This window comes from Pleurodeles waltl, chromosome 6, assembly GCF_031143425.1.
Source record: "Pleurodeles waltl isolate 20211129_DDA chromosome 6, aPleWal1.hap1.20221129, whole genome shotgun sequence".
In the NCBI taxonomy this organism is placed as follows: domain Eukaryota; kingdom Metazoa; phylum Chordata; class Amphibia; order Caudata; family Salamandridae; genus Pleurodeles; species Pleurodeles waltl.
Genome location: NC_090445.1, coordinates 523,424,399 through 523,496,487, shown reverse-complemented (window position 1 = coordinate 523,496,487; position 72,089 = coordinate 523,424,399).

The window sequence follows — 72,089 nt, the reverse complement described above, 5'->3', positions numbered from 1 at the left end:
TCCTCGTCCTCCTACCTCCCAGTTGTGTCTACACTCACACCTGCATGCACTACATCCTCATCCAATACCACCATTACGCCTATCACTGCACGTCCGTCACTGGCAGTCACCACCCCACATCCATGCACACGGCCCCTGTGTCCTCTCCCACTGTGTCTGTGCCCCCTCCTCCCAAAGTACACAAAGGCAAGCCCTCAGACACCCAACAGCCATCCACCTCACAACAGCATCAAGCCCATGCACCTGCACCCAAACACAGCAGACAGACACCTCCTATAACCACTTCCTCTTCCTCCACTCCCAAACCTTCACCCTCTTCCGGCCCCAATGTCCCTAAGAAGCTGTTCTTCTCTACCCTAGACTTCTTTCCTACCACTCCCCCCATCCTTCTCGTCGGGCCAGGGTGGTCAGAACCCAGCCGAGCACCTCAGCCACCCAGCCCACGGCCACAGTAGTGTTGACAGCTACTGCAGGTGGGGGAGGATCCCGGGTATCAGACAGCAACACTGACAGGGTGCCTGCAGCAGTTGCATCAAGGAAGGGCAAGGAGGCACCACCAGCTGCAACAGTGAAGGGCAAGGAGGCCCCACCAGCTGCGACAGGGAAGGGCAAGGGGCAACCCATGGCTGCTGACAGGAATGGCAAGGGGCCTGCATCAGCAGACAGGATGGAGCGAAGGCCTGGTGCTGGGACTCATTCTGAGCCCCCATCACCAACCATGGTGGTTCAGCCGTCCGAGGCTGCAGGGGAAGGGCTGGAGCCTCCTCCCACCACTGTCAGCACTGCCACCAGCACAGCCACCAGCACTGCCACCAGCACCACTGCCAGCAGCAGCAGCCCCAGTGGGCAGCTGCCCGAGGCTGCAGGGGATAGGCTGGAGCCTCCCCACACCACGGCCAGCACCGCTACCAGCACCACTGATAGCAGCAGCAGCCCAAGTGGGCAGCTGTCTGAGGCTGCAGGGAATGGGCTGGAGCCTCCCCACACCACTGCCAGCACCAACACCAGCACTGCCACCAGAACCACCACCACCACCAGCACCACTGCCAGCAGCAGCTGCGACAGGGAAAGGCAAGGAGCAATCCATGGCTGCTGACAGGAATGGCAAGGGGCCTGCACCAGCAGGCAGGAAGGAAAGAAGGCCTGGTGCTGGGACTCATTCTGAGCCCCCATCACCAACCATGGTGGTTCAGCTGTCTGAGGCTGCAGGGGAAGGGCTGGAGCCTCCCCCCACCACTGCCAGCACTGCCACCAGCACAGCCACCAGCACTGCCACCAGCACCACTGCCAGCAGCAGCAGCCCCAGTGGGCAGCCATCCGAGGCTGCAAGGGATAGACTGGAGCCTCCCCCCACCACTGCCAGCACCGCTACCAGCACCACTGCCAGCAGCAGCAGCCCCAGTGGGCAGCCATCGTAGGCTGCAGGGGATGGGCTGGAACCACCCCTCACCACTGCCAGCACCGCCACCAGCACCACCACTGCCACCACGGGGCCACCCTCACCGCAAGCGGACTGTGTGTAGTCCTGCCTCCATGGGATTTTGTGTGTCCTGGCCCCTGCAAAGCATGTGGGAGTGACACCCAGGTGAGAGACTGTGACCTTGCGCTCCCCAAGATCTGCATCACAGGGCTCAATGCCCCCTCCAGAAGCAGTGGAAGAATCCATCTACTCACCGCATCCTTCCCAGGATGAAGCACACTGGGCACAAGGTCCCCTCCAGAACCAGTGGAAGAAGCCATCTACTCACTGCATCCTTCCCAGGATGAAGCACACTGGACAAAAGACCCCCTCCAGAACCAGTGGAGAAGCCATCCACTAGAGAGATTGTGGCCTTGCACTCCCCAGGACGCAGCAGTGAGCAAACCACCCACTAGAGAGACTGTGGCCTTTCACTCCCCAGGACCAAGCAGTGGGCAAACCACCCACTTGAAAGACTGTGGCCTTGCACTCCCCAGGACCAAGCAGTGGGCAACCCACCCGCTTGAGAGACTGTGGCCTTGCACTCCCCAGGACCAAGCGGTGGGCAAACAACCCACTAGAGAGACTGTGGTCTTGTACTCCCCAGGACAGCGCACAGGGCATGTTTGCCCCTCCAGGACTAATGGTGTTTTACCATCTTCCGGCTGAGGTGCCCCCCCATTCCCTGTCCCCTTGAGGTGCCTGTGTATTGTCTACCTGATGCCCCTGCAGTGTTTTCTCCGTGTTGTTGCAGGAGTGAGGTGGGGCCTTGGCCTATCTGATGTGGCCCTGTGGCCCAAGGATATTGAGGACTGGGCAGTGTCCCTCCATTTGTAAATATGCATATAAGTTTGCATTTTGATGTGCTTATTCATGTTATTTTATCATATTACACTCACTTTCTTCCAATCATTATTCCTGAGGGTTATGGAGTGGATATTGAGGTTTTTGCATCTGCTTGTGTATATGGTGTTGGGGGTGGGTGTGTTGCGTTTTGTGTGTGTGTGTCACTCTCTTTTTCCTCCCTCTCCCTTGTGTGCTAGGTAGCAGTACTCACCGTGGTGGTCTTCACCGGCATTACTGCTCATGATGCAGGAAAAGGTAGACGAGCATGGGAAATATGTGCAGCTCGGGCCCCATTGCATCGTGGTTGTTCTCTGAGTCTCCAGAGGCGAGTCCTTTGACTTCTGTGTTCTGTTTCCACAGTGCTTTTGATGTCATTGGTACCGCCCCAGAAAAGGTGGCGGATAGGCCTGTTGTAATAGTGTGGGCGGTACATTGTCTTCTGCCTGGCTGTTTGTTGTTACCGCCATTGTGCTTGTTGATACTGCTCTGGCGGTGGGTGTGTTAAAGTGGCTGTCTGAGCGCTTTCCGCTGTGGTCATAATTCCGTTTTTGTCACCACTGACCTGTTGGCGGTATTACTGCCGCTTTATCACCGACCGCCAGGGTTGTAATGATGGCGTATGTCTTCTTTTTTGAGAAAGTCCTGAACAATCACGTTGAAATGAGCCAAACATAGGACCCTTAACTAGCCACCATCTGCCATGAACTTGATTATATTGCTGCCATTATCGGTGGCAACAAATCCAATTCTGAGACCTCTGGATCACAGAAATGTAAATACCTTGCTGTTAAAGTTTTCTAAGATGTTTGAAGCTGAATGGGATTTCTCCATAGGGAACATTGCTACTGTTGAATGCCACTGAACACCCTTAAAAATGTCTCCAGCACTGAGACCTGAAGATAGCGAGATTATGTGTGCAGTGATAAACATATATTCTGTTTTTTGACAACTGGTCCAAATGTCCATTGTCAGGTGGATAGTGTGAACAGCACTCTGCTGCAAAGCTTGTCCAACCAAAGTCAGCCAAGCATGATGGAATAATAGGTCCAACTGGGAACCTTCAATTTTGGGCAGATGGCCACAACAAATTCTAAAAATCTCACTCCTTCCACAAAAGAAAAAGGGAGTTGGTCCAGCGCTAACATTTTATCCAGCTTCTCATTGTTACATTCATAGGCCCTTGTACCTAAACATGCCCATAATAGTAGCTTGAATTGTTTTCTTTTGGGGTGCCACTGATGCAGACCATTACCTGAGAGAATCAGGTAGTGGTATACTCAATGTGCGTCTTTGGGGAATCATCATTGTATACAATAGTGTCTGCATCTGTGTCCTGTGTCATTTGGAGGTTGCTGATGGGGGTGATGCTGGCACACAGCTGGGGACATGATTACTTAAAACTGTCATCCTCCTCTTCTTCATCACCTCCTATCAACGTGATCGGAGCTGTGTCTCCTCTCTCATCGCCACCATCACCACCAGCTTCTTTTTTAAGGTGCTTGTCCCACTGGATTGCGTGATGTTTCTTCATATGGGTCGTTTGGCCTCCAGTACCACAGTATGAATCAGGCTTACCTCAAAGAAAACTACCATGGCAAATGGAGCATATTGCAATGTTGTCCTCCTGCTTGCTCATTGTAAAGAAGTTTCAAACTGGGGAGGAGAACTTTTTTTGGTGTGCCACTGCCAATGCCTGAAGAACTGGAGGTAGGTGAGTGTGTTGATTACCTCTCTGCAGTGTGTACTTCAACTGAGTTATTTGGAAGTGCAGGTCTCAGCGAGGACCTCACAAATACGGAAGCTGCTGGTGGTGGAACCTGTGCCACATCCCTTTGAGCAGTTCGAATGGGTAGGGGGAAATGGGATAATCTCAGTGTCCTCTAAGCCGGCTTCCATACCGATAATCATGGGCTCATCCTCATCACTGTCTCTTTCCATAATTCTAAGGCTTTCAAGCTCTTCCCTTTTCCCTTGTCTCCTGTGGTGGGTCTTGGACTCGACAGGACAGTCCATGTTCAGATCATCTAAAGGGGGGCTTGGCGATGATGGTGGAGAACCCTTTCTTTTTCTTGCTGGAGCTTGGCAAGACAATTGTTCATCAAGAGGTACATCTTGCTCAGCAGGAAGCTTAATCTTCTGTTCTGCTCCTACTTCAGGAGGACCTGTTACTGGCTGCTGCTCCTGTTTTTCACTTTGCTCAGATTCCTGGGATGATTGGGTACTTTGCGGCTGGGAGACACATCTAATTTAGACTCACTGCTCTTTGCCATGATTGCAGTGGCTGCCTCGCTGAGAGACATGGCCTTGGGCTTAGGTTGAGTTGGTGCCTTTGATGTGGGAGCGCTGCTTCTAGCTTGTTGCACAGAGGACGGTGCAGCAGGCACACCCACTTTCCTGAAAAAGGTTGAGGGCGGACCGTCAGTGGTGGCAATATGATTCTTCTTCTCCTCCTAGGGCCAACGTTCTTGGCAGGAAAACCTTTCTTTGAGGCCATCTTCATCTCTGTCAGTTGGCACTTAGTGGTACAAGCAAAAGAAGGCAGAGCTGAGGTGGTGTGGTGTGGTTTGGTGTGCTGTCACTTGTGACAGCCTTCTGTCTGGCTGTACTTTGGCTGATGTTTCTTGTGCACCTACAAAGCAAACAAACAATAAAAACACACAGTGAAAAGTGGTATTTTTGCAGTCTGAATTATTCATACAGACAATATAAAGTAATAAATTTGTCCCAAATAATTAACAACAATAGTGTATCCACTGACCATTTCAATCCAAATCATAACATAATATTTCAATCAGCATAAGAACAACATACAGACATAAGTCTGAGAGCCTGATGTATACTTTTTTAGCTCCTCATTTGCATTATTTTTTGATGCAAAAGCAGAGCAAACTCACAAAATATAATTGAATTTTGTAAGTTTGCGCCGCTTTTGCGTCAAAAAATGGCACAAATGCAGCGCTCAAATTTGATAAATCAGGCCCTTATGTTTATGTTCCTCTAAAGTGAGACACCTGTGGCAGGCAGGCGGGTGCAGGGAAAATTTTAATAATCCTTAAAAAGGTGAATGATGGTGTGTGCCTATGGCCTATGAGATCAATGGCAGGCAGGGATGCAGGCCTGAAAAAAAATGAAACAATCTTTTAAAAGTGAAAGCTGGCAGTGTGAGCCTATGATGTAAGAGACTTATGGCAAGGAGGGGGTACAGGCCAGGGAAAATTTGAATAATCCTTAAAAAGGTGAATGCTGAAGTGTGCCTATGACCTAAGAGTCCTATGGCAGGCATGGGGGTTCAGGTGAGGTTAAAAACAAAAAGTCCTTAAAAAGGTGAACATTTGTTCGCACCTATGACTTAAGAGACCCATGGCTAGGGTGACCAGATATCTCAAATTTGCCGGGGCTGTCCTGTATTTTAACCAGTTGTCATGGCAGATTTCTGCAATTTTGGGTCCCGGTTTTCAATGAGGGTTTACTTCAAACAGCGAAGGCACATTTTTATGTGTTACCAAGCAGTACTAGCTAGCAGCTGGCATTAGAGAGCTATTTAGATACAATGTATCCTGCTGGGTGCTACAACTGACTTCCTATTTATTCCCCTAGTGCCTCACCTGTGTCTCTACATTGATGAGTGCTGTCATTCTGTGTCTCTTGGATCATGTTGAATTAGTCCTTCGGCAATTTTTTGTGTGAAATGCTCTGGTTATTGGCTTTCAAAATATTTTCACCATACCTATGGCAGGTGGGGGAAAGGGGCAGACCAGAATAATCCTTCAAAAGGTGAATGCTGGTGTGTGCCTATGGCATTAGAGACCTATTGCAGGCAGGAGGTGCAGGCCAGCGAAAAATTGAACAATACTTAAAAAGGTGAATGCTGGTGGTGTGTGCCTGTGGCCTAGGAGACCTATGGCAGTCAGGGGTTGCAGGCCAGGAAAACATAGATAAATTGAATAATCCTTATAAAGGTGAATGCTGGTGTGCACCTATGACCTAAGAGACCTATGGCAGGTAGGGGGTTATGACTAGGGCGAAAATGGAATAATATAAAAAATAGTAATTGCTAGTGTCTCACTAGGGACTCTGAAAAATCCTTAGGGAGGCAAGGAGATTCAGGAGAAAATGGAAAAATGCATATAATATTATATAGACTCTGCACATAAATACTATAATGATCCTCAAGCACATTAAACTGATACTGGAGAAAAAAATAAACAAAAATGAACAAAAAGGCATAGCCCTCGATAATTTCCTTAAAAAATGGCTTTGACAACTGTATGGGATTTAACACACTGGCCACATGTTCAAACACAACAAGTAAGGAGGCATGGACAACTAAGAACACTGTTGGAAAATGGGTTATGGGTAAGGGCAGGTAAGTACCTACACTTAGCAATAGGCCGCTAACCTCCACTTAGGTCCAGTTAGGTCTCAGTAAATTAAACCCAGCTTAGCCCTTGGTAGCTTGGCAACGAGCGACAAGGCTTAACTTAGGAGACTGAGTGTAAAGCATTCAAATATCACCAAACAGTAATTAAATAAAACACAGGAAACAGTTTAAAAATCCAAAACCAATTTAAAAAAATAGATTATATTTTTATCTTTAAAATGACACAAAGACGAATAAAATCTGATAAGGGGAACCGGAGGTATGAATTTTGAAAGAATTATAGGTTTTTAGCGTCTAGAAACAAAAAGCGCCAATCAGGTCATCTGGTTGCACCTCGACCGGGGCAAAGTCAAAGTTTCGGGCCGACCGCGATGGAGCCCGGCTTGGCTACAGGCCGCGGGAGGCCTCGGTCAAAAGTTTACCTTCGCACTTAGTTGTTTTTCTGAAGATTTTCTTCAGCAGGACGAACCTGCCAATCCAATCTGACCTCCTGGAAATCTTCTCCGGATACGCGTCGCGGGAATCCTCAGTGGAGATTTTTACCTTCGGACTTAGTCGTTTTTTCGAGGTGAAAATCCTTCGACCGGGGTAAACCTGGATCTTGATCTGACGTCCTTGGAGCCCTCCTCGGATACGCTGGCTGGGAGGTCCCGATCAAATTTTTACCTTCGGACTTAGTCTCTTTTCTGGAGATTTTCTTTACCAGGACGAACCTAAATATCAGGCCGGGTCGCGGTTGAGGCAAGCCGGCTTGAGTTGCCACAGCGGGTCGGTCACTCTATGGAGCTTTTTTTCAAAAGTTCTCAAAACTTCTCCAAACTTCTGGGGCTTCTCCCAGATGTACTTTTAAGGTTGTTTTGGGCTCCATAGCTCACCCCAAAGGTCCAGAAGCTCTGAGATGATCCTTGGGGGTGCGGACTATAACTCCCAGAATGCACCTGGTGCAAACTCCTTTTTGGCCACTGGGCAGTGCTCAGCTGGTTGATTTCTTCAGGAGTTGGTGCAGGAGACACTGGTTAGCGATTTTTCACTTGTAGCAAACAGGGAGTCCCTCCTTGAACCAGTTGAAGGCAGGCAAAGTCCTTCTTGTGGTAAAGCCCAAGTGTGCAGCTGGTGCAGTCCTTCTGAGTGCAGGTTCCAGGTGTAGGCCAGGGGTCCAGCAGGGCAGTCCTTCTTCTCCTTTGGTTCTTCCTTGTTGGAATCTGATGGGAATCTGAGGTGTGGGTGCAGGTCTGCCAGTTTTATCCTTGCTCCTGGGTGAAAAACAGGGGGGTCCTGATTCTCCAATCAGGTGCTGGGTCATTCCCACTGTGATGACCACTTCCTGGGAAGTGTGGCCAAAATCAATCCCAGGAGGCAACATTCTTCAAAAATCCATCATGGCTGAATCTGATTTTTGGAGGTTACATCTGGCTGAGCCCACCCACTGGTGTGGCTAAAATCATAAACACACCCCTCTCCTGCACTCTCCTAATCTAACCAAGGGGAACCTAGTTGTCTGGGGTTGCAGGATGTGGGGGTGTTGCTGGGTTGCTCCAAATGTCCTTCTCTGCCTTTGAGGACCAGTTTGGCAATCCTCCCCCTTCCTGCCTCACCATCTGCTGAGGGGAGATTCCCTCCCACAGGCACATCTCTTTGTGTGAAGCCAGGCCACTTCACACCTCATCAATGCAGCCTGGCCAGGCTGCCAGAGGCTGGCCAATCAGAGCACAGCAGCAAAAACAATGCAGGGCTGAAATTGGCAACCTTTCAGGTAAAGTTAACAGCTCTTTGCATTACAAGTTATATTAAATCCAACAACTGGAAGTTGTGTGATTTATTATAACAATTAATTTGATACCAAACTCTTGGTATCCATTACTTAAGGGGACTTTTAAAATTAAAATAAAGTCTCCCCATTCTAGCCTATGAAGGCCATTCACTACAATGAGGGAAAAACTAATTTGGCTGTTTTTACCTCACCAGGGTTTATAAAACTACTTTTATAAGGTCCCTGCTTATAGTTACATGGCACCCAGCCATAGGGGCACATAGGGCACCCCTTAGGGGTGACATATGTAAAAATAAGGTAGTTTAAGACTTTGCAACTACTTTTAATTCCAAAGTCGAATTTGCATATAACTTGAATTTAAAAGCAGCCAGCAAGGCAGGCCTGCCTTTAAAATGACACTGGGCACCTCAGCAGTGCACCTATGGGTGAACTACCTATGGTATGGTTCCTAAACCTACATGCCCTTCCATATACTAGGGACTTAAAGGTAGGTTGACTTAGCCAATTATAATTAGCCTAATTTGCATATTGATTTTACACAGAGCACAGGCCCTCGGACTGGTTAGCAGTACCCAGGGCACCATCAGAGTCAGGAAAACACCAGCAAAAAGTGGAAAATGCGGGCAAAAAGTTAGGGGGCCTCTGCAATCAGCCCTGTTTTCTCACAAACATCTCTAGGCCTTTGGCAAAAGCACACTGGCTGACTACACAAAATGGACCCCGTCCGCATGGTCAACAGAGAACACATGCAGGCCTGTGTCAAAAACATACTGCCTCACTATGCAAAATGGCCGCCAACCACATGGTCAAACAACAAACAAGGAGGCACGGATAGCACAGAACACATGCAGGCCTATTACAAAAGAACACAGGCTGCCTACACAAAATGGCTTTCAGTCACATGGTCAAGCAACAAGCAAGGGGGTTTGGACAACCAAGAACACAAGCAGGCCTATGGCAAAAGCACACTGGCAGACTACACACCATGGCCACCTGCCACATGGCTAAGCAATAACAAGCAAGAAGCATGGACAACAAATAACACATGCAGGCCTACAACTATCTAAAATGGCCACCAGACACCTGGCAATGAGAACAAAGACAAAATGGTGGCCTTTGGCAGGCACCCAAGCGCACACACACACACACACACACATACATGCAGTCACATATATACTGGCCAGAGAAATAAGGCATGGCAAACAATGAAGGAAACACTACTATTAAGTTAGCAATGTCAAAAATTAAAAACAAGTCAGCTATAAAGGTTTTACAACGTGCATCCTCCCAAGGCATTAAAATATATTGCCCCACCAAAGTAAAATACATATTTTGTAAAAATAAAAAAAAGTGAAATACAAAACAATTCTTTTTGCATGATTTAATCCAGTACCATCTCTGGACTAAATCATAGTTAGATTAATACAACATATACCACAGAAACAGTTGTTTAACATACCAAGCGACTAGAACTAGGTGGGCCCATGGGCAGACTAGGCCGCATGGTCAAATAAATGAATAGTGTAAGTTTCACAAACATAAAGAAAATGTATTTAACTGTGTATTTTCACTCATAAAAGCTACAAAATTAATTCAAAATAGTACTAGGTTCCTAGTGCAAATTCAGACCACCAACCACAATCAAATAAAAATAAATAAAAAAAAGTCGAAACATATATTGGTGCGTGCCCTCTTTCTGACAGCACCCTTACCCAAATGTTTTTTTAACTTCCCTGTGATGTCACAAAAACAAAGTCCTTAATAAAATCCAATAGTGCATATGCAGCACGAACTGCAGACAAAGAGAGTTATCCATTTACCTTGAAATCCAAATGAAAAGTGACCAGGAGATGGACAGCGCAGTGGGTCAAGCTTTCTGGACAGGATGAGGGAGTTGAAGTGCACTTCCTTCCTGTTGAAAATAAAATAATAAAAAATGTTTTTCACACTAAAAAACAGCCTGAACTGTCCATTCAAGTAGAATATCAATATAAAAACGTATTTTTGAGTTGATTTAGCTGCTTCTTGAGTATTAAACCTACTTGAGAAGCAGCCATTTGAGATTGCCAGTGTCACAAAATGGTGCTAGAAGGCTCTGTGGCTACTGGAAATTGTACTAGTGGCTGGCAAATCTTGCTCATAAGGGCAAGATACAGGAGCCTTGCACTGTTCATGTGAACACTGTGAAGCGCAAATTGGAGAATGATTCCACACCTATTGGCAGAATTTGGCATGAAATCCACGTTACATGCATAATACAGATTTACCAAACTCTGCCAACTCTGCAAGTGGAATTAGATTTCCCAACCAGGCCTAATTGTGAGTGTCCCCATCCTAGCACATGGAGTGAATAGCTGGACCTGAAGCTTCAGTCAGTGTTGAATGATGAACAAAAGTGGTACATGAACTGAGTTGACTTTTCCCTTTTTATACAGGTGCATTAGTTAGATGATATTGGTCCTAATGAGACCCGACAAATAAACATGGGTCAAAAGGGTTGACACCCCCAAGGTTACTTTCACATTAAATCCTATGTGCATACGGTAGATACAAACGGATACTGGCTCCTTTCGCAAATGTTACTGTTTAATATTTTTGTATGACTGGGGCCTTTATATTGGCCCTCATTACAACCCTGGCAGTCGGTGATAAAGTGGCGGTAATACCGCCAACACACCGGCGGAAAGAAAAATTTAATTATGACCACAGTGGAAAACACCAACACATACACCCACTTTAACACTCCGACTTTAACAGTCAGACCGCCACGGCGGTAGCAACAAACGCCAACAACCAGACAGAAGACAATGTACTGCCACAGTATTACAACAAGCCAATCCGCCAGCTTTTCCAGGGCGGTACCAACGCCATCAAAAGCAGAAACAGTACACAGAAGGGAAACGACTCACCTCTCGATACTCAAGGAAGAACCACAACACCATGGAGCGCCGAACTGTAGATTTTCCCCATGCTGGCATACCTCCTCCTACACCTGGAACACAAACATAGGCGAAGGCGACCACGGTGAGTACTGCACCTAGCACCTAGCACACAAGGGAGAAGGGGGGAAAGAGAGTGACACACACACGCAACATGCAACACCCCCAACACCATACACACAAACAGATACAACAACATCACATATACATCCCGTACCCCTCAGGAATAACTCAAGGACAAAAGGAATTGATTACATTGAGTGTAATATTACAAATTTAGATCAATACATCGTCAAAGCAATAAACAGTGTGTACAATATATACAAATGGAGGGACAATGCCCACTCCAAAATGTCCGTGGCCCACGGGGCCATAACAAATAGGCCAAGGTCACACTTTTATCCTGCCTCTATACGGAGAAAACAATGCAGAGGCATCAGGTCAAAAACACACAGGCACCTCAGGGGTATGGGGAATGGGGGGCACCTCAGCCGGAAGATGGTACAACGCCACTGCTCCTGGAGGGGGCTACATGCCCTCTGCGATGTACTGGCAAGTGCAAGGCCACAGTCTCTCAAGTGGGTGGTTTGTCCACTGCCTGGTCCTGGGGAGAGCAAAGACACAGGGGGTCATTCTGACCTCGGCGGTAAAAGGGGCTTACCGCCGGTCAGAAGACCGCCATAACACCGCCGCGGCTGCGGGAAATCGCCACGGTCATTCTGACCCGCAACAGGCAAACTGCAAAAGTTCGCCACACCAACGGCCAGCGAGAAACTGGCGATGACCAAACCTCCACCGTCACGCCAACAGAAATACGCCCATTCCATTCCGACCCACGAATCCACGCGGCGGTCTTTCAACCGCGGTATTCCATTGGCGGTACACACCGCCACGATCAAAATACACACACAGCTCCAAAACACTGCCACACTGGTCATTTTGAAACACCCACACCTGATACACATACTAACACCACTCCCACACACCCAACACAATATAAAACACCCACCCACATCACCCACAAACCCCTACGACCACCATTTATTGACTAAGGCCAGAGAGAGACACCACCAGCTAGTACAGAGCATTCACAGGCACATAACACCATCACTCACACAACATCCACGCACAAAACACCACACACCACCACACTTATCACCACAACCGCCACCCCACACCTCATCCACACCACCCCATGGCACCCCAAAGACACCCCAGGTTTTCAGACGCTGAACTCAGGGTCATGGTGGAGGAAATAGTTCGGGTAGAGGCCCAGCTCTTCGGGGCACAGGTGCAGCACACCACCATTGCCAGGAAGATGGAGCTATGGCAAAGAATAGTGGATAAGGGTCAACGCTGTGGGACAGCATCCACGAAATCGGGACGACATCAGGAAGCGGTGGAACGACCTACGGGGGAAGGTGCGTTCCGTGGTATCCAGACACAACATTGCGGTGCAGAAGACTGGCGGCGGACCCCCACCTCAACCCCCAGAATTCACAACATGGGAGGAACAGGTCTTGGCGATCCTGCATCCTGAGGGCCTCGCTGGAGTATGCGGAGGAATGGACTCTGGTAAATTTAATCTCAACTACTTCATCCCCCCACCCACCGGCATGCCAAATCATACCCCCACCCCCATCACACATCCTCCTTCCTAATGTCTCACCATCACAACCCACCCATCCCAACACCAAGCCCTGCATGCGACCACAAACCATGGACACCCCTCACCTAAGCATGCCCACTGCACATACCCATCCCCCCCCAAACCACCGTCACAACAGCCCCCACAAGGGAATGCCAGTACTGGGGTACACGGGCACCCACCCATTGCACGCTATGGCACACACAGAAGCAATAACCATACTCTTATACCCCTGCAGGACCCGAACGCCACAACACCGCCCAGGAGGGTCCAGAAATGTCCATTCCACCCCCAGAAGAGGCCCACAGTGATGACAGCAGCTCTGTCTCCCTGGACCCAGATGACCAGCCCGGCCCATCGGGGACCTCGGGACAGTCGGTTCCCCTCAGACAGCCACAGCAGACCTACCCCCCTCTGGGAACACCAGCACAACAACCACCCAGCGGGCCAATGCCTCTGTCTCCAGGACACGTCAATCAGCGGTGTGTCCACCACTACAGGGCACCCAGGTTAACCCACCACCCCAACAACAACAGGGACCTGGGGGCAGTGGTAGTGGGCACACGGTCCAGGGGACAGAGGCCCAGGGAAACAGGGCAACTGGGAGGGCTACTGTGCGACATGGGGAGGACAGGCCAAGGGAACCCACTCTCCACGAGGCCCTATCCTCCATTATGGGAGCATACCACCGCTCCCAGGAGACGATGGCGACGGTCCTGGCCAGGTTCCAGGAGATCCAGGTACTGCAGGAGGAACAGTTTATGGGGTTCAGGGAAGAACTCAGAAATATCAGTTCCGCAATGGGCACCATCGTTGTGGCTCTCAATCAGATTGTCAGCACATTGCGGGACCATGTGGCACCACAAAGGGCCCCTGTCACTAGCATGGACCAAGAACAGGCTACCACCTCCGCCGGCGCTAGTGGACAGGAGGCCCAACACAAGAACAACAGGCCACCAGAACCCCACCCCCTGCAGAAGGAGAACCACCCCGCAAGCGGTGCCTGAGATCTAGGAAGAAGACAGAGTAGGATGCCAAGACCCCCGCCAGGAAAGGATACCCCCTGATTGTCATCCCACTGTCCCACATTGTTACCCTGTCCAACCTTAAACTGCCCCTGCTCCACCTTCCACAGGCATATGGACAATGCACCTGTGAGACTCAAAATCTGGACTCTGCCATGGACATTCCTCCACCATCACCCATCACCGAATTGCAACCATTACCCAAATTTGAGCACTTTAATAAACACACTTATTGCACAAAAATAATCTGGAGTCTGCCTGTATTTTTGAACAAATGTATTACACAGAACCGTGCCAAAATGTCCAGTTACATTGTGATGACAACATACCACTGTCACACAGCTATAGTCCATGGGGAAACAAAGCAGAGGTCACGGAGTGGGGCCCACATCTCTGAAATTGGAAGGGAAAGACACAACTCAGTGAACATACACTGGGTGGAAACTCAGACAGTAGAGAGGCAGGAGACTTTAAGTAAATGTAAATTCCGGTGTTGATTCTTACCTGTATGTTATTGAAAATACTGCTGTATTACTCTGTCCCTGTTGTCTGTGTCGTCCTCTTCGTCTTCCTCCTCTTCACTCTCCGCAGGCTCCACAGCTGCCACAACACCAAGCAGTGGGCAAACCACCCACTTGAGAGACTGTGGCCTTGCACTCCCCAGGACCAAGCAGTGGGCAACCCACCCGCTTGAGAGACAGTGGCCTTGCACTCCCCAGGACCAAGCGGTGGGCAAACAACCCACTAGAGAGACTGTGGTCTTGTACTCCCCAGGACAGCGCACAGGGCATGTTTGCCCCTCCAGGACTAATGGTGTTTTACCATCTTCCGGCTGAGGTGCCCCCCCATTCCCTGCCCCCTTGAGGTGCCTGTGTATTGTCTACCTGATGCCCCTGCAGTGTTTTCTCCGTGTTGTTGCAGGAGTGAGGTGGGGCCTTGGCCTATCTGATGTGGCCCTGTGGCCCAAGGACATTGAGGACTGGGCAGTGTCCCTCCATTTGTAAATATGCATATAAGTTTGCATTTTGATGTGCTTATTCATGTTATTTTATCATATTACACTCACTTTCTTCCAATGATTATTCCTGAGGGTTATGGAGTGGATATTGAGGTTTTTGCATCTGCTTGTGTATATGGTGTTGGGGGTGGGTGTGTTGCGTTTTGTGTGTGTGTGTCACTCTCTTTTTCCTCCCTCTCCCTTGTGTGCTAGGTAGCAGTACTCACCGTGGTGGTCTTCACCGGCATTACTGCTCATGATGCAGGAAAAGGTAGACGAGCATGGGAAATATGTGCAGCTCGGGCCCCATTGCGTCGTGGTTGTTCTATGAGTCTCCAGAGGCGAGTCCTTTGACTTCTGTGTTCTGTTTCCACCGTGCTTTTGATGTCATGGGTACCGCCCCAGAAAAGGTGGCGGATAGGCCTGTTGTAATAGTGTTGGCGGTACATTGTCTTCTGCCTGGCTGTTTGCTGTTACCGCCATTGTGCTTGTTGATACTGCTCTGGCGGTGGGTGTGTTAAAGTAGCTGTCTGAGCGCTTTCCGCTGTGGTCATAATTCTGTTTTTACACCACTGACCTGTTGGCGGTATTACTGCCCCTTTATCACCGACCGCCAGGGTTGTAATGATGGCGTATGTCTCCTTTTTTGAGAAAGTCCTGAACAATCACGTTGAAATGAGCCAAACATAGGACCCTTAACTATCCACCATCTGCCATGAACTTGATTCTATTGCTGCCATTATCGGTGGCAACAAATCCAATTCTGAGACCTCTGGATCACAGAAATTTAAATACCTTGCTGTTAAAGTTTTCTAAGATGTTTGCAGCTGAATGGGATTTCTCCATAGGGAACATTGCTACTGTTGAATGCCACTGAACACCCTTAAAAATGTCTGCAGCACTGAGACCTGAAGATAGCGAGATTATGAGTGCAGTGATAAACATATATTCTGTTTTTTGACAACTGGTCCAAATGTCCATTGTCAGGTGGATAGTGTGAACAGCACACTGCTGCAAAGCTTGTCCAACCAAAGTCAGCAAAGCATGATAGAATAATAGGTCCAACTGGGAACCTTCAATTTTGGGCAGATGGCCACAACAAATTCTAAAAATCCCACTCCTTCCACAAAAGAAAAAGGGAGTAGGTCCAGCGCTAACATTTTATCCAGCTTCTCATTGTTACATTCATAGGCCCTTGTACCTAAACATGCCCATAATAGTAGCTTGAATTGTTTTCTTATAAGGGTGCCACTGATGCAGACCATTACCTGAGAGAATCAGGTAGTGGTAGACTCAATGTGCGTCTTTGGGGAATCATCATTGTATACAATAGTGTCTGTATCTGTGTCCTGTGTCATTTAGAGGTTGCTGATGGGAGTGATGCTGGCACACAGCTGGGGACATGATTACTTAAAACTGTCATCCTCCTCTTCTTCATCACCTCCTATCAACGTGATCGGAGCTGTGTCTCCTCTCTCATCGCCACCATCACCACCAGCTACTTTTTTAAGGTGCTTGTCCCACTGGATTGCGTGATGTTTCTTCATATGGGTCGTTTGGCCTCCAGTACCACAGTATGAATCAGGCTTACCTCAAAGAAAACTACCATGGCAAATGGAGCATATTGCAATGTTGTCCTCCTGCTTGCTCATTGTAAAGAAGTTTCATACTGGGGAGGAGAACTTTTTTTAGTGTGCCACTGCCAATGCCTGAAGAACTGGAGGTAGGTGAGTGTGTTGATTACCTCTGCAGTGTGTACTTCAACTGAGTTATTTGTAAGTGCAGGTCTCAGCGAGGACCTCACAAATACGGAAGCTTCTGGTGGTGGAACCTGTGCCACATCCCTTTGAGCAGTTCGAATGGGAAGGGGGAAATGGGATAATCTCAGTGTCCTCTAAGCCGGCTTCCATACCGATAATCATGGGCTCATCCTCATCACTGTCTCTTTCCATAATTCTAAGGCTTTCAAGCTCTTCCCTTTTCCCTTGTCTCCTGTGGTGGGTCTTGGACTCGGCAGGACAGTCCATGTTCAGATCATCTAAAGGGGGGCTTGGCAATGATGGTGGAGAACCCTTTCTTTTTCTTGCTGGAGCTTGGCAAGACAATTGTTCATCAAGAGGTACATCTTGCTCAGCAGGAAGCTTAATCTTCTGTTCTGCTCCTACTTCAGGAGGACCTGTTACTGGCTGCTGCTCCTGTTTTTCACTTTGCTCAGATTCCTGGGATGATTGGGTACTTTGCGGCTGGGAGACACATCTAATTTAGACTCACTGCTCATTGCCATGATTGCAGTGGCTGCCTCGCTGAGAGACATGCCCTTGGGCTTAGGTTGAGTTGGTGCCTTTGATGTGGGAGCGCTGCTTCTAGCTTGTTGCACAGAGGACGGTGCAGCAGGCACACCCACTTTCCTGAAAAAGGTTGAGGGCGGACCGTCAGTGGTGGCAATATGATTCTTCTTCTCCTCCTAGGGGCAACGTTCTTGGCAGGAAAACCTTTCTTTGAGACCATCTTCATCTCTGTCAGTTGGCACTTAGTGGTACAAGCAAAAGAAGGCAGAGCTGAGGTGGTGTGGTGTGGTTTGGTGTGCTGTCACTTGTGACAGCCTTCTGTCTGGCTGTACTTTGGCTGATGTTTCTTATGCACCTACAAAGCAAACAAACAATAAAAACACACAGTGAAAAGTGGTATTTTTGCAGTTTGAATTATTCATACAGACAATATAAAGTAATAAATTTGTCCCAAATAATTAACAACAATAGTGTATCCACTGACCATTTCAATCCAAATCATAACATAATATTTAAATCAGCATAAGAACAACATACAGACATAAGTCTGAGAGCCTGATGTATACTTTTTTAGCTCCTCATTTGCATTATTTTTTGATGCAAAAGCAGAGCAAACTCACAAAATATAATTGAATTTTGTAAGTTTGCGCCACTTTTGCGTAAAAAAATAGCACAAATGCAGCGCTCAAATTCTATAAATCAGGCCCTTAGGTTTATGTTCCTCTAAAGTGAGACACCTGTGGCAGGCAGGAGGGTGCAGGGAAAATTGTAATAATCCTTAAAAAGGTGAATGCTGGTGTGCGCCTATGGCCTATGAGATCAACGGCAGGCAGGGATGTAGGCCTGAAAAAAAATGAAACAATCTTTTAAAAGTGAAAGCTGGCAGTGTGAGCCTATGATGTAAGGTAAGAGACTTATGCCAAGGAGTGGGTACAAGCCAGGGAAAAATTGAATAATCCTTAAAAAGGTGAATGCTGAAGTGTGCCTATGACCTAAGAGTCCTATGGCAGGCATGGGGGTTCAGGCGAGGTTAAAAACAAAAAAGTCCTTAAAAAGGTGAACATTTGTTCGCACCTATGACTTAAGAGACCCATGGTTAGGGTGACCAGATGTCTCAAATTTGCTGGGGCTGTCCTGTATTTTAACCAGTTGTCATGGCAGATTTCTGCAATTTTGGGTCCCGGTTTTCAATGAGGGTTTACTTCAAACAGCGAAGGCACATTTTTATGTGTTACCAAGCAGTACTAGCTAGCAGCTGGCATTAGAGAGCGATTTAGATACAATGTATCCTGCTGGGTACTACAACTGACTTCCTATTTATTCCCCTAGTGCCTCACCTGTGTCTCTACATTGATGAGTGCTGTCATTCTGTGTCTCTTGGATCATGTTGAATTAGTCCTTCAGCAATTTTTTGTGTGAAATGCTCTGGTTATTGGCTTTCAAAATATGTTCACCCTACCTATGGCAGGTGGGGGATGGGGGCAGACCAGAATAATCCTTCAAAAGGTGAATGCTGGTGTGTGCCTATGGCATTAGAGACCTATGGCAGGCAGGAGGTGCAGGCCAGCGAAAAATTGAACAATACTTAAAAAGGTGAATGCTGGTGGTGTGTGCCTGTGGCCTGGAAAGACCTATGGCAGTCAGGGGTTGCAGGCCAGGAAAACATAGATAAATTGAATAATCCTTATAAAGGTGAATGCTGGTGTGCACGTATGGCCTAAGAGACCTATGGCAGGTAGGGGGTTATGACTAGGACGAAAATGGAATAATATAAAAAATAGTAATTGCTAGTGTCTCACTAGGGACTCTGAAAAATCCTTAGGGAGGCAAGGAGATTCAAGAGAGAATGGAAAAATGCATATAATATTATATAAACTCTGCACATAAATACTATAATGATCCTCAAGCACATTAAACTGATACTGGAGAAATAAATTAACAAAAATGAACAAAAAGGCATAGCCCTCCATAATTTCCTTAAAAAATGGCTTTGACAACTCTACGGGATTTAACACACTGGCCACATGTTCAAACACAACAAGTAAGGAGGCATGGACAACTAAGAACACCTTTGGAAAATGGGTTATGGGTAAGGGCAGGTAAGTACCTACACTTAGCAATAGGCCACTAACCTCCACTTAGGTCCAGTTAGGTCTCAGTAAATTAAACCCAGCTTAGCCTTTGGTAGCTTGGCAACGAGCGACAAGGCTTAACTTAGGAGACTGAGTGTAAAGCATTCAAATATCACCAAACAGTAATTAAATAAAACACAGGAAACAGTTTAAAAATCCAAAACCAATTTCTAAAAATAGATTATATTTTTATCTTTAAAATGACACAAAGACGAATAAAATCTGATAAGGGGAACCGGAGGTATGAATTTTGAAAGAATTATAGGTTTTTAGCGCCTAGAAACAAAAAGCGCCAATCGGGTCATCTGGTTGCACCTCGACCGGGGCAAAGTCAAAGTTTCGGGCCGACCGTGATGGAGCCCGGCTTGGCAACAGGCCGCGGGAGGCCTCGGTCAAAAGTTTAACTTCGCACTTAGTTGTTTTTCTGAAGATTTTCTTCAGCAGGACGAACCTGCCAGTCCAATCTGACCTCCTGGAAATCTTCTCCGGATACGCGTCGCGGGAATCCTCAGTGGAGATTTTTATCTTCGGGCTTAGTCGTTTTTTCGAGGTGAAAATCCTTCGACTGGGGTAAACTTGGATCTTGATCCGACGTCCTTGGAGCCCTCCTCGGATACGCTGGCTGGGAGGTCCCGATCAAATTTTTACCTTCGGACTTAGTCTCTTTTCTGGAGATTTTCTTTACCAGGACGAACCTAAATATCAGGCCGGGTCGCGGTTGAGGCAAGCCGGCTAGAGTTGCCACAGCGGGTCGGTCACTCTATGGAGCTTTTTTTCAAAAGTTCTCAAAACTTCTCCAAACTTCTGGGGCTTCTCCCAGATGTACTTTTAAGGTTCTTTTGGGCTCCATAGCTTACCCCAAAGGTCCAGAAGCTCTGAGATGATCCTTGGGGGTGCGGACTATAACTCCCAGAATGCACCTGGTGCAAACTCCTTTTTGGCCACTGGGCAGTGCTCAGCTGGTTGGTTTCTTCAGGAGTTGGTGCAGGGGACTCTGGTTAGCGATTTTTCACTTGTAGCAAACAGGGAGTCCCTCCTTGAACCAGTTGAAGCCAGGCAAAGTCCTTCTTGTGGTAAAGCCCAAGTGTGCAGCTGGTGCAGTCCTTCTGAGTGCAGGTTCCAGGTGTAGGCCAGGGGTCCAGCAGGGCAGTCCTTCTTCTCCTTTGGTTCTTCCTTGTTGGAATCTGATGGGGATCTGAGGTGTGGGTGCAGGTCTGCCAGTTTTATCCTTGCTCCTGGGTGAAAAACAGGGGGGTCCTGATTCTCCAATCAGGTGCAGGGTCATTCCCACTGTGATGACCACTTCCTGGGAAGTGTGGCAAAAATCAATCCCAGGAGGCAACATTCTTCAAAAATCCATCATGGCTGAATCTGATTTTTGGAGGTTACATCTGGCTGAGCCCACCCACTGGTGTGGCTAAAAATCATAAACACACCCCTCTCCTGCACTCTCCTAATCTAACCAAGGGGGCACCTAATTGTCTGGGGTTGCAGGATGTGGGGGTATTGCTGGGTTGCTCCAAATGTCCTTCTCTGCCTTTGAGGACCAGTTTGGCAACCCTCCCCCTTCCTGCCTCACCATCTGCTGAGGGGAGATTCCCTCCCACAGGCACATCTCTTTGTGTGAAGCCAGGCCACTTCACACCTCATCAAGGCTGCCAGAGGCTGGCCAATCAGAGCACAGCAGCAAAAACAATGCAGGGCTGAAATTGGCAACCTTTCAGGTAAAGTTAAAAGCTCTTTACCTGAACAAGTTATATTAAATCCAACAACTGGAAGTTGTGTGATTTATTATAACAATTAATTTGATACCAAACTCTTAGTATCCATTACTTAAGAGGACTTTTAAAATTAAAATAAAGTCTCCCCATTCTAGCCTATGAAGGCCATTCACTACAATGAGGGAAAAACTAATTTGGCTGTTTTTACCTCACCAGGGTTTATAAAACTACTTTTATAATGTCCCTGCTTATAGTTTCATGGCACCCAGCCATAGGGGCACATAGGGCACCCCTTAGGGGTGACATATGTAAAAATAAGGTAGTTTAAGACTTTGGAACTACTTTTAATTCCAAAGTCGAATTTGCATATAACTTTAATTTAAAAGCAGCCAGCAAGGCAAGCCTGCCTTTAAAATGACACTGGGCACCTCAGCAGTGCACCTATGGGTGAACTACCTATGCTATGGTTCCTAAACCTACATGCCCTACCATATACTAGGGACTTATAGGTAGGTTGACTTAGCCAATTATAATTAGCCTAATTTGCATATTGATTTTACACAGAGCACAGGCCCTCGGACTGGTTAGCAGTACCCAGGGCACCATCAGAGTCAGGAAAACACCAGCAAAAAGTGGAAAATGCGAGCCAAAATTTAGGGGGCCTCTGCAAACAGCCCTGTTTTCTCGCAAACATCTCTAGGCCTTTGGCAAAAGCACACTGGCTGACTACACAAATGGACCCCGTCCGCATGGTCAACAGAGAACACATGCAGGCCTGTGTCAAAAACATACTGCCTCACTATGCAAAATGGCCGCCAACCACATGGTCAAACAACAAACAAGGAGGCATGGATAGCACAGAACACATGCAGGCCTATTACAAAAGAACACAGGCTGCCTACACAAAATGGCTTTCAGTCACATGGTCAAGCAACAAGCAAGGGGGTTTGGACAACCAAGAACACAAGCAGGCCTATGGCAAAAGCACACTGGCTGACTACACACAATGGCCACCTGCCACATGGTTAAGCAATAACAAGCAAGAAGCATGGACAACAAATAACACATGCAGGCCTACAACTAACTAAAATGGCCACCAGACACCTGGCAATGAGAACAAAGACAAAATGGTGGCCTTTGGCAGGCACCCAAGCACACACACACACACACACACACATACATGCAGTCACACATATACTGGCCAGAGAAATAAGGCATGGCAAACAATGAAGGAAACACTACTATTAAGTTAGCAATGTCAAAAATTAAAAACAAGTCAGCTATAAAGGTTTTACAACGTGCATCCTCCCAAGGCATTAAAATATATTGCCCCACCAAAGTAAAATACATATTTTGTAAAAATAAAAAAAAGTGAAATACAAAACAATTCTTTTTGCATGATTTAATCCAGTGCCATCTCTGGACTAAATCATAGTTGGATTAATACAACATATACCACAGAAACAGTTGTTTAACATACCAAGCGACTAGAACTAGGTGGGCCTATGGGCAGACTAAGCCGCATGGTCAAATAAATGAATAGTATAAGTTTCACAAACATGAAGAAAATGTATTTAACTGTGTATTTTCACTCATAAAAGCTACAAAATTAATTCAAAATAATACTAGGTTCCTAGTGCAAATTCAGACCACCAACCACAATCAAATTAAAAAAAATTAAAAAAAGTCGAAACATATATTGGTGCGTGCCCTCTTTCTGACAGCACCCTTACCCAAATGTTTTTTTAACTTCCCTGTGATGTCACAAAAACAAAGTCCTTAATAAAATCCAATAGTGCATATGCAGCACGAACTGCAGACAAAGAGAGTTATCCATTTACCTTGAAATCCAAATGAAAAGTGACCAGGAGATGGACAGCGCAGTGGGACAAGCTTTCCGGACAGGATGAGGGAGTTGAAGTGCACTTCCTTCCTGTTGAAAATAAAATAATAAAAAATGTTTTTCACACTAAAAAACAGCCTGAATTGTCCGTTCAAGAAGAATATCAATATAAAAACGTATTTTTGAGTTGATTTAGCTGCTTCTTGAGTATTAAACCTACTTGAGAAGCAGCCATTTGAGATTGCCAGTGTCACAAAATGGTGCTAGAAGGCTCTGTGGCTACTGGAAATTGTACTAGTGGCTGGCAAATCTTGCTCATAAGGGCAAGATACAGGAGCCTTGCACTGTTCATGTGTACACTGTGAAGCACAAATTGGAGAATGATTCCACACCTATTGGCAGAATTTGGCAGGAAATCCACGTTACAAGCATAATACAGATTTACCAAACTCTGCCAACTCTGCAAGTGGAATTAGATTTCCCACCCAGGCCTAATTGTGAGTGTCCCCCATCCTAGCACATGGAGTGAACAGCTGGACCTGAAGCTTCAGTTAGTGTTGAATGATGAACAAAAGTGGTACATGAACTGAGTTGACTTTTCCCTTTTTATACAGGTGCATTAGTTAGATGATATTGGTCCTAATGAGACCCGACAAATAAACATGGGTCAAAAGGGTTGACACCCCCAAGGTTATTTTCACATTAAATCCTATGTGCATACGGTAGATACAAACGGATACTGGCTCCTTTCGCAAATGTTACTGTTTAATATTTTTGTATGACTGGGGCCTTTATATTGGCCCTCATTACAACCCTGGCAGTCGGTGATAAAGTGGCGGTAATACCGCCAACACGCCGGCGGTAAGATAAATTGAATTATGACCACAGTGGAAAACACCAACACATACACCCACTTTAACACTCCGACTTTAACACTCTGACCGCCACGGCGGTAGCAACAAACGCCAACAACCAGACAGAAGACAATGTACTGCCCACAGTATTACAACAAGCCAATCCGCCAGCTTTTCCAGGGCGGTACCAACGCCATCAAAAGCAGAAACAGTACACAGAAGGGAAACGACTCACCTCTCGATACTCAAGGAAGAACCACAACACCATGGAGCGCCGAACTGTAGATCTTCCCCATGCTGGCATACCTGCTCCTACACCTGGAACACAAACATAGGCGAAGACGACCACGGTGAGTACTGCACCTAGCACACAAGGGAGAAGGGGGGAAAGAGAGTGACACACACACGCAACATGCAACACCCCCAACACCATACACACAAACAGATACAACAACATCACATATACATCCCGTACCCCTCAGGAATAACTCAAGGACAAAAGGAATTGATTAAATTGAGTGTAATATTACAAATTTAGATCAACACATCGTCAAAGCAATAAACAGTGTGTACAATATATACAAATGGAGGGACAATGCCCACTCCAAAATGTCCGTGGCCCACAGGGCCATAACACATAGGCCAAGGTCACACTTGAATCCTGCCTCTATACGGAGAAAACACTGCAGAGGCATCAGGTCAAAAACACACAGGCACCTCAGGGGTACGGGGAATGGGGGGGGCACCTCAGCCGGAAGATGGTACAACGCCACTGCTCCTGGAGGGAGCTACATGCCCTCTGCGATGTACTGGCAAGTGCAAGGCCACAGTCTCTCAAGTGGGTGGTTTGTCAACTGCCTGGTCCTGGGGAGAGCAAAGACACAGGGGGTCATTCTGACCTCGGCGGTAAAAGGCGCTTACTGCCGGTCAGAAGACCGCCATAACACCGCCGCGGCTGCGGGAAACTGCCACGGTCATTCTGACCTGCAACAGGCAAACCACTAAAAACCCGACATCCACAAAAGTCCGCCACACCAACGGCCAGCGAGAAACTGGCGATGACCAAACCTCCACCGTCACGCCAATAGAAATACGCCCATTCCATTCCGACCCACGAATCCACACGGCGGTCTTTCAACCGCGGTATTCCATTGGCGGTACACACCGCCGCGGTCAAAATACACACACAGCTCCAAAACACTGCCACATTGGTCATTTTGAAACACACACACCTGATACACATACTAACACAACTCCCACACACCCAACACAATATAAAACACACACCCACATCACCCACAAACCCCTATGACCACCATTTATTGACTAAGGCCAGAGAGAGACACCACCAGCTAGTACAGAGCAGTCACATGCACATAACACCATCACTCACACAACATCCACGCACAAAACACCACACACCACCACACTCACCACACTCATCACCACAAACGCCACCCCACACCACCCCATGGCACCCCAAAGACACCCCAGGTTTTCAGACGCTGAACTCAGGGTCATGGTGGAGGAAATAGTTCGGGTAGAGCCCCAGCACTTCGGGGCACAGGTGCAGCACACCACCATTGCCAGGAAGATGGAGCTATGGCAAAGAATAGTGGATAAGGGTCAACACTGTGGGACAGCATCCACGAAATCGGGACGACATCAGGAAGCGGTGGAACGACCTACGGGGAAAGGTGCGTTCCATGGTATCCAGACACAACATCGCAGTGCAGAAGACTGGCGGCGGACCCCCACCTCAACCCCCAGAATTCACAACATGGGAGGAACAGGTCTTGGCGATCCTGCATCCTGAGGGCCTCGCTGGAGTATGCTGAGGAATGGACTCTGGTAAGTTTAATCTCAACTACTTCATCCCCCCCCCACCCACCGGCATGCCAAATCATACCCCCACCCCCATCACACATCCTCCTTGCTAATGTCTCACCATCACAACCCACCCATCCCAACACCAAGCCCTGCACGCGACCACAAACCATGGACACCCCTCATCTAAGCATGCCCACTGCACATACCCATCCCCCCCAAACCACTGTCACAACAGCCCCCACAAGGGAATGCCAGCACTGGGGTACACGGGCACCCACCCATTGCACGCTATGGCACACACAGAAGCAATAACCATACTCTTATACCCCTGCAGGACCCGAACGCCACAACACCGCACAGGAGGGTCCAGAAATGTCCATTCCACCCCCAGAAGAGGCCCACAGTGATGACAGCAGCTCTGTCTCCCTGGACCCAGATGACCAGCCCGGCCCATCGGGGACCTCGGGACAGTCGGTTCCCCTCAGACAGCCACAGGCCACAGCAGACCTACCCCCCTCTGGGAACACCAGCACAGCACCCACCCAGCGGGCCAATGCCTCTGTCTCCAGGACACGTCAATCAGCGGTGTGTCCACCACTACAGGGCACCCAGGTTAACCCACCACCCCAACAACAACAGGGACCTGGGGGCAGTGGTAGTGGGCACACGGTCCTGGGGACAGAGGCCCAGGGAAACAGGGCAACTGGGAGGGCTACTGTGCGACAGGGGGAGGACAGGCCAAGGGAACCCACTCTCCACGAGGCCCTATCCTCCATCATGGGAGCCTACCACTGCTCCCAGGAGACGATGGCGACGGTCCTGGCCAGGTTCCAGGAGATCCAGGTACTGCAGGAGGAACAGTTTATGGGGTTCAGGGAAGAACTCAGAAATATCAGTTCCGCAATGGGCACCATCGTTGTGGCTCTCAATCAGATTGTCAGCGCATTGCGGGACCATGTGGCACCACAAAGGGCCCCTGTCACTAGCATGGACCAAGAACAGGCTACCACCTCCGCCGGCGCTAGTGGACAGGAGGCCCCGACACAAGAACAACAGGCCACCAGAACCCCACCCCCTGCAGAAGGAGAACCACCCCGCAAGTGGTGCCTGAGATCTAGGAAGAAGACAGAGTAGGATGCCAACACCCCCGCCAGGAAAGGATACCCCCTGATTGTCATCCCACTGTCCCACATTGTCACCCTGTCCAACCTTAAACTGCCCCTGCTCCACCTTCCACAGGCATATGGACAATGCACCTGTGAGATTCAAAATCTGGACTCTGCCATGGACATTCCTCCGCCATCACCCATCACCGAATTGCAACCATTACCCAAATTTGAGCACTTTAATAAACACACTTATTGCACAAAAATAATCTGGAGTCTGCCTGTATTTTTGAACAAATGTATTACACAGAACCGTGCCAAAATGTCCAGTTACATTGTGATGACAACATACCACTGTCACACAGCTGTAGTCCATGGGGAAACAAAGCAGAGGTCACGGAGTGGGGCCCACATCTCTGAAATTGGAAGGGAAAGAAACAACTCAGTGAACATACACTGGGTGGAAACTCAGACAGTAGAGAGGCAGGAGACTTTAAGTAAATGTAAATTCCGGTGTGGATTCTTACCTGTATGTTATTGAAAATACTGCTGTATTACTCTGTCCCTGTTGTCTGTGTCGTCCTCTTCATCTTCCTCCTCTTCACTCTCCGCAGGCTCCACAGCTGCCACAACACCACCATCTGGACCATCCTCCTGCAGGAAAGGCACCTGGCGGCGCAAAGCCAGGTTGTGAAGCATACAGCAGGCCACGATGATATGGCACACCTTCTTTGGTGAGTACATTAGGGATCCACTTGTCATATGGAGGCACCTAAACCTGGCCTTCAGGAGGCCGAAGGTCCGCTCGATCACCCTCCTAGTACGCCCATGGGCCTCATTGTACCGTTCCTCTGCCCTTGTCCTGGGATTCCTCACTGGGGTCAGTAGCCATGACAGGTTAGGGTAACCAGAGTCACCAATTAGCCACACACGGTGTCTCTGAAGTAGTTCCATCAGGTAAGGGATGCTGCTATTTCGCATGATGTACGCATCATGCACTGACCCAGGGCACTTGGCATTTACATGGGAGATGTACTGGTCAGCCAAACAGACCACCTGGACATTCATGGAATGATAACTTTTTCTGTTCCTGTACACCTGTTCACTCGTGCTGGGGGGGACCAAAGCAACATGTGTCCCATCAATTGCACCAATGATGTTGGGAATATGTCCAAGCGCATAGAAATCACCCTTCACCGTAGCCAAATCGCCCACCTCAGGGAAAACAATGTAGCTCTGCATGTATTTCAACAGGGCAGACAACACTCTGGACAACACCTTGGAAAACATAGCCTGTGACATCCCTGATGAAATGGCCACTGTAGTTTGGAATGACCCACTTGCCAAGAAATGGAGTACTGACAGAACCTGCACTAGAGGGGGAATCCCTGTGGGTTGGCGGATGGGTGACATCAGGTCTGGCTCCAGTTGGGCACACAGTTCCTGTATAGTGGCTCTGTCAAGCCTGTATGTCAGTATGACATGTCTTTCTTCCATTGTCGACAGGTCCACCAGCGGTCTGTACACAGGAAGATTCCTCCATCTCCTCCCAAGTCCCAGCGGACGGTGCCTAGGAAGGACAACATGGAGCACAGAGTCAATCAACCCACAGGTACGTTCCCACAGCTTGCACAGTACACGATTCTCAATGCATTGAATGGCTTGTATGAGTGTTGATGCAAGGCCTAGGTATGTGTGACGCAGTAGATTTTAAGCCATGTGGGCCCTTGAAATGGCGGCTGCCTGACCTGTGAAGTGCGACAGTGGGATGTGAGGTCAATGCGCTGGCGTGGCACACCGTGGCGGGAGGCGGTCGAAGACCGCGGCCAAAGCCGCATTGGTTAACATTGAAACCTAAGGGTCTCATGAGCCAATGACGATGTGCGCCGGCGGTCACGGTACGCACCACCGCGAGCGTGACCGCCATTTTCTATCTGCTTAATCACTCGATACCTGATCATCCACAGGAGAGGACCTATACTGCAAGTGCTGCTGTGACCTTGGTCTGGAAGAGACAATGGCTGCTGCGACTGGGGAAAGGGCCCCTACCTTCACTTCTGAAGAATTGGAGAAACTTGTGGATGGGGTCCTCCCCCAGTATGCGCTACTCTACGGTCCTCCAGACCAACAGGTAAGTAAACTGGGACCATGCTTTGTGGCCAATGCCTGGGTTGAGTGGGGTGAATGAACGATGGTGGGGAGGGGAGCGAATGAGGCATGCATCAAACGACAGATGAGAGCATGTGCCACATGGCAAGGGTGGGGATGGGGGGCCACTCACATCGAGCATGCAGAAAATGATTGTTTATTTTTCTCCCCTGTACATGTCACATAGGTCAGCGCCCATCAGAAAATCGACATTTGGCGTGCCATCGCCAAGGACGTCTGGACCCTGGGGGTCCACAACAGACGGGGCACCCACTGCCGCATTGTGTGAAATGCTCTGGTTATTGGCTTTCAAAATATGTTCAACCTACCTATGGCAGGTGGGGGAAGGGGGAAGACCAGAATAATCCTTCAAAAGGTGAATGCTGGTGTGTGCCTATGGCATTAGAGACCTATGGCAGGCAGGAGGTGCAGGCCAGCGAAAAATTTAACAATACTTAAAAAGGTGAATGCTGGTGGTGTGTGCCTGTGGCCTAGGAGACCTATGGCAGTCAGGGGTTGCAGGCCAGGAAAACATAGATACATTGAATAATCCTTATAAAGGTGAATGCTGGTGTGCACCTATGGCCTAAGAGACCTATGGCAGGTAGGGGGTTATGACTAGGGCGAAAATTGAATAATATAAAAAATAGTAATTGCTAGTGTCTCACTAGGGACTCTGAAAAATCCTTAGGGAGGCAAGGAGATTCAGGAGAAAATGGAAAAATGCATATAATATTATATAAACTCTGCACATAAATACTATAATGATCCTCAAGCACATTAAACTGATACTGGAGAAAAAAATAAACAAAAATGAACAAAAAGGCATAGCCCTCCATATTTCCTTAAAAAATGGCTTTGACAACTGTACGGGATTTAACACACTGGCCACATGTTCAAACACAACAAGTAAGGAGGCATGGACAACTAAGAACACTGTTGGAAAATGGGTTATGGGTAAGGGCAGGTAAGTACCTACACTTAGCAATAGGCCACTAACCTCCACTTAGGTCCAGTTAGGTCTCAGTAAATTAAACCCAGCTTAGCCTTTGGTAGCTTGGCAACGAGCGACAAGGCTTAACTTTGGAGGCTGAGTGTAAAGCATTCAAATATCACCAAACAGTAATTAAATAAAACACAGGAAACAGTTTAAAAATCCAAAACCAATTTCTAAAAATAGATTATATTTTTATCTTTAAAATGACACAAAGACGAATAAAATCTGATAAGGGGAACCGGAGGTATGAATTTTGAAAGAATTATAGGTTTTTAGCACCTAGAAACAAAAAGCGCCAATCGGGTCATCTGGTTGCACCTCGACCGGGGCAAAGTCAAAGTTTCGGGCCGACCGCAATGGAGCCCGGCTTGGCTACAGGCTGCGGGAGGCCTCGGTCAAAAGTTTAACTTCGCACTTAGTTGTTTTTCTGAAGATTTTCTTCAGCAGGACGAACCTGCCAATCCAATCTGACCTCCTGGAAATCTTCTCCGGATACGCGTCGGGGGAATCCTCAGTGGAGATTTTTATCTTCGGACTTAGTCGTTTTTTCGAGGTGAAAATACTTCGACCGGGGAAAACCTGGATCTTGATCCGACGTCCTTGGAGCCCTCCTCGGATACGCTGGCTGGGAGGTCCAGATCAAATTTTTACCTTCGGACTTAGTCTCTTTTCTGGAGATTTTCTTTACCAGGACGAACCTAAATATCAGGCCGGGTCGCGGTTGAGGCAAGCCGGCTAGAGTTGCCACAGCGGGTCGGTCACTCTATGGAGCTTTTTTTCAAAAGTTCTCAAAACTTCTCCAAACTTCTGGGGCTTCTCCCAGATGTACTTTTAAGGTTCTTTTGGGCTCCATAGCTTACCCCAAAGGTCCAGAAGCTCTGAGATGATCCTTGGGGGTGCGGACTATAACTCCCAAAATGCACCTGGTGCAAACTCCTTTTTGGCCACTGTGCAGTGCTCAGCTGGTTGATTTCTTCAGGAGTTGGTGCAGGAGACTCTGGTTAGCGATTTTTCACTTGTAGCAAACAGGGAGTCCCTCCTTGAACCAGTTGAAGCCAGGCAAAGTCCTTCTTGTGGTAAAGCCCAAGTGTGCAGCTGGTGCAGTCCTTCTGAGTGCAGGTTCCAGGTGTAGGCCAGGGGTCCAGCAGGGCAGTCCTTCTTCTCCTTTGGTTCTTCCTTGTTGGAATCTGATGGGGATCTGAGGTGTGGGTGCAGGTCTGCCAGTTTTATCCTTGCTCCTGGGTGAAAAACAGGGGGGTCCTGATTCTCCAATCAGGTGCAGGGCCATTCCCACTGTGATGACCACTTCCTGGGAAGTGTGGCAAAAATCAATCCCAGGAGGCAACATTCTTCAAAAATCCATCATGGCTGAATCTGATTTTTGGAGGTTACATCTGGCTTAGCCCACCCACTGGTGTGGCTAAAAATCATAAACACACCCCTCTCCTGCACTCTCCTAATCTAACCAAGGGGGCACCTAGTTGTCTGGGGTTGCAGGATGTGGGGGTGTTGCTGGGTTGCTCCAAATGTCCTTCTCTGCCTTTGAGGACCAGTTTGGCAACCCTCCCCCTTCCTGCCTCACCATCTGCTGAGGGGAGATTCCCTCCCACAGGCACATCTCTGTGTGTGAAGCCAGGCCGCTTCACACCTCATCAAGGCTGCCAGAGGCTGGCCAATCAGAGCACAGCAGCAAAAACAATGCAGGGCTGAAATTGGCAACCTTTCAGGTAAAGTTAAAAGCTCTTTACCTGAACAAGTTATATTAAATCCAACAACTTGAAGTTGTGTGATTTATTATAACAATTAATTTGATACCAAACTCTTGGTATCCATTACTTAAGGGGACTTTTAAAATTAAAATAAAGTCTCCCCATTCTAGCCTATGAAGGCCATTCACTACAATGAGGGAAAAACTAATTTGGCTGTTTTTACCTCACTAGGGTTTATAAAACTACTTTTATAAGGTCCCTGCTTATAGTTACATGGCACCCAGCCATAGGGGCACATAGGGCACCCCTTAGGGGTGACATATGTAAAAATAAGGTAGTTTAAGACTTTGGAACTACTTTTAATTCCAAAGTCGAATTTGCATATAACTTTAATTTAAAAGCAGCCAGCAAGGCAGGGCTGCCTTTAAAATGACACTGGGCACCTCAGCAGTGCACCTATGGGTGAACTACCTATGCTATAGTTCCTAATCCTACATGCCCTACCATATACTAGGGACTTATAGGTAGGTTGACTTAGCCAATTATAATTAGCCTAATTTGCATATTGATTTTACACATAGCACAGGCCCTCGGACTGGTTAGCAGTACCCAGGGCACCATCAGAGTCAGGAAAACACCAGCAAAAAGTGGTAAATGCGGGCAAAAAGTTAGGGGGCCTCTGCAATCAGCCCTGTTTTCTCACAAACATCTCTAGGCCTTTGGCAAAAGCACACTGGCTGACTACACAAAATGGACCCCGTCCGCATGGTCAACAGAGAACACATGCAGGCCTGTGTCAAAAACATACTGCCTCACTATGCAAAATGGCCGCCAACCACATGGTCAAACAACAAACAAGGAGGCATGGATAGCACAGAACACATGCAGGCCTATTACAAAAGAACACAGGCTGCCTACACAAAATGGCTTTCAGTCACATGGTCAAGCAACAAGCAAGGGGGTTTGGACAACCAAGAACACAAGCAGGCCTATGGCAAAAGCACACTGGCTGACTACACACAATGGCCACCTGCCACATGGTTAAGCAATAACAAGCAAGAAGCATGGACAACAAATAACACATGCAGGCCTACAACTAACTAAAATGGCCACCAGACACCTGGCAATGAGAACAAAGACAAAATGGTGGCCTTTGGCAGGCACCCAAGCACACACACACACACACATACATGCAGTCACACATATACTGGCCAGAGAAATAAGGTATGGCAAACAATGAAGGAAACACTACTATTAAGTTAGCAATGTCAAAAATTAAAAACAAGTCAGCTATAAAGGTTTTACAACGTGCATCCTCCCAAGGCATTAAAATATATTGCCCCATCAAAGTAAAATACATATTTTGTAAAAATAAAAAAAAGTGAAATACAAAACAATTCTTTTTGCATGATTTAATCCAGTGCCATCTCTGGACTAAATCATAGTTGGATTAATACAACATATACCACAGAAACAGTTGTTTAACATACCAAGCGACTAGAACTAGGTGGGCCCATGGGCAGACTAGGCCGCATGGTCAAATAAATGAATAATATAAGTTTCACAAACATGAAGAAAATGTATTTAACTGTGTATTTTCACTCATAAAAGCTACAAAATTAATTCAAAATAATACTAGGTTCCTAGTGCAAATTCAGACCACCAACCACAATCAAATTAAAAAAAAAAAAAAAAAGTCGAAACATATATTGGTGCGTGCCCACTTTCTGACAGCACCCTTACCCAAATGTTTTTTTAACTTCCCTGTGATGTCACAAAAATAAAGTCCTTAATAAAATCCAATAGTGCATATGCAGCACGAACTGCAGACAAAGAGAGTTATCCATTTACCTTGAAATCCAAATGAAAAGTGACCAGGAGATGGACAGCGCAGTGGGACAAGCTTTCCGGACAGGATGAGGGAGTTGAAGTGCACTTCCTTCCTGTTGAAAATAAAATAATAAAAAATGTTTTTCACACTAAAAAACAGCCTGAACTGTCCGTTCAAGAAGAATATCAATATAAAAACGTATTTTTGAGTTGATTTAGCTGCTTCTTGAGTATTAAACCTACTTGAGAAGCAGCCATTTGAGATTGCCAGTGTCACAAAATGGTGCTAGAAGGCTCTGTGGCTACTGGAAATTGTACTAGTGGCTGGCAAATCTTGCTCATAAGGGCAAGATACAGGAGCCTTGCACTGTTCATGTGAACACTGTGAAGCGCAAATTGGAGAATGATTCCACACCTATTGGCAGAATTTGGCAGGAAATCCACGTTACATGCATAATGCAGATTTACCAAACTCTGCCAACTCTGCAAGTGGAATTAGATTTCCCACCCAGGCCTAATTGTGAGTGTCCCCCATCCTAGCACATGGAGTGAATAGCTGGACCTGAAGCTTCAGTCAGTGTTGAATGATGAACAAAAGTGGTACATGAACTGAGTTGACTTTTCCCTTTTTATACAGGTGCATTAGTTAGATGATATTGGTCCTAATGAGACCCGACAAATAAACATGGGTCAAAAGGGTTGACACCCCCAAGGTTATTTTCACATTAAATCCTATGTGCATACGGTAGATACAAACGGATACTGTCTCCTTTCGCAAATGTTACTGTTTAATATTTTTGTATGACTGGGGCCTTTATATTGGCCCTCATTACAACCCTGGCAGTCGGTGATAAAGTGGCGGTAATACCGCCAACACGCCGGCGGTAAGATAAATTGAATTATGACCACAGTGGAAAACACCAACACATACACCCACTTTAACACTCCGACTTTAACACTCTGACCGCCACGGCGGTAGCAACAAACGCCAACAACCAGACAGAAGACAATGTACTGCCCACAGTATTACAGCAAGCCAATCCGCCAGCTTTTCCAGGGCAGTACCAACGCCATCAAAAGCAGAAACAGTACACAGAAGGAGTGCCGAACTGTAGATCTTCCCCATGCTGGCATACCTCCTCCTACACCTGGAACACAAACATAGGCGAAGACGACCACGGTGAGTACTGCACCTAGCATACAAGGGAGAAGGGGGGAAAGAGAGTGACACACACACGCAACATGCAACACCCCCAACACCATACACACAAACAGATACAACAACATCACATATACATCCCGTACCCCTCAGGAATAACTCAAGGACAAAAGGAATTGATTAAATTGAGTGTAATATTACAAATTTAGATCAACACATCGTCAAAGCAATAAACAGTGTGTACAATATATACAAATGGAGGGACAATGCCCACTCCAAAATGTCCGTGGCCCACGGGGCCATAACACATAGGCCAAGGTCACACTTGAATCCTGCCTCTATACGGAGAAAACACTGCAGAGGCATCAGGTCAAAAACACACAGGCACCTCAGGGGTACGGGGAATGGGGGGGCACCTCAGCCGGAAGATGGTACAACGCCACTGCTCCTGGAGGGGGCTACATGCCCTCTGCGATGTACTGGCAAGTGCAAGGCCACAGTCTCTCAAGTGGGTGGTTTGTCCACTGCCTGGTCCTGGGGAGAGCAAAGACACAGGGGGTCATTCTGACCTCGGCGGTAAAAGGCGCTTACCGCCGGTCAGAAGACCGCCATAACACCGCCGCGGCTGCGGGAAACTGCCACGGTCATTCTGACCTGCAACAGGCAAACCGCCAAAAACCCAACATCCACAAAAGTCCGCCACACCAACGGCCAGCGAGAAACTGGCGATGACCAAACCTCCACCGTCACGCCAACAGAAATACGCCCATTCCATTCCGACCCACGAATCCACGCGGCGGTCTTTCAACCGCGGTATTCCATTGGCGGTACACACCGCCGCGGTCAAAATACACACACAGCTCCAAAACACTGCCACATTGGTCATTTTGAAACACACACACCTGATACACATACTAACACCACTCCCACACACCCAACACAATATAAAACACACACCCACATCACCCACAAACCCCTACGACCACCATTTATTGACTAAGGCCAGAGAGAGACACCACCAGCTAGTACAGAGCATTCACAGGCACATAACTCCATCACTCACACAACATCCACGCACAAAACACCACACACCACCACACTCACCACACTCATCACCACAAACGCCACCCCACACCTCATCCACACCACCCCATGGCACCCCAAAGACACCCCAGGTTTTCAGACACTGAACTCAGGGTCATGGTGGAGGAAATAGTTTGGGTAGAGCCCCAGCTCTTCGGGGCACAGGTGCAGCACACAAGATGGAGCTATGGCAAAGAATAGTGGATAAGGGTCAACACTGTGGGACAGCATCCACGAAATCGGGACGACATCAGGAAGCGGTGGAACGACCTACGGGGGAAGGTGCGTTCCATGGTATCCAGACACAACATTGCGGTGCAGAAGACTGGCGGCGGACCCCCACCTCAACCCCCAGAATTCACAACATGGGAGGAACAGGTCTTGGCGATCCTGCATCCTGAGGGCCTCGCTGGAGTATGCGGAGGAATGGACTCTGGTAAGTTTAATCTCAACTACTTCATCCCCCCCACCCACCAGCATGCCAAATCATACCCCCACCCCCATCACACATCCTCCTTGCTAATGTCTCACCATCACAACCCACCCATCCCAACACCAAGCCCTGCACGCGACCACAAACCATGGACACCCCTCATCTAAGCATGCCCACTGCACATACCCATCCCCCCCAAACCACTGTCACAACAGCCCCCACAAGGGAATGCCAGCACTGGGGTACACGGGCACCCACCCATTGCACGCTATGGCACACACAGAAGCAATAACCATACTCTTATACCCCTGCAGGACCCGAACGCCACAACACCGCACAGGAGGGTCCAGAAATGTCCATTCCACCCCCAGAAGAGGCCCACAGTGATGACAGCAGCTCTGTCTCCCTGGACCCAGATGACCAGCCCGGCCCATCGGGGACCTCGGGACAGTCGGTTCCCCTCAGACAGCCACAGGCCACAGCAGACCTACCCCCCTCTGGGAACACCAGCACAGCACCCACCCAGCGGGCCAATGCCTCTGTCTCCAGGACACGTCAATCAGCGTTGTGTCCACCACTACAGGGCACCCAGGTTAACCCACCACCCCAACAACAACAGGGACCTGGGGGCAGTGGTAGTGGGCACACGGTCCAGGGGACAGAGGCCCAGGGAAACGGGGCAACTGGGAGGGCTACTGTGCGACAGGGGGAGTCCAGGCCAAGGGAACCCACTCTCCACAAGGCCCTATCCTCCATCATGGGAGCATACCACCGCTCCCAGGAGACGATGGCGACGGTCCTGGCCAGGTTCCAGGAGATCCAGGTACTGCAGGAGGAACAGTTTATGGGGTTCAGGGAAGAACTCAGAAATATCAGTTCCGCAATGGGCACCATCGTTGTGGCTCTCAATCAGATTGTCTGCACATTGCTGGACCATGTGGCACCACAAATGGCCCCTGTCCCTAGCATGGACCAAGAACAGGCTACCACCTCCGCCGGCGCTAGTGGACAGGAGGCCCCGACACAAGAAGAACAGGCCACCAGAACCCCACCCCCTGCAGAAGGAGAACCACCCCGCAAGCGGTGCCTGAGATCTAGGAAGAAGACAGAGTAGGATGCCAAGACCCCCGCCAGGAAAGGATACCCCCTGATTGTCATCCCACTGTCCCACATTGTCACCCTGTCCAACCTTAAACTGCCCCTGCTCCACCTTCCACAGGCATATGGACAATGCACCTGTGAGACTCAAAATCTGGACTCTGCCATGGACATTCCTCCACCATCACCCATCATCAAATTGCAACCATTACCCAAATTGGAGCACTTTAATAAACACACTTATTGCACAAAAATAATCTGGAGTCTGCCTGTATTTTTGAACAAATGTATTACACAGAACCGTGCCAAAATGTCCAGTTACATTGTGATGACAACATACCACTGTCACACAGCTGTAGTCCATGGGGAAACAAAGCAGAGGTCACGGAGTGGGGCCCACATCTCTGAAATTGGAAGGGAAAGAAACAACTCAGTGAACATACACTGGGTGGAAACTCAGACAGTAGAGAGGCAGGAGACTTTAAGTAAATGTAAATTCCGGTGTTGATTCTTACCTGTATGTTATTGAAAATACTGCTGTATTACTCTGTCCCTGTTGTCTGTGTCGTCCTCTTCGTCTTCCTCCTCTTCACTCTCCGCAGGCTCCACAGCTGCCACAACACCACCATCTGGACCATCCTCCTGCAGGAAAGGCACCTGGCGGCGCAAAGCCAGGTTGTGAAGCATACAGCAGGCCACGATGATATGGCACACCTTCTTTGGTGAGTACATTAGGGATCCACCTGTCATATGGAGGCACCTAAACCTGGCCTTCAGGAGGCCGAAGGTCAGCTCGATCACCCTCCTCGTACGCCCATGGGCCTCATTGTACCGTTCCTCTGCCCTTGTCCTGGGATTCCTCACTGGGGTCAGTAGCCATGACAGGTTAGGGTAACCAGAGTCACCAATTAGCCACACACGGTGTCTTTGAAGTAGTTCCATTGTAGTGTGGTTAGTTTTACGTATTCATTGCGCTTTAGCTTCAGGCTTTAGGCCTTTGTGCACTTTTGCCCTGAATATATTTTATTCATTTGCTGACATCTTAGAGCCTCTGTGCACTTTGCTCTATATGCTTTTTATTAGGCTTCGTACTGTTATTTTTCAAATAGCCAGTTCTACGGTGTTGTTTTTTATTCATATCACACTGTTTTGCCTACTTCAGCACTGGAGTTCTCCATAACATATTTACTCTGTGCTTCAGTCAAGGATACAGTCTGGTACATTGCCGATAGATGTGGTAGGAGTTTAGACTTGGCATTCCTGCGTAGGGACATTTTGTGATCACAATGACATGTTAGTTATAAAATCACTTCCTTGTCCCAATACATGCAAGAGGGAGATTCCGACCAGAGAACCACAACTAGACGCTGACTGCCTCGTTGCAGATGCTGAACCAAGATCACAGGTCTTTGCTCAGGTATGAGGGCTGATGTCTCCACAGTGATTCTAATAGGCAAGCTAGAAGCTTAACATGCTGTGCTCTAAATAGAACAAGCAGAGGGAGAGTAGAAACTGTTAGACAATATGATAGCTTTGCTCTTATGTTTTACTCTCCTGGTGACTATTTCAATCCTACTGTGTTGTATCGTTCTGGTTATTGCGGCTCACGCCTTAATATCTAAAATACAGTTGTTTTATTAAAACATTATATAAAACTTATACTGTCTTTGTCATTTGTATATGAGATCATATTGGAAATAAGAGAGTTGGTTTGGATCTGAGTAACCACGACTTCCCTGAGAAGTTCCAAAGATGTCATGCGCTCGGCTGCCAAATCATTCCTTCCACATGGGAGAAATGAGGCACTGCTAGTTAGCCGGAGCAAAAACCGGATTTAGGGTGACAGAGTTCTTTACACGTGGGTCAGACTCAGTCCCCCACACCGTTATAGATCCTGCTACCTAGAAATCCAGTAGTCTCATTTAGAATAATGAGAGCCCACGCAACACCATCAGGTAAGGGATGCTGCTATTTCGCATGATGTACGCATCATGCACTGACCCAGGGAACTTGGCATTTACATGGGAGATGTACTGGTCAGCCAAACAGACCACCTGGACATTCATGGAATGATAACTTTTTCTGTTCCTGTACACCTGTTCACTCGTGCTGGGGGGGACCAAAGCAACATGTGTCCCATCAATTGCACCAATGATGTTGGGAATATGTCCAAGCGCATAGAAATCACCCTTCACCGTAGCCAAATCGCCCACCTCAGGGAAAACAATGTAGCTCTGCATGTATTTCAACAGGGCAGACAACACTCTGGACAACACCTTGGAAAACATAGGCTGTGACATCCCTGATGAAATGGCCACTGTAGTTTGGAATGACCCACTTGCCAAGAAATGGAGTACTGACAGAACCTGCACTAGAGGGGGAATCCCTGTGGGTTGGCGGATGGGTGACATCAGGTCTGGCTCCAGTTGGGCACACAGTTCCTGTATAGTGGCTCTGTCAAGCCTGTATGTCAGTATGACATGTCTTTCTTCCACTGTCGACAGGTCCACCAGCGGTCTGTACACGGGAAGATTCCTCCATCTCCTCGCAAGTCCCAGCGGACGGTGCCTAGGAAGGACAACATGGAGCACAGAGTCAATCAACCCACAGGTACGTTCCCACAGCTTGCACAGTACACGATTCTCAATGCATTGAATGGCTTGTATGAGTGTTGATGCAAGGCCTAGGTATGTGTGACGCAGTAGATTTTAAGCCATGTGGGCCCTTGAAATGGCGGCTGCCTGACCTGTGAAGTGCGACAGTGGGATGTGAGGTCAATGCGCTGGTGTGGCACACCGTGGCGGGAGGCGGTCGAAGACCGCGGCCAAAGTCGCATTGGTTAACATTGAACCCTATGGGTCTCATGAGCCAATGACGATGTGCGCCAGCGGTCACGGTACGCACCACCGCGAGCGTGACCTCCATTTTCTATCTGCTTAATCACTCGATACCTGATCATCCACAGGAGAGGACCTATACTGCAAGTGCTGCTGTGACCTTGGTCTGGAAGAGACAATGGCTGCTGCGACTGGGGAAAGGGCCCCTACCTTCACTTCTGAAGAATTGGAGAAACTTGTGGATGGGGTCCTCCCCCAGTATGCGCTACTCTACGGTCCTCCAGACCAACAGGTAAGTAAACTGGGACCATGCTTTGTGGCCAATGCCTGGGTTGAGTGGGGTGAATGAACGATGGTGGGGAGGGGAGCGAATGAGGCATGCATCAAACGACAGATGAGAGCATGTGACACATGGCAAGGGTGGGGATGGGGGGGCCACTCACATCGAGCATGCAGAAAATGATTGTTTATTTTTCTCCCCTGTACATGTCACATAGGTCAGCGCCCATCAGAAAATCGACATTTGGCGTGCCATCGCCAAGGACGTCTGGACCCTGGGGGTCCACAACAGACAGGGCACCCACTGCCGCATTGTGTGAAATGCTCTGGTTATTGGCTTTCAAAATATGTTCACCCTACCTATGGCAGGTGGGGGAAGGGGGAAGACCAGAATAATCCTTCAAAAGGTGAATGCTGGTGTGTGCCTATGGCATTAGAGACCTATGGCAGGCAGGAGGTGCAGGCCAGCGAAAAATTTAACAATACTTAAAAAGGTGAATGCTGGTGGTGTGTGCCTGTGGCCTAGAAGACCTATGGCAGTCAGGGGTTGCAGGCCAGGAAAACATAGATAAATTGAATAATCCTTATAAAGGTGAATGCTGGTGTGCACCTATGGCCTAAGAGACCTATGGCAGGTAGGGGGTTATGACTAGGACGAAAATGGAATAATATAAAAAATAGTAATTGCTAGTGTCTCACTAGGGACTCTGAAAAATCCTTAGGGAGGCAAGGAGATTCAGGAGAAAATGGAAAAATGCATATAATATTATATAAACTCTGCACATAAATACTATAATGATCCTCAAGCACATAAAACTGATACTGGAGAAGAAAATAAACAAAAATGAACAAAAAGGCATAGCCCTCCATATTTCCTTAAAAAATGGCTTTGACAACTGTACGGGATTTAACACACTGGCCACATGTTCAAACACAACAAGTAAGGAGGCATGGACAACTAAGAACACTGTTGGAAAATGGGTTATGGGTAAGGGCAGGTAAGTACCTACACTTAGCAATAGGCCACTAACCTCCACTTAGGTCCAGTTAGGTCTCAGTAAATTAAACCCAGCTTAGCCTTTGGTAGTTTGGCAACGAGCGACAAGGCTTAACTTAGGAGACTGAGTGTAAAGCATTCCAATATCACCAAACAGTAATTAAATAAAACACAGGAAACAGTTTAAAAATCCAAAACCAATTTCTAAAAATAGATTATATTTTTATCTTTAAAATGACACAAAGACGAATACAATCTGATAAGGGGAACCGGAGGTATGAATTTTGAAAGAATTATAGGTTTTTAGCGCCTAGAAACAAAAAGCGCCAATCGGGTCATCTGGTTGCACCTCGACCGGGGCAAAGTCAAAGTTTCGGGCCGACCGCGATGGAGCCCGGCTTGGCTACAGGCCGCGGGAGGCCTCGGTCAAAAGTTTAACTTCGCACTTAGTTGTTTTTCTGAAGATTGTCTTCAGCAGGACGAACCTGCCAGTCCAATCTGACCTCCTGGAAATCTTCTCTGGATACGCGTCGCGGGAATCCTCAGTGGAGATTTTTATCTTCGGACTTAGTCGTTTTTTCGAGGTGAAAATCCTTCGACTGGGGTAAACCTGGATCTTGATCCGACGTCCTTGGAGCCCTCCTCGGATACGCTGGCTGGGAGGTCCCGATCAAATTTTTACCTTCGGACTTAGTCTCTTTTCTGGAGATTTTCTTTACCAGGACGAACCTAAATATCAGGCCGGGTCGCGGTTGAGGCAAGCCGGCTAGAGTTGCCACAGCGGGTCGGTCACTCTATGGAGCTTTTTTTCAAAAGTTCTCAAAACTTCTCCAAACTTCTGGGGCTTCTCCCAGATGTACTTTTAAGGTTCTTTTGGGCTCCATAGCTTACCCCAAAGGTCCAGAAGCTCTGAGATGATCCTTGGGGGTGCGGACTATAACTCCCAGAATGCACCTGGTGCAAACTCCTTTTTTGCCACTGGGCAGTGCTCAGCTGGTTGATTTCTTCAGGAGTTGGTGCAGGAGACTCTGGTTAGCGATTTTTCACTTGTAGCAAACAGGGAGTCCCTCCTTGAACCAGTTGAAGCCAGGCAAAGTCCTTCTTGTGGTAAAGCCCAAGTGTGCAGCTGGTGCAGTCCTTCTGAGTGCAGGTTCCAGGTGTAGGCCAGGGGTCCAGCAGGGCAGTCCTTCTTCTCCTTTGGTTCTTCCTTGTTGGAATCTGATGGGGATCTGAGGTGTGGGTGCAGGTCTGCCAGTTTTATCCTTGCTCCTGGGTGAAAAACAGGGGGGTCCTGATTCTCCAATCAGGTGCAGGGTCATTCCCACTGTGATGACCACTTCCTGGGAAGTGTGGCAAAAATCAATCCCAGGAGGCAACATTCTTCAAAAATCCATCATGGCTGAATCTGATTTTTGGAGGTTACATCTGGCTGAGCCCACCCACTGGTGTGGCTAAAATCATAAACACACCCCTCTCCTGCACTCTCCTAATCTAACCAAGCGGCCACCTAGTTGTCTGGGGTTGCAGGATGTGGGGGTGTTGCTGGGTTGCTCCAAATGTCCTTCTCTGCCTTTGAGGACCAGTTTGGCAACCCTCCCCCTTCCTGCCTCACCATCTGCTGAGGGGAGATTCCCTCCCACAGGAACATCTCTTTGTGTGAAGCCAGGCCACTTCACACCTCATCAAGGCTGCCAGAGGCTGGCCAATCAGAGCACAGCAGCAAAAACAATGCAGGGCTGAAATTGGCAACCTTTCAGGTAAAGTTAAAAGCTCTTTACCTGAACAAGTTATATTGAATCCAACAACTGGAAGTTGTGTGATTTATTATAACAATTAATTTGATACCAAACTCTTGGTATCCATTACTTAAGGGGACTTTTAAAATTAAAATAAAGTCTCCCCATTCTAGCCTATGAAGGCCATTCACTACAATGAGGGAAAAACTAATTTGGCTGTTTTTACCTCACCAGGGTTTATAAAACTACTTTTATAAGGTCCCTGCTTATAGTTACATGGCGCCCAGCCATAGGGGCACATAGGGCACCCCTTAGGGGCGACATATGTAAAAATAAGGTAGTTTAAGACTTTGGAACTACTTTTAATTCCAAAGTCGAATTTGCATATAACTTTAATTTAAAAGCAGCCAGCAAGGCAGGCCTGCCTTTAAAATGACACTGGGCACCTCAGCAGTGCACCTATGGGTGAACTACCTATGCTATGGTTCCTAAACCTACATGCCCTACCATATACTAGGGACTTATAGGTAGGTTGACTTAGCCAATTATAATTAGCCTAATTTGCATATTGATTTTACACAGAGCACAGGCCCTCGGACTGGTTAGCAGTACCCAGGGCACCATCAGAGTCACGAAAACTCCAGCAAAAAGTGGAAAATGCGGGCAAAAAGTTAGGGGGCCTCTGCAATCAGCCCTGTTTTCTCACAAACATCTCTAGGCCTTTGGCAAAAGCACACTGGCTGACTACACAAAATGGACCCCGTCCGCATGGTCAACAGAGAACACATGCAGGCCTGTGTCAAAAACATACTGCCTCACTATGCAAAATGGCCGCCAACCACATGGTCAAACAACAAACAAGGAGGCATGGATAGCACAGAACACATGCAGGCCTATTACAAAAGAACACAGGCTGCCTACACAAAATGGCTTTCAGTCACATGGTCAAGCAACAAGCAAGGGGGTTTGGACAACCAAGAACACAAGCAGGCCTATGGCAAAAGCACACTGGCTGACTACACACAATGGCCACCTGCCACATGGTTAAGCAATAACAAGCAAGAAGCATGGACAACAAATAACACATGCAGGCCTTCAACTAACTAAAATGGCCACCAGACACCTGGCAATGAGAACAAAGACAAAATGGTGGCCTTTGGCAGGCACCCAAGCACACACACACACACACATACATGCAGTCACACATATACTGGCCAGAGAAATAAGGTATGGCAAACAATGAAGGAAACACTACTATTAAGTTAGCAATGTCAAAAATTAAAAACAAGTCAGCTATAAAGGTTTTACAACGTGCATCCTCCCAAGGCATTAAAATATATTGCCCCACCAAAGTAAAATACATATTTTGTAAAAATAAAAAAAAGTGAAATACAAAACAATTATTTTTGCATGATTTAATCCAGTGCCATCTGTGGACTAAATCATAGTTGGATTAATACAACATATACCACAGAAACAGTTGTTTAACATACCAAGCGACTAGAACTAGGTGGGCCCATGGGCAGACTAGGCCGCATGGTCAAATAAATGAATAGTATAAGTTTCACAAACATGAAGAAAATGTATTTAACTGTGTATTTTCACTCATAAAAGCTACAAAATTAATTCAAAATAATACTAGGTTCCTAGTGCAAATTCAGACCACCAACCACAATCAAATAAAAAAAAGTCGAAACATATATTGGTGCGTGCCCTCTTTCTGACAGCACCCTTACCCAAATGTTTTTTTAACTTCCCTGTGATGTCACAAAAACAAAGTCCTTAATAAAATCCAATAGTGCATATGCAGCACGAACTGCAGACAAAGAGAGTTATCCATTTACCTTGAAATCCAAATGAAAAGTGACCAGGAGATGGACAGCGCAGTGGGACAAGCTTTCCGGACAGGATGAGGGAGTTGAAGTGCACTTCCTTCCTGATGAAAATAAAATAATAAAAAATGTTTTTCACACTAAAAAACAGCCTGAACTGTCCGTTCAAGAAGAATATCAATATAAAAATGTATTTTTGCGTTGATTTAGCTGCTTCTTGAGTATTAAACCTACTTGAGAAGCAGCCATTTGAGATTGCCAGTGTCACTAAATGGTGCTAGAAGGCTCTGTGGCTACTGGAAATTGTACTAGTGGCTGGCAAATCTTGCTCATAAGGGCAAGATACAGGAGCCTTGCACTGTTCATGTGAACACTGTGAAGCGCAAATTGGAGAATGATTCCACACCTATTGGCAGAATTTGGCAGGAAATCCACGTTATATGCATAATACAGATTTACCAAACTCTGCCAACTCTGCAAGTGGAATTAGATTTCCCACCCAGGCCTAATTGTGAGTGTCCCCCATCCTAGCACATGGAGTGAATAGCTGGACCTGAAGCTTCAGTCAGTGTTGAATGATGAACAAAAGTGGTACATGAACTGAGTTGACTTTTCCCTTTTTATACAGGTGCATTAGTTAGATGATATTGGTCCTAATGAGACCCGACAAATAAACATGGGTCAAAAGGGTTGACACCCCCAAGGTTATTTTCACATTAAATCCTATGTGCATACGGTAGATACAAACGGATACTGGCTCCTTTCGCAAATGTTACTGTTTAATATTTTTGTATGACTGGGGCCTTTATATTGGCCCTCATTACAACCCTGGCAGTCGGTGATAAAGTGGCGGTAATACCGCCAACACGCCGGCGGTAAGATAAATTGAATTATGACCACAGTGGAAAACACCAACACATACACCCACTTTAACACTCTGACCGCCACGGGGGTAGCAACAAACGCCAACAACCGGACAGAAGACAATGTACTGCCCACAGTATTACAACAAGCCAATCCGCCAGCTTTTCCAGGGCGGTACCAACGCCATCAAAAGCAGAAACAGTACACAGAAGGGAAACGACTCACCTCTCGATACTCAAGGAAGAATCACAACACCATGGAGCGCCGAACTGTAGATCTTCCCCATGCTGGCACACCTCCTCCTACACCTGGAACACAAACATAGGCGAAGACGACCACGGTGAGTACTGCACCTAGCACACAAGGGAGAAGGGGGGAAAGAGAGTGACACACACACGCAACATGCAACACCCCAACACCATACACACAAACAGATACAACAACATCACATATACATCCCGTACCCCTCAGGAATAACTCAAGGACAAAAGGAATTGATTAAATTGAGTGTAATATTACAAATTTAGATCAACACATCGTCAAAGCAATAAACAGTGTGTACAATATATACAAATGGAGGGACAATGCCCACTCCAAAATGTCCGTGGCCCACGGGGCCATAACACATAGGCCAAGGTCACACTTTAATCCTGCCTCTATACGGAGAAAACACTGCAGAGGCATCAGGTCAAAAACACACAGGCACCTCAGAGGTACGGGGAATGGGGGGGCACCTCAGCCGGAAGATGGTACAACGCCACTGCTCCTGGAGGGGGCTACATGCCCTCTGCGATGTACTGGCAAGTGCAAGGCCACAGTCTCTCAAGTGGGTGGTTTGTCCACTGCCTGGTCCTGGGGAGAGCAAAGACACAGGGGGTCATTCTGACCTCGGCGGTAAAAGGCGCTTACCGCCGGTCAGAAGACCGCCATAACACCGCCGCGGCTGCGGGAAACTGCCACGGTCATTCTGACCTGCAACAGGCAAACCGCCAAAAACCCGACATCCACAAAAGTCCGCCACACCAACGGCCAGCGAGAAACTGGCGATGACCAAACCTCCACCGTCACGCCAACAGAAATACGCCCATTCCATTCCAACCCACGAATCCACGCGGCGGTCTTTCAACCGCAGTATTCCATTGGCGGTACACACCGCCGCGGTCAAAATACACACACAGCTCCAAAACACTGCCACATTGGTCATTTTGAAACACACACACCTGATACACATACTAACACCACTCCCACACACCCAACACAATATAAAACTCACACCCACATCACCCACAAACCCCTACGACCACCATTTATTGACTAAGGCCAGAGAGAGACACCACCAGCTAGTACAGAGCATTCACAGGCACATAACACCATCACTCACACAACATCCACGCACAAAACACCACACATCACCACACTCACCACACTCATCACCACAAACGCCACCCCACACCTCATCCACACCACCCCACGGCACCCCAAAGACACCCCAGGTTTTCAGACGCTGAACTCAGGGTCATGGTGGAGGAAATAGTTTGGGTAGAGCCCCAGCTCTTCGGGCACAGGTGCAGCACACCACCACTGCCAGGAAGATGGAGCTATGGCAAAGAATAGTGGATAAGGGTCAACACTGTGGGACAGCATCCACGAAATCGGGACGACATCAGGAAGCGGTGGAAATACCTAAGGGGGAAGGTGCGTTCCATGGTATCCAGACACAACATCGCGGTGCAGAAGACTGGCGGCGGACCCCCACCTCAACCCCCAGAATTCACAACATGGGAGGAACAGGTCTTGGCGATCCTGCTTCCTGAGGGCCTCGCTGGAGTATACGGAGGAATGGACTCTGGTAAGTTTAATCTCAACTACTTCATCCCCCCCCACCCACCGGCATGCCAAATCATACACCCACCCCATCACACATCCTCCTTGCTAATGTCTCACCATCACAACCCACCCATCCCAACACCAAGCCCTGCATGCGACCACAAACCATGGACACCCCTCACCTAAGCATGCCCACTGCACATACCCATCCCCCCCCAAACCACCGTCACAACAGCCCCCACAAGGGAATGCCAGCACTGGGGTACACGGGCACCCACCCATTGCACGCTATGGCACACACAGAAGCAATAACCATACTCTTATACCCCTGCAGGACCCGAATGCCACAACACCGCCCAGGAGGGTCCAGAAATGTCCATTCCACCCCCAGAAGAGGCCCACAGTGATGACAGCAGCTCTGTCTCCCTGGACCCAGATGACCAGCCCGGTCCATCGGGGACCTTGGTACAGTCGGTTCCCCTCAGACAGCCACAGGCCACAGCAGACCAACCCCCCTCTGGGAACACCAGCACAGCACTCACCCAGTGGGCCAATGCCTCTGTCTCCAGGACACGTCAATCAGTGGTGTGTCCACCACTACAGGGCACCCAGGTTAACCCACCACCCCAAAAACAACAGGGACCTGGGGGCAGTGGTAGTGGGCACTGAGGACAGGGGACAGAGGCCCAGGGAAACAGGGCAACTGGGAGGGCTACTGTGCGACAGGGGGAGGACAGACCAAGGGAACCCACTCTCCACGAGGCCCTATCCTCCATCATGGGAGCATACCACCGCTCCCAGGAGACAATGGCGACGGTCCTGGCCAGGTTCCAGGAGATCCAGGTACTGCAAGAGGAACAGTTTATGGGGTTCAGGGAAGAACTCAGAAATATCAGTTCCGCAATGGGCACCATCGTTGTGGCTCTCAATCAGATTGTCAGCACATTGCGGGACCATGTGGCACCACAAAGGGCCCCTGTCCCTAGCATGGACCAAGAACAGGCTACCACCTCCGCCGGCGCTAGTGGACAGGAGGTCCCGACACAAGAACAACAGGCCACCAGAACGCCACCCCCTTCAGAAGGAGAACCACCCCGCAAGCGGTGCCTGAGATCTAGGAAGAAGACAGAGTGGGATGCCAAAACCCCCGCCAGGAAAGGATACCCCCTGATTGTCATCCCACTGTCCCACATTGTCACCCTGTCCAACCTTAAACTGCCCCTGCTCCACCTTCCACAGGCATATGGACAATGCACCTGTGAGACTCAAAATCTGGACTCTGCCATGGACATTCCTCCACCATCACCCATCACCGAATTGCAACCATCACCCAAATTTGAGCACTTTAATAAACACACTTATTGCACAAAAATAATCTGGAGTCTGCCTGTATTTTTGAACAAATGTATTACACAGAACCGTGCCAAAATGTCCAGTTACATTGTGATGACAACATACCACTGTCACACAGCTGTAGTCCATGGGGAAACATCTCTGAAATTGGAAGGGAAAGAAACAACTCAGTGACCATACACTGGGTGGAAACTCAGACAGGCAGGAGACTTTAAGTAAATGTAAATTCCGGTGTTGATTCTTACCTGTATGTTATTGAAAATACTGCTGTATTACTCTGTCCCTGTTGTCTGTGTCATCCTCTTCGTCTTCCTCCTCTTCACTCTCCGCAGGCTCCACAGCTGCCACAACACCACCATCTGGTCCATCCTCCTGCAGGAAAGACACCTGGCGGCGCAAAGCCAGGTTGTGAAGCATACAGCAGGCCACGATGATATGGCACACCTTCTTTGGTGAGTACATTAGGGATCCACCTGTCATATGGAGGCACCTAAACCTGGCCTTCAGGAGTCCGAAGGTCCGCTCGATCACCCTCCTGGTACGCCCATGGGCCTCATTGTACCGTTCCTCTGCCCTTGTCCTGGGATTCCTCACTGGGGTCAGTAGCCATGACAGGTTAGGGTAACCAGAGTCACCAATTAGCCACACATGGTGTCTTTGAAGTAGTTCCATTGTAGTGTGGTTAGTTTTACGTATTCATTGCGCTTTAGCTTCAGGCTTTAGGCCTTTGTGCACTTTTGCCCTGAATATATTTTATTCATTTGCTGACAGCTTAGAGCCTCTGTGCACTTTGCTCTATATGCTTTTTATTAGGCTTCGTACTGTTATTTTTCAAATAGCCAGTTCTACGGTGTTGTTTTTTATTCATATCACACTGTTTTGCCTACTTCAGCACTGGAGTTCTCCATAACATATTTACTCTGTGCTTCAGTCAAGGATACAGTCTGGTACATTGCCGATAGACGTGGTAGGAGTTTAGACTTGGCATTCCTGCGTAGGGACATTTTGTGATCACGATGACATGTTAGTTATAAAATCACTTCCTTGTCCCAATACACGCAAGAGGGAGATTCCGACCAGGGAACCACAACTAGACGCTGACTGCCTCGTTGCAGATACTGAACCAAGATCACAGGTCTTTGCTCAGGTATGAGGGCTGATGTCTCCACAGTGATTCTAATAGGCCAGCTAGAAGCTTAGCATGCTGTGCTCTAAATAGAACAAGCAGAGGGAGAGTAGAAACTGTTAGACAATATGATAGCTTTGTTCTTATGTTTTACTCTCCTGGTGACTATTTCAATCCTACTGTGTTGTATCGTTCTGGTTATTGCGGCTCACGCCTTAATATCTAAAATACAGTTGTTTTATTAAAACATTATATAAAACTTATACTGTCTTTGTCATTTGTATATAAGATCATATTGGAAATAAGAGAGTTGGTTTGGATCTGAGTAACCACGACTTCCCTGAGAAGTTCCAAAGATGTCATGCGCTCGGCTGCCAAATCATTCCTTCTACATGGGAGAAATGAGGCACTGCTAGTTAGCCGGAGCAAAAACCGGATTTAGGGTGACAGAGTTCTTTACACATGGGTCAGACTCAGTCCCCCACACCGTTATAGATCCTGCTACCTAGAAATCCAGTAGTCTCATTTAGAATAATGAGAGCCCACGCAACACCATCAGGTAAGGGATGCTGCTATTTCGCATGATGTACGCGTCATGCACTGACCCAGGGAACTTGGCATTTACATGGGAGATGTACTGGTCAGCCAAACAGACCACCTGGACATTCATGGAATGATAACTTTTTCTGTTCCTGTACACCTGTTCACTCGTGCTGGGGGGGACCAAAGCAACATGTGTCCCATCAATTGCACCAATGATGTTGGGAATATGTCCAAGCGCATAGAAATCACCCTTCACCGTAGCCAAATCGCCCACCTCAGGGAAAACAATGTAGCTCTGCATGTATTTCAACAGGGCAGACAACACTCTGGACAACACCTTGGAAAACATAAGCTGTGACATCCCTGATGAAATGGCCACTGTAGTTTGGAATGACCCACTTGCCAAGAAATGGAGTACTGACAGAACCTGCACTAGAGGGGGAATCCCTGTGGGTTGGCTGATGGGTGACATCAGGTCTGGCTCCAGTTGGGCACACAGTTCCTGTATAGTGGCTCTGTCAAGCCTGTATGTCAGTATTACATGTCTTTCTTCCATTGTCGACAGGTCCACCAGCGGTCTGTACACGGGAAGATTCCTCTATCTCCTCACAAGTCCCAGCGGACGGTGCCTAGGAAGGACAACATGGAGCACAGAGTCAATCAACCCACAGGTACGTTCCCACAGCTTGCACAGTACACGATTCTCAATGCATTGAATGGCTTGTATGAGTGTTGATGCAAGGCCTAGGTATGTGTGACGCAGTAGATTTTAAGCCATGTGGGCCCTTGAAATGGCGGCTGCCTGACCTGTGAAGTGCGACAGTGGGATGTGAGGTCAATGCGCTGGCGTGGCAAACCGTGGCGGGAGGCGGTCGAAGACCGCGGCAAAAGCCGCATTGGTTAACATTGAACCCTATGGGTCTCATGAGCCAATGACGATGTGCGCCGGCGGTCGCGGTACGCACCACCGCGGGCGTGACCGCCATTTTCTATCTGCTTAATCACTCGATACCTGATCATCCACAGGAGAGGACCTATACTGCAAGTGCTGTTGTGACCTTGGTCTGGAAGAGACAATGGCTGCTGCGACTGGGGAAAGGGCCCCTACCTTCACTTCTGAAGAATTGGAGAAACTCGTGGATGGGGTCCTTCCCCAGTATGCGCTACTCTACGGTCCTCCAGACCAACAGGTAAGTACACTGGGACCATGCTTTGTGGCCAATGCCTGGGTTGAGTGGGGTGAATGAATGATGGTGGGGAGGGGAGCGAATGAGGCATGCATCAAACGACAGATGAGAGCATGTGCCACATGGGAAGGGTGGGAATGGAGGGCCACTCACATCGAGCATGCAGAAAATGATTGTTTATTTTTCTCCCCTGTACATGTCACATAGGTCAGCGCCCATCAGAAAATCGACATTTGGCGTGCTATCGCCAAGGACGTCTGGACCCTGGGGGTCCACAACAGACGGGGCACCCACTGCCGCAAGAGGTGGGAGGACATCCGCCGCGGGAGCAGGAAGACCGCAGAGGGTCTGCTGGGGATGGCCTCCCAACGTAGGAGGGGTGGCACTCGTCAATTGACCCCTCTGATGTCCCAGATCCTGGCGGTGGCCTACCCCAATTTGGATGGGCGCGTGAGGACATCACAGCAGACACAAGGGGGTGAGTACAAATACATTCTGCTGACTTTATGCGCAGTGGAGGTGTCTGGGTGGGGGAGGAGGGCTGTGGCTAACCCTAGGCCAGGGCGATTTCCGTAGGCTAGGCCCCTCCGTTAGGCATGGCCCTGTGCCCCCACCCCACACCTCTGTAGGTTGCCTAGTACAGCTAATCATGGCCCTGTGTCACCTATGTGTGGATTTGTCGTCCATAGGCTTGTAGGCCATGTCCCACGGATTGAGTAGTGTACCCCAAGTGCGCGGCGTAGTGCAGGGGGCTTCTGAGTCTGTCCTCTCCGCCAACTGTGTCGCCAATGCATGCACTCAACATGTCTTTATTTCTCCCCCTCCCCCTTTTTTTGGTGGTCTTCCTGTTCATGTGTGCATTAGCATCATCAGGCGGAGGAGAAGTGGCATCGGAGCACGAGGGAGCTGCATCTCACATGGCCATGGAGGGCCATGCAACCGACTCGGAGTTCACCAGTGAGACGGAGGGCAAGGAGAGCTCCACAGCGGGGACAGGTGGTGACACCAGCGACACAGACACGTCCTCGGAAGGGAGCTCCCTTGTGGTGGTGGCAACATCCGTGCCCACCGCAACAACAGGTACAGCCGCCACCCAGCGTACCAGCTCCGCCCTTCCAGCAGCCCCTCAGCCTTCGCCCCGTGCCCGCTCACCCAGGAAGGTGGGCATCTCCTTCGCCCCAGGCACCTCAGGCCCTGCCCCAGTTACCCCTGCTGCCCTCAGTGAGGAGGTCATTGACCTCCTGAGGACGCTCATTGCTGGGCAGTCTACCCTTTTGAATGCCATCCAGGGTGTAGAAAGGGAGGTGCACCGGAGTAATGCATACCTGGAGGGCATTCATTCAGGTCAGGCTGCCCATCAGCGATCGTTCAACGCTCTGGCCTCAGCACTGACGGCAGCCATTGTCCCTGTCTCCTGCCTCCCTCCTCCAACTTCCTCAACCCAGTCCCACTCCCCTGTACCTCTGCCTATCCCAGACACACCTACAGACCAGCCTGCACACACCTCAACACCCAAGGGAAGCTCATCCAGACATAAGCACCACACATCACACAAGCATTCACCCAAGCAACAGCCACATGCAGACATGCCAACAGCCACTGCCTCCTCTGTGTCCCCCTCCTTCTCGTCTTCCTCCTCCCTCCTTGTGACGTCTCCACTAACACTTGCATGCACAACATCATCAGCCACTACGTCCATCATCAGCACACCCACCAGAACACTCCGCACACCTGCAGTCACCACCCCCACTACCATTTACACGTCCCCTGTGTCCTCTCCTAGTGCGTCTGTCACCCCCTCTTCCAAACCACACAAACGCAGGCAGCCACCCACCCAACATCCATCCACCTCACGACAGCCTCCAGCACAAGCACCTGCACCCAAAGACACCAGACTTGACTCACCTACAACCACATCCTCTTCCTCCACTCCCATACCCACTACACCTACCCTTCCCACTGCTCCAAAAAAGTTCTTCCTGTCCAAAATTAACCTCTTTCCATCACCTGACCCACCCCTTCCATCTCATAAGACTCCAACCAGCACCTCAGCCACTACAAAACCTGGACCTACAAGGACAATATTCCAAGGATTTTGGAGTCCAACACCTTCAAGGCCAGCTACTTCGGCTAGCAGTAAAGATACAGCCAGCCCACCCCCTGGAAAGAAAGCCAAAAAAGCCAGTGCCCGGCGCGAGAGGACAGAGACAGCAGGCTCCAAGGGCACTACCCTGGCACCGTCAGGAAGTGGGGTGCCACCTGGCACACCGACAAAGGGAGGAAAGGGCCACAGAGGAGCAGGGAAGGGTGGCAAGGGCAGCACGCCCGACAAGTCCGGCAGCAGGTGAGCTGCCCAGGAGGGCCCCACCAGCCCCATTCCAGGTGTGAAGGAGCACACCCACGGGCCCGGAACGGCAGCACAGGAGGGCCCCGCAAGCGAGAAGACAGATGTGCACGAAGGGCACGGCAGCCACATGTCGGGTGGCGAGTGAGATCCATGTCATGGCCGGATCTGGTGCCCTGGAGACACATGTCAAGCACCGCTGAACAGAGCCCTTCAAGTCAAGCACCGCTGAACAGGGCACCGACGTCTCAAGAACCGCTGAACAGGGCCCTTCAAGACAAGCACCGCTGAACAGGGCACTGCTGTCTCAAGAACCGCTGAACAGGGCACAACCGTCTCAAGAACCGCTGAACAGGGCCCTTCAAGTCAAGCACCGCTGCGCTGGGCCCTTCAAGTCAAGCACCGCTCCGCTGGGCACCGCCGTCTCTGCACCGCTCCGTTGGGCCCTTCAAGTCAAGCACCGCTCCGCTGGGCACCGCCGTCTCTGTACCGCTCCGCTGGGCCCTTCAAGTCAAGCACCGCTCCGCTGGGCCCCACCGTCTCTGCACCGCTCCGCTGGGCCCTTCAAGTCAAGCACCACTCCGCTGTGCACCGCCGTCTCTGCACCGCTCCGCTGGGCCCTTCAAGTCAAGCACCACTCCGCTGGGCACCGCCGTCTCTGCACCGCTCCGCTGGGCCCTTCAAGTCAAGCACCACTCCGCTGGGCACCGCCGTCTCTGCACCGCTCCGCTGGGCCCTTCAAGTCAAGCACCGCTCTGCTGGGCACCGCCGTCTCTGCACCGCTCCGCTGGGCACCGCCGCCTCTGCACCGCTCCACTGGGCCCTTCAAGTCAAGCACCGCTTCACTGGGCCCTTCAAGTCAAGCACCGCTACGCTGGGCACCGCCGTCTCTGCACCGCTCCGCTGGGCCCTTCAAGTCAAGCACCGCTCCGCTGGGCCCTTCAAGTCAAGCACTAGTCCTCTGGGCACCGCCGTCTCTGCATCGCTCCGCTGGGACCTTCAAGTCAAGCACCGCTCCGCTGGGCACCGCCGTCTCTGCACCGCTCAGCTGGGCCCTTCAAGTCAAGCACCGCTGGACAGGGCACCGCAGTCTCATGCACCGCTGGCCCATTGGCAGAAGGGGCAGGGCCGGATCCGTGTCGGGCAGGGCTGCACGAAGCACTCTGGGCACCATGCCTCCTCCAGAACCAGTGGAGTCTGTAATCCACTTGATTGACTGTGGCTTTGCACTCCCCAGGATGCCACAGTGGGCAATCCACCCACTGTAGAGACTTGTGAGACTGTGGCTTTGCACTCCCCAGGATGGCACAGTGGGCAATCCACCCACTGTAGAGACTTGTGAGACTGTGGCTTTGCACTCCCCAGGATGGCACAGTGGGCAATCCACCCACTGTCTGGACTTGTGAGACTGTGGCTTTGCACTCCCCAGGATGGCACAGTGGGCAATCCACCCACTGTAGAGACTTGTGAGACTGTGGCTTTGCACTCCCCAGGATGGCACAGTGGGCAATCCACCCACTGTCTGGACTTGAGAGACTGTGGCTTTGCACTCCCCAGGATTGAACAGTGGGCATGGAGGCCCCTCGTGGATCTGGCGTCGTGGACTCATCTGGCTGAGGTGCCCCCCTTCCCTTCCCCCTGAGGTGCCTGTAGTTTTGCTATCTGATGCCCCTGCAGTGTTCTCTCCAATGGATTTGGGTATCGTGTGTGGGCTTTGCCCATGTGTTTAGGCCCATTGGCCCACGAACAATGGCTGATACCCAATTTGCACAGGACAATTTACATTTGTATATATAGTTATAGATGTTGGATATATTTTTTTACTTAGCCGTTCAATATACTTCAAAATTCATGTACATTGTATTTTGTCTTTGCATTCTTCCGGGGGGCTTGGGGGGGTGTCACTCTGAGTTGTTGCTCTGCATTGATGTGTATGTAGTTGTGGGTGAGGGTGAGGGTGAGGGTGGGTGTGTCGCGTATGTGTGTGCCTGTAATTTTTTGCCTCCCCCCTCCCCTGTGTCGTAGGTGCAGTACTCACCGGTGTCTTCTGCGCCAGCGTTCGTGCTCCTGGTAGAGGAGCAGGAAGACAATAGCTGGTAGGATGTGTAGTTCGGGTTCCATGCTGTCCAGATTCCTCGTGGAGTGTGTAGAGGTGAGCGTTTTCCGTTCGTAATGTCTGTTTCCGCCGTGTTTTTATCGGCGGGGCTACCGCCCCGGAAAAGGTGGAGGATTGGTGGGTTGTGATAGGGTGGGCGGTACATTGGCTCCCGCCTGTCTGTTGGCGGTGACCGCCACGCTGTTTGTTTGTCCCGCCGTGGCGGTCGGAGTGTTAAAGTGGCGGTCTCTGTTGGCGGTTCCCGCCAGGGTCAGAATTCCATTTGTTTTACCGCCTGCCTGTTGGCGGGTTGCCCGCCGCTTTAACACCGACCGCCAGGGTTGGAATGACCCCCTCAGACTCTCAAGTGGGTGGTTTGCCCACTGCTTGGTCTTGGGGAGTGCAAGGGCACAGTCTCTCAAGTGGGTGGTTTGCCCACTGATTGGTCCTTGGGAGTGCAAAGCCACAGTCTCTCAAGTGGGTGGTTTGTCCACTGCTTGGTCCTGGGGAGTGCAAGGCCACAATCTCTCAAGTGGGTGGTTTGCCCACTGCTAGGTCCTGGGGAGTGCAAGGCTACAGTCTCTCAAGTGGGTGGTTTGCCCACTGCTTGGTCCTGGGGAGTGCAAAGCTACAGTCTCTCAAGTAGGTGGTTTGCCCACTGCTTGGTCCTGGGGAGTGCAAGGCCATAGTCTCTCAAGTGGGTGGTTTGCCCACTGCTTAGTGCTGGGGAGTGCAAAGCCACAGTCTCTCAAGTGGTTGGTTTGTCCAATGGTTCTGGAGGGGCCCATGTGCCCAGTGTGCTTCATCCTGGCAAGAAGGGGGTGAGTGGATGCCTTCTTTCACTGTTTCTGGAGGGGGCCTTGTGCCCAGTGTGGTTTATCCTGGATGGTGCAAGGTCACAATCTCCCACCTGGGTGTCACACCTACAGGTGTTGCAGGGGGCAGGATGCACTACAGCCCATGTAGTCACGACTACACACTGCTCACCGGCGGTGACGGCTGCTCAGTGGATGGCAGTTGCGGAGCTGGCGGCGGTGTTGTCAGTGGTAGGGGGAGGCTCCAGCCCTTCCTCTCAAGCCTGTGACGGCTGCCCACTGGGGCTGCTACTGCTGCCAGTGGTGCTGCTTGCGGTGCAGGTGGCAGTGATGACAGCGGTGCAGGTGGCGGTGCTGTCAGTGGTTGGGGAGGCTTCAGCCCTTCCCCCGCAGCCTCGGGCAGCTGCCCACTGCGGCTGCTGCTGCTGGCAGTGGCGGTGCTGGCAGTGGTGCATGTGGCGGTGCTAGCAGCGGTGCAGGTGGTGGTGCTGTCAGTGGTGGGGAGAGGCTCCAGCCCTTCCCCTGCAGCCTTGGACGGCTGAAGTGCCATGGCTGGTGTTGTTTGCAAAGATGCCGCACCAGCCTCAGGCACCAGATTCATCCTGCCTGTGGCGTCAGTTCCTTTCACATTGGCCTTGGCAGCTGTTGTCCCCATCCTGCCCTTGGCAGATGGTTGTGCCTCCTTGCTTCTGCCAGCTGGTGTTCCCTTCCTCCCCTTGCTGGCTGGTGGTGCCTCCTTCCCCTTGCTGGCTGGTGGTGCCTCCTTCCCCTTACAGGCTGGCGGCCCCTTCTTGCCCTTGGCAGGTGGTGCAGGTACACTGGCTTTGCTGATGGGTGCCTCCTTGGAACCTCTCACACCTGCAGTAGCTGCAGAAACTACAGTGGCCATGGACTGGGTGGCTGAGGTGCTGGGCTGGGTTCTGGCCACCCTGGCCTGAAGTGAAGGATGGGTGGGTGGGGCAGGGAATAAATCAGGGGTGGCAATGAAGAGCTTCTTAGGGACACTGGGGCGGGAAGAGGGTGAAGGCTTGGGAGTGGAGGAAGAAGGAGTGGTTGTAGTAGGTATCTGTCTGCTGTGTTTGGGTGCAGGTGCATGGGTTGGATGCTGTTGTGAGGTGGATGGCTGTTGGGTGTCTGAGTGCTTGCGTTTGTTTACTTTGGGAGGAGGGGGCACAGACACAGTGGGAGAGAAAAAAGGGATGTGTGCATGGATGTGGGGGTGGTGACTGCCAGTGAGGGGCATGTTGTGATAGGTGTGCTGGTGATGGAGGTAGTGGATGAGGATGTAGTGCATGCACGTGTGAGTGGAGATGCTACTGGGAGGGAGGTGGATGACGAGGACGAGGGGGACACAGTGGAGGCAGTTGATGTTGGTGTGTCTCCATCTGGAAGGTACTTGTGTGAGTGCCTGTGGGATGAAGTGTGGTGTTTGTGTTTGCCTGAGCCACTTCTGTGTGTTGATTTGGGTGCATGCAGGTCTGAAAGTGTGCTTGGGATAGGCTGCGGTTGAGGGGATTAGGACTGGGTAGAGGAAATTGGAGGGGGGAGGCTTGAGACACGGACAATAGCTGCCATTAGTGAGTTGGCCAGAGCCTGGAATGCTCTCTGTTAGGCCGCCACACCAGAGTGAATGGCCACCAGATGTGCAGCTGTTTGTTGCAAATGCCCTGCTAGATCCTGAATGGCATTCAGTATGGTTCACTGCCCAACAGAGAGGGATCTCAGGAGGTCAATAGCCTCCTCACAGAGGGCAGCAGGGCTGACTGGGGCAGGGCCTGAGGTGCCTGGGGCGAAGGAGATGCCCACCCTCCTGGGTGAGCGGGCACAGGAAACTTGCTGAGGGGCTGGTGGGAGGACGCTGAGGGTACGGGGTGGCAGCTGAACCTGTAGTTGGGGGGGACAGCCCGCCACCGCCAGGGAGCTTCCATTGGAGGAGGTGTCACTGTCGGTACTGTCCCCTCCTTTCCCCTCCTGACTCCTTTGTGGTGCTCGCCTCGCCCTCCGTCCCACTGGTGTCCTCACCGTCGGTGGATTCGACCTCCAGGCCCATGTGGGATGCAGCTCCCTCTGTCGCTGTTGCCTCTGCTCCTCCGCCAGGTGATGCTGATGCACACAAGGACAGGGTGACAAAACAAAGAGGGCCCACATCCCCCACCCGAATGCCACCCCACCACGCACAAGTAGTATATTGGGGCACTGTACTCACCCCCTTGTGGCTGCTGTGATGCCCCCAAGTGCCCATCCTGCTCAGGATTGGTTATCAGGGGGGTCAGGGTTTGACGGGCACCCCTTCCTCGTTTGGAGGCCATCCCCAGATGGGCCTCTGCTGTCTTCCGTGCCCAGCGTCTCAGGTCCTCCCACCATTTGTGACAATGGGTGCTCCACCTGCCGTAGAACCCCAGGGTCAACACATCCATGGCGATGGCACGCCATATACCCTTTTTCTGATGGGCGCTAACCTGCAGGGAAATGGATACAGGGAAAGATGTTAGTCTGACCGTCCTGCTTGTTACTCTCCTGTCCTGCTTGTTACACTCATGGCCCACCATGCCCCTTCCCATCTCCATTAGCACAGACATGGCCCACCATACATGCAGCATGCTGCCCAGGGCCCATCCACCAACACCCCCCACATTAGGCCTTCACACACAGCACTACATGCATTCACGACCCATGCATCGCACTCACGGTGTACTCACATGTTGGTCTCGTGGCCCATACAGCATTCGGTACTGGGGTTGGACCCCATCCACCAGTCACTCCAACTCCGCCGAGATGAAGGCAGGGGCCCTTTCCCCAGTGACACGAGCCATGGTCAGTTCGAGACACAGGTCACAGAAGCACTTGCAGTGTAGGTCCTCTCCTGTTGAAGGTCAGATAGCAAGTGAGTGAACAGATAGAAAATGGCGGTAACGTCCGCAGCAGTGCATACCGTCCCCGCCGGTGTACATCACCATTGGCCTCTGAACCCCATAGGGCCCAATGTTAACCAATGAGGAGTTGCACAGCAGTTTTCGACCGCCGCCTGCAACGGCGCACAACGTCAGTGGAATTACCTCATTTCAGGCAGATGTCATTTCAGGGAGGGTGTTCAGGCCATGCCTCCTAACTGTGTCACAGTACACATATGCGCCATTTAGGCCTCTCCAACAAAATATTGTTACAATCACGACATGCATTTAAGTGTAGTGGTTGGAAATAAGAGATACTGACCAGCTGCTCACCATTTTGCCTCATACATTGCAACCGCTGCGGATGAATAGGAGATGGAGACATACCCCTGTGTACAGACCACTGGTGGACTTGGCAACAATGGAGGACAGGCACATTATTCTCACCTATAGACTGGACAGGGCCACAATCACAGAGCTGTGTGCCCAATTGGAGCCTGACCTAATATCTGCTATCTGTCACCCCACCGTGATCTCCCCTTTTGTGCAAGTGCTATCAGTGCTCCATTTCCTGCCAACTGGCTCCTTCCTAGTGATAGTGGGCTTGGCAGCTGGAATGTCTCAGTCAATGTTCTCAATAGTGGGTCCCACTGTGTGACATCTTCTTTGATTCCTCATTGACTTGAGCTGTGTGACATAGGTATGTTGACATTACAATTGAAAGAGCATTTTGTCACTGTAATTGCTAAAACACTATTTCGAAATGACAGACAGACTCCAGATTGTTTTGTGTTTTAAGTGTGTGTATTTAAGTGCTCAATATTGGAGGGGGTAGTGAAATGGTGAGGGGTGATGGCGGAGGAATGTCCATGGCAGAGTCCAGTCTATTAGTCTCACAGGTGCACTGCCCAAATGGGCATAGGAAGTGGAGCTGGGCCAGTGTAAGGATGGACAGGGTGAGAAAATGGGACAGTAGGATGACAATCAGGGTGGTCTCATTTCTTGGTGGGGGTCTTGGCATTGTGCTCTGTCTTTGTCCTGGATCTCAGGGACCGTTTGCGGGGTGGTTCTCCCTCTGCAGGGGGTAGGGTGCTGGTGTGGTGGTCCTGTGGCGGGGGGTCCTGTCCACTAGTGCCGGCGGATGTGGTGGGCAGTTCATCGTCCATGCTAGTGTCAGGGGCCCCTTGTAGTGCCACAGTGTCCCTCCTGGTGTTAAGTACTTCCTTCAGCACCCCTACGATGGTGCCCAGGGTGGAGCTGATGGTTCTGAGTTCCTCCCTGAAGCCAATATACTGTTCCTCCTGCAGGCGCTGGGTCTCCTGAAACTTGGCCAGTACCGTTGCCATCGTCTCCTGGGAGTGGTGGTAGGCTCCCATGATGGAGGAGAGGGCCTCGTGGAGAGTGGGTTCCCTTGGCCTGTCTGCCCCCTGTCGCACAGCAGCCCTCCCAGTTCCCCTGTGTTCCTGGGCCTCCGACCCCTGGACCGTGTGCCCACTGCCACTGCCCCCAGCTCCCTGTTGTTGTTGGGGTGGTGGGTTATCCTGCGTTCCCTGTAGTGGTGGACACACAGCTGATTGACGTGTCCGTGGGACGGAGGTATGGGCCCGCTGGGTGGGTGCTGTGCTGGTGTTTCCAGAGGGGGGAAGGTCTGTGGTGGCCTGTGACTGGGTGAGGGGAACCGACTGTCCTGAGGTCCCTGATGGGCCAGCTGGTCATCTAGATCCAGTTGGACAGAGGTGCTGTCATCACTGTGGGCCTCTTCTGTTGGTGGTGTGGACATGTGTGGACCCTCCTGTCCGGTGACGTTGGGTAGGGGTCCTGCAGGGGTATAAAAGGATGCTATTACATCTGTGTGTGGCATGGTGTGCAATGGGTGGGTGACCGTGTACCCCAGTGCTTACATTCCTGTGTTTGAGCTTGTGTGATGGTGGTTTAGGGGGTTGTATGGGTATGTGCAGTGGGCATGCTTTAGTGATGGGTGTCCATGCTTTGTAGTTGCATGCAGGGCTTGGTGTTGGGATGTGTGGTTTGTGATGTTGGGACTTATGTGAGGAGTTGGGGAGCTGGGGGTGATAGTGGGGGTATGAGCTGGCATGCAGGTAGGGTGGGGGATGTAATAGTTGAGATTTGACTTACCAGAGTCCATTCCTCCACCTACTCCTGCGAGGCCCTCAGGATGCAGAATCACCAAGACCTGCTCCTCCCATGTTGTTAGTTGTGGGGGAGGAGGTGGGGGTCCGCCGCCAGTCCGCTGAACCGCCTGGTGGTGTCTTGAGACCACAGAACGCACCTTCCCTCGTAGGTCGTTCCACCTCTTCCTGATGTCCTCCCGATTTCTTGGGTGCTGTCCCACTGCGTTGACCCTGTCCACTATTCTTCGCCATAGCTCCATCTTCCTTGCTATTGAGGTGTGCTGCACCTGTGCTCCGAATAGCTGTGGCTCTACCCGGACGATTTCCTCCACAATGACCCTGAGCTCCTCCTCCGAGAACCTGGGGTGTCTTTGCCGTGCCATGGGGTGGTGTAGGTGATGTGTGGGGTGGATTGTGTGGTGATAAGTGTGCTGATATGTAGTGGTGTGCTGTGTGAGGTGCGTGGAAGTTGTGTGGGTGATGGTGTTGTGTGCCTGTGGATGCTGTTGTTCTTGCTGGTGGTGTCTCTCTCTGGCCTTCTTTCTGAATGCTTTGTTGTGGGGGTTTGTGGGTGATGTGGGTGTGTGTTTTATATTGTAATGGGTGTGTGGGAGTGGTGTGTGTATGTGTATCAGGTGTGTGTATTTCAAATTGTCCAATATGGATGTGTTTTGTATGTGTGTGTGTATTTTGAGCGCGGCGGTGTGTACCGCCATTGGAATACCGCGGTTGAAAGATCGCCGCATGGATTCATGTGTCGTGATAGTGTGGGCGTATTTCTGTTGGCGTGACGGTGGAGGTTTTGTTCTCGCCAGTTTTTCACTGACCTTTGGTGTGGCGGACTTGTGTGGGTGTCTGAATTTTGGTGGATTCCGTGCTTTGGGTCATAATAGCTGTGGCGGTTTTCCGCGGCTGCGGCAGTGTGTTGGCGGTGTTCTGCACGGTGGAAAGTGGCTTTTACCGCCAATGTTGTAATGAGGGCCTAAGTGCTTAAATGTATGCTCTATTATTTCACATGTAAGGCTATCATGTGGTAATAAAGAAGTTTATTAGGGGATCTCAAAATAAGCTTCGAAGAAGCTGGTCGGTAAACTGCTAAAACGATAAATTATGACCTAGATGCACTGCAGTTAAGGCAAATCATTAAGGGACCTACACATAACTACAGTCACCTTTTGGACCCTGTGTTTACTAACATCCACAACTTGACTACTGATGATATTATTTCTATACTTGGGTCAAACTATCACATAATCCTTCAAGGGCTTGAAGTCCCTGTTTAAACATTTAAACAGCCCCCCCTACAAAAACCTAGGCGCCATATTTACAAGCCCTTGCACCTCCTTGCACCACACTAGTGTCATTTTGTATGACGCTAATGTGGCGTTAAGGAGGCCTTTATCCTGCGCCATATTTACAACATGCCACAATGCTAGCATTGCGCATCTTTGTAAACCCTTGTGCCACATTATACCTGCACTGGAATAATGCAAGGGGCGTTCCCACGCAAGGAGGTCGCAACAAATGGTGCAGTGAAATCAACGAGATTTTGTTTGTGATATTTTTCCCGTCATTTTTAATGACTGCTCGGGGAACCTTTGGGCTTCCCTAGTGCTTTGCAGCACCAGCAAAGCACCACAATGTGGAAACGAGTGCCATGGTGACCGTATTGTTAATATGGCGCAACCATGGTGTTGTTAGGTGGGGCTGGAACAGCGCAGGAAAATTGCCACTATTTTGTAGATCTGGCCCTAGGTGACCTTGGCCCAACCGAGATAGCAGGGAATGGGAGACTTTACTTAGAGTCTGCATCCATCCAAAAAGGGGTAATATGCAAAGGCATAATACCTCATGAATAATTCCCTGTATCTACTTGTCACTTGCAAATCTTACAAAGTTAACCAGAAAAAAAGAGGGTCCCATAGTACACCCTTGAGATGACAAAACTAAAAAGAGAAACAAAAAAAAGGAAAGGAATGGAATTGAGAAAATGATAAGAAAACTCCATCAAAATCAGATATAGCACAGCTATAAGGGAATACAAACATGGTATAAGACAAGCTAGAATTACATAGTTCAAGGATAAAATAAAGTATGTGCCTAACTCCCTGTTCAAGATTGTTAATTCCCTCATGAAATCCCCGCTTAGCTCTACAGACATCCTGATACAATATCTTAGCTAATTTCTCTCAGAATAAAGTTATAAAATGTTAACCTCCTTCCTACAGCAGTCATATCAAGCATAGGCCCTCATTTTGACTTTGGCGGTGTGACCGGGTGTCCCCGGCAACCGCGGCTCGACATGACGTATCGGACCAGGCCGATACGTCATGTCCGCGTCTCCCCGTTGCCGGGGCGACGCGATACGAGCGAGGCAGTGGGAGGGCCGTTGCCTGGGAAACCGGATGGGTTTCCCGGCGCGGCGTAGCCAAAAGAGAGGACGGACCCGGAACAAGGACGGAGGAGCAGGAGAGGAGAACGGAGGAACAGGAGAGGAGAGCCGAGGAGAGGAGTACGGAGGAGCAGGAGAGGAGAACGGAGGAACAGGAGAGGAGAGCCGAGGAGAGGAGTACGGAGGAGCAGGAGAGGAGAACGGAGGAACAGGAGAGGAGAGCCGAGGAGAGGAGTACGGAGGGGCAGGAGAGGAGACCGGAGGAGCAGGCGAGGAGAGCCCAGGAGAAGGAGCAGGAGAGGAGAGCCCAGGAGTGGAGACCGGAGGAGCAGGAGAGGAGAGCCCAGGAGAGGGAGACCTCAGAAAAGTCCACAGGAGAAGAAACCGCAGCCGAGGAACGCCACAACGCCAGCCACGACCCAGGAGGGTCGTGGCTCACCAAGGTACGGTCCGTGTGGGCCAAAACAAAGGCCATATCATACTAGGGACTGGGGAGGGAATATAAAGGAGGAAAGGGAGGGAAAAGAAAGGGGCACGATAACGAGCACGTATGAGCACCCCACAAATCTATAACTAGAGATTGAGAGCACTTGTTCCCCAACTCCGCACAGGCACCCACCCCTCCTTATCGTTCCTGCCCATACCCAAGACAAGACTCCAGAGAAAGAGTGAGATAACCTTGGTTAAACCCCATACTTACCCGGGTGTTATTTTCCTTTGTTTTCCGGTATACTGGAATCCACCTGAGGGGAACCGCCAGAAGTCACCCTGGAAAAGAAACAAGAGACTTTGAGACTAAATCAACAATACAGGAAACTGAACAACAACACTGCAACCCTAAGGAAACCCCGCCCGCTTGGTTATAAACTTCATGTTTTTCCTTTATTCCACCTTAATCGTAGAATAAATCCCACCATAAAACTAAACGCATACCTCGTCGTCGTTTGTATATTGTTCGATCTGTCACAGTGGTGTCAGAAGTGGGATATGATTCTAGATCCTCCTCGACAATCGAACAGTATACACAATGAGTGACGCCCCCTCGCTGGAGGACATGATAAAACAGTTGGCCGAAGGCCAACGACACCTACAACTGGTGTGGGAGGCCCACCAGAGGGAGGCTAAGGAGGACCGTGAAGCCTTACAGTCGGCTTTGAAAAGTCAGGCAACCATACTGGCCAATAATCAACTGGTCCACGAGACGGCCATGAAGAAACTGACGGAGACTATTGCTACCACTAAGGTACACCCCAATGTCCCAAGTTCTGTCTTGCAAAAATATCAAGAAGGGGAAGATCCCAAATCTTTTTTTACTAATTTTGAAAGGGTGGCCTCAACCGCACAATGGCCGGAAGATAGATGGGGCCAGTATGTCGCCCCCCTACTTACAGGAATCCTACAAGCCGCATATCAAGCAGCGAACCCCGGGGGAACAACCCCATATTTCGAAATAAAGAGCAGTATATTAGAGCGGGTGGGGCACGACACGGAATATTATAGAATCAAATTCAGGAAAATCAAATGGGGACCGAACGAGGATCCCCGAACCTTCTACTATCGGGTAAACGATTTGGCTTTAAAATGGTTGGGTCCGTCAGGGAATAGCCGGGAAGACGTAATCCAAACAATTGTCCTCGAACAATATTTAGATGCCTTGTCTACGGCTACAAAACACTGGATCCGTCAACATCCCAAGGTGAACACGGAGATGGCAATAGACTTAGCATGTGCCTATCATCGTTCGGTGGATGTACGTAATATGCCAACCCGCCCCAGCATAAAGCCGGGGCTCCCCAACCCGAAAAGCACTCCCAGAGTCCTTCCCGAAGAACCCATACCTCGCAGAACCTACGAGCATCCACCAGTACCGGGTCCTCAGTGTTATAACTGTGGGGAATGGGGGCACATTGCCCGTATGTGTCCAAGAAAACAAGACACTAGTGAACCCATGGAGGTTGGAGTTACCCGACGGCGGGTGCTGTGTACAGGCCGGGGCAACCCCAAATTTAAACAGTCCTTAAACGTCAATGGTCGAGTGGTTTGGGCCCTTATAGATTCCGGGTGCAGTCAATCCGTGATAAGGAAGGATCTCCTAGCCCTAGCAGACCAGGAAGTCGAACATTGGGTGACTATTTGCTGCGTTCACGGGGATAAGGAGAGATACCCCTTACAGGCCCTGACAGTAGAGTGGAGGAATTACAGGGACATCCTTCCTATGGGTATAATGTCAGATCTGATAGAGGAATGTATTATTGGGATGGATTACGAACATTTTCAGGAGATCCTGGACCACGTTCGACAACCAACCCTGACCCAGGATTGGTGGAGGGGTGCCCCTTTTTCTGACAGCGACCTAGAGCCCCCCTCTACCCGTAGGAAACTGTCACATAGGGAGAAGCGTGTAGAAAAAGCAAACCACCGGGAGAAAGAGGCACATGGCACACCCTCAGGTCTGATTGCCGAGACTCATGAGGTGCCTGTCGGGTTTCCCCAAAGACAGAGAGAAGATCCTTCTCTCGCCCAAGCTTGGAAGTCGGCCAAATCCGAAGAAACCGAAGAGGTGGGTCCCTACTTCTTAATTAGAAAAAACCTCTTATATCGCATAACCACTAATCGCTCCGGGGACCGTAAGCAACAGTTGTTAGTGCCCGACCACTATAGAGAACATGTTCTAACCTTAGCCCACTGTCAACCCGGAGGAGGTCATTTCGGAAGGGAAAAAACAGAGGAGTATCTCCTCCGGCGGTTTTATTGGCCGGGGGTTTTCACCCACATACGAAAATTTTGCTCCCAATGTTCCAGGTGCCAACTTACCGAACCCGGTAGACCTAGAAAAGCGCCTCTCATGCCATTACCCATCATAGACGTTCCATTTAGTAGGATGGGAATGGACTTGATAGGTCCCATAGTACCCTCCACGAAAGGACACACATATATCCTAGTCCTGGTAGATTATGCCACCCGATACCCAGAGGCCATTCCTTTAAAAAGCATAACAACCAAAACAGTAGCCCAAGCAATGATTAATGTATTTTCTCGAGTAGGATTTCCACATGAAATACTCACTGACCAGGGAACTCCTTTCATGTCTACACTCATGAAGCAGGTGTGTAAAACGTTAGGTATTTCCCAAATTCGCACCTCGGTGTACCATCCCCAGACCGATGGACTGGTGGAACGGTACAACCGTACCATAAAAACCCTGCTAAGGAAAGTAGTAGAAGAATTAGGTAGAGACTGGGATCAAAAGTTGCCCCTGGTACTGTATGCTATACGTACACATGAACAAGCATCCACCGGACACAGTCCTTTTGAACTCGTGTTCGGAAGACAGCCCCGATCCCTGCTGGACATGGCCATAGAAGCGTGGGAAGAGGAGGCGGAGGAAGGGGGGAAACCTTTGTTAGAATATGCCCACGACTTACGGTCTCAGTTACAAGGGTTATGGGACACAGTCCGAGTAAATATGGAACATGCCCAACAGAACCAAAAACAGTATTACGATCGAGGGAGTAAATTAAGGGTTCTACTACCAGGGGATCAGGTACTTATAATGCGCCCCACGTCTGAACATAAATTGGTTGCAAAATGGCAGGGTCCACATAAAGTACTACGAGCCGTTTCCCCGGTCACTTACCTAATTGAAATCTCGACCACGCCGCAGAAAACCCAGATTTATCACATAAATCTCTTAAAGAAATGGGAAGAACCCGAGAGGTCTAACTCGACCGAAGCCTTGGGCCGGTTCCTATGTCCCAATGGGAGGGTTCAAATTGAATTTTGCCCGACCGAGACCACTATTGAGGAGAGTCTACCCACAGTGAACGCCTCCTTAACAAAATTAGAGAGGGAACAGGTATTCAGTTTACTGGAACATTCCTTCCTGGGTGAGTAGTACAGTAATCCACCTGTCAAATGGAGGCACCGGAACCTGGCCTTCAGGAGGCCAAAGGTTCTTTCAATAATCATCCTTGTTCGCCCATTTGCCTCATTGTAACATTCCTCTGCCCTTGTCCTGGCATTCCTCACTGGGGTCAGTAGCCATGAGAGGTTGGGGTAACCAGAGTCACCTGCAAATATTCAGGGGATACCTGTTAGACATACACTCACCCTTAGGGCCAACCCCACACCCATATACCTACATCAACTTTGTGGGGACCATGGGCCCACCTATTAGCCACACCTACTGTCTCTGGAGTTAAGATGCCACGTATGGAATGCTGCTATTCCCGAAGATGAAGGCATCATGCACAAAGCCAGGATACTTGGCATTCACATGATAGGTGTACTGGTCTGCCAACACACCATCTGCATATTCAGAGAGTGATAGCTTTTTCTATTCCTGAACACTTGTTCATTTTGTCCGGGGGGGGACAAATGCTACATGTGTACCATCAATGGCACCAATGATGTTGGGGATATGTCCCAGGACATAGACGTCAGCTTTCACTCTGGCCAAATCCTCCACCTGGAGGAATACAGTGTAGCTGTGCATGTGTTTCAGCAGGGCAGACAACACTCTGGTCAACACATTTGAGAACATAGGCTGTGACATCCCTGATGCCATGGCCACTGTCGCTTGGAATTAACCACTTGCCAGGAAATGGAGCACTGACAGGACCTGCACAAGATGGGGGATACCTGTGGGCTGGTGGATAGCTGAAATCAGGTCTGGCTCCAATTGGGCACACAGTTCTTGGATTGTGGCCCTATCAAGTCTGTAGGTTAGGATAATGTGTCTGTCCTCCCTTGTCACCACGTCCACCAGGGGTCTGTACACGGGAGGATATCTCCATCTCATATTCATCCTCAGCAGTTGAAGTCTAGGGAGAAAAGCAGTGAGCAGAGGGTCATATTCACACATCTATTGAAATAATGATGCATCTCTTCCTTTACAGAAACAGTATGTGAATTTGAGAGTCAGTTGATGTGCCAATGTCTGCTGTGACGCAGTTAGGTGCCATGCCCTGTGCCTCCCTTAAATGGCGGCTGATTGACCTCAGAGGAGCGACAAGTGAAAAATAGATAATTCTGCTGCTGTTGTGTGCCGTGATGGTCGGCGGTCGAAGACCGCCGTGCAACTTCGCATTGGTTAACATTAGGCCCTATGGGTTGCCGGCAGTGACGGTACGCAGTGCCGCAGACGTGACCACCATTTTCTATCTGTTCACTCACTTGCTACCTGACCTTCAGAAGGAGGCGACCTACACGACAAGTGCTGCTGTGACCTGTGTCTGGAACAGACAATGGCTCAAGTGTCTGGGGAAAGGGCCCCTGCCTTCACTTCGGAGGAGTTGGAGAGACTGGTGGATGGGGCCCTACCCCAGTACACTTTACTATATGGTCCTCAAGACAAACAGGTGAGTACACTGTGAGCATGATGTGGGAGCCATGAATATATGGAGTGCTGTGTGTGTCAGCCTCATGTGGGTGGGGGGCTGAGGGGTTCTGGGCAGAGTGCTGCATGTATGGTGGTCAATGTAAGTGCATAAGAGGATGGGAGGGATATGGTTGGCCATGAGTATGACAGTCCGGGCGGTATGACTAATCCTTTTTCTGCTGTCTTTTCCCTGCAGGTCAGCGGCCATCAGAAAAAGGGTATTTGGTGTGCCGTCACCAACGAGGTGCGGACCCTGGGGGTCTTTGAAAGGTGGAGCACCCACTGCCGTGAATGGTGGGAGGACCTGTGCCGTTGGGCAAGAGAGATGGCGGAGGACCAGCTGGGGCTGGCCTCCCAACGAGGAAGGGGTGCCCATCATACCGTTCCACATCCTGGCGGTGACCTATCCGGAGTTAGATAGGCGCTTGAAGGCATCACAGCAGCCACAAGGGGGTGAGTACAGATTCTGAATCATGACTTTGCACGTGTTAAGGTTTTACCTGGGTGGGGGCTTTGGGCTGTGGGTGCCCTTAGGCCAGGGCGAACTGGCAGGGTAGGTGCCTTGTTGGGCAGGCTCTGAAGCACTCCAACCCCAATAGTGTTAGTGGCCATCTACTACTAGGCAGGGTCCTGTGGGTTTCAGGTGTGCAGCTAATGGCGTTAGCCATTGTACCCCATGGGCTGGTGACAAGCTGTGTAACTGGTAGAGCATGGCTTAGTGCATAAGGCTGCTCCCTGTGTTTTGTGTACGCCAACAGTAGTAGTGTTGCTGGCATTGACCAAGTGTATTCTCTGTCTCTCCCCCTCTTTTTGTTTTGTCACCCTGTCCCTGTGTGCATTAGCATCATCTGGCGGAGGAGCAGAGGCACCGGCGATGGAGGGAGCTGCATTCCACATGGCCTGGAGGCCGAATCCACTGACGGTGATGGTAGCAGTGGGACAGAGGGCGAGGGGACCACCACGACGGAGACTGGAGGGGATACTACAGACAGAGACTCCTCTTCCGATGGAAGCTCCCTGGCGGTGGCGGACACCTCTGTGCACACCCCAACAACAGCTGCCATCCCAGTACCAGCACCGCCCTCCCAGCAGCCCCTCAGCATGTTTCCAGTGCCGCTCACCCAGGAGGGTGGGCATCTCCTTCGCCCCAGGCACCTCAGGCCCTGCCCCAGTCAACCCTGCTGCCCTCAGTGAGGAGGCTATTGACCTCCTGAGATCCCTCACTGCTGGGCAGTCAAACATACTGAATGCCATCCAGGGTGTCGAGACAGAACACCAGCCAAGGCACTTCAGCCATCCGAGCCTGCAGGTGAAGGCCTGCTGGCTACCAGCACAACCGCCAGCACCGCCACCTGCACCGCCTCAAGCACCGCCACCTGCACCGCCGCAAGCACCACTACTGTCAGCAGCAGCAGCCCTAGTGGACAGCCATCTGAGGCTGCAGGTAAAGGGCTGAAGCCTCCCCCCACCACTGGCAGCACCGGCACCTGCACAGTGGGCAGCACCGCCACCAGCACCGCCGCAAGCACCGCCACCTGCACCGCTGAAAGTAGCACCCATGCCAGCAGCAGCAGCCCCAATGGACAGTCGTCTGAGGCTGCAGGGGAAGGGCTGGAGCCTCCCCCCACCACTGGCAGCACCCCCCACCAGAACCAGCACTACCACCACTGTACAGCCAATTCTGCCGGTGGATGGACCGTAGTCATGCCTCCATGGAGTATCATGCATCCTGGCCACTAAAAATCTTGTGGCTCTGACACCCAGGTGAGGGACTGTGACCTGGCACCCCCAAGTGCTGTATCAATGGGCACAAGGCCCCCTCAAGAACGAGTGGAAGAAGGCATCAACTCACCCTATCCTTGGCAGGATGAAGCTCACTGGGCACAAGGCCCCCTACAGAACCAGTGGAAGAAGGCATTATCTCACCCTATCCTTGGCAGGATGAAGCACACTGGGCACAAGGCCCCCTCCAGAACCAGTGTAGGAGCTATCCACTTTAGAGACTGTGGCTTTGCGCTCCCCAGAACCAAGCTGTGGGCGACCGCACACTTGAGAGACTGTGGCTTTGCACTCCAAAGGACCAAGCAGTGGACAAAGCACCTGTAGGAAAGTACCATCTTGCCTGGCATGTTACCCCCATTTTTACTGTAGGTATGTTTGTT